The following is a 72,089-nucleotide window of genomic DNA, read 5'->3' on the forward strand; positions in this document are numbered from 1 at the left end:
TTTGGGCCGTTATATTTTCATCCTTAACGGTTCAATTGAAAACCACATTGTAAAAGTGAAGATCGTGAGATTGAAAATACTTATAAAGGACACTTTTCTAAAGCTGGGCCAAACGTACCAACGACTGAAAGAGCTATTGGGACAAAAGTGGAAACCCGTGCATGTACTCGAGGAAGGGATTTGGTGCGGCCCCGGTCTCCCCAAACACGGTGCGGCCCTTACCATGCTGCCACATTGATGTATGTACTGTGTATCCACGCCGTCCATCCGTTTTTCCGTATTATTTTACGGCATGCGCCCAAAAATTAAGAAGATCCAAATTCAAGTGGGCTGTAAGAGAAGAAACGGTGGTGATTGAATACACCACCGTTAAAAACTTTGTAAGGCCCACCGTAATGTTTATTAGTCATCCAATCTGTTGATAAGGTTACAAAAATCTGGATGAAGAAAACCGAATAAAAAAATATCAGCTTGATCTAAAACATTTCTAGGCCACAAGAAAATTTTAATAGTTAATCACTACTTTTCCCTAAGGTATGGTCCACCTGAGATTTGTATCTACCTTTTTTTGCGATCATATCCTAAAATGAACTGAAAAAACGGATGGACGGCGTGGATACACAATAGATACATCAAGGTAGGCCCGACGGTGAGGGATGCACCGTCTTGGGTGACGCCGGGGCCACACCCAATCCGCTCCGACGAAACCAAGAATAAAAAAAAACCAACAAACAGGAGAGAGAGAGAGAGAGAGCTGCTTCCGTCGCGATTTTAGCAAGGCGGAGCAGAAGACCTCCCGCCAAACCCTAACTAATCCACAGGCAAGAACTCCTTATCTTCCTTTCATTCATATACTCTGCCCTTTTTCTTTCTGGATTCGAAAGAGGGCGGATTTTTTTTGCGTTCCGAACGAATTTCTCTGATTTCCCCTCTTTTTTGTTGGTATTACGTCTTTCTTGTTGTCTTTTCTGTGATTTGGTTTTTTCATAAATTCAAATAATTTGTGCTTGCAATTTATCATTTGCTCTATGTCGCTTACAAAATCTTTTAAAAAAAAGATCAAAAAAAGAAAGGAAAATCTACGAGCACTCGTCGATCCATTTTAGCCATCGATGCAATAAAATTTCGTACCTTCACTTTCTATACCGTACACGTGGCATGTGTATGTGATCTAAACGGCTCGTCATGGAATGGACATCATAAAGATTGGACAATCTTATCGTTGTGAAAATTGTATATGGAAACTGGATCCATGAAGGTTTCTTCCGTCTGGGAGCATTTGGACTGGTGCTGATTGTTGCGGAGAATCTTTAACTACGCATCAGATGATACATAGAGGTGGCCAACAAGTCAGGTGGACTTCTGGGCCAACTGGTCCGACCTGCTTCTGAGCTGCGCTTGGGTAAGAAAATTAGACCCATTTAATGCAAACCTGAAAGGGAAAGCAAATAAATAATAAGAAAACAAAGAGATTGTGGAAAAGATCCAACAATCCTCTAGCTGGATGCTAGAGATCACAAATGCAAGACTGTGCGCAAGCTTAACAGTCCTCTAGTCTAAAACTAGAGATCACTTTCCCTCCTTTCAACAGTTACCGTAGAGAAAAGAAGAAAATTTCATAAAGAGAATATTGATCAAGTTGTCTTATTCCATAGGACAGAAGTCCTATTTATAATAACCTTACAATCTATAATAAAAGATATGAAATTTAAAAATCTATGAAATAGGAAAGTACCTAAGTAACAAAGCTTTCTAAAATAAAAAGATACTTAGATAAGAAAATATTTAAGATTATTCCCTGCTTAAAAATAAAGATATGAAAGAAAGAGCAGATTTCCTAATATAGAAATTTGAAAAAAATGGAAAGTAAGAATGGTTAAAAAAGGAAGGTAGTCCTTTTTTTGTACACACGTGCAGAGCTTGCACCTGTGGGATGTGGGACGATTGCCTCAATTCCCCCCGGCTTAAAAAAACTTGGCTCCGTCGAGTTAATGGCAATATACTCATAGAGTTCTGGGTTGATGCGCCTGAAATCCTCTGTTGAAATCCATGTGTTATCGGACCTTGGTCGACCCTTCCATTTGACAAGAAACTTCTGATACCCCCCTTGGCGTGTGGAAACTATCTGATCATCCAACACGTCTTTAATGATTTCTTCGAGTTGGCATGGTACCTTAGGTATCTGGATAGCCTGTTCTTCCATGCTCTCATTTGTATGATGTCCAAGATAAATTGTAAGGTCTTCCACACCTAGCTTTTTCAAAATGTGGTAAGGACCTGCCTTTCTGGAGTGGAGCTGATGCAGGACATGGAAAATTAAATTTGATATGTAAGATTTCAGGCTTAGATCCTACCAATTCAGAAACAATCACACAAATTCCACGTCCCACATGAAAATCCAAACATACAATTAAAAAGGGGAATCTATGCGGGTCCAAGCCGACACAGGTTAGGACTGGACCAATAAAAATTATAAACCAAACGATGTCAAAGGGAAATAAAATCAACTACTCATGCATAAAAATTAGTCCCTAATCTAAGGGATTCTCTAATTTCAATTCAAGGAACCCTAAGGTGATAAAAAAGGGGCAAATCAATTAGGGATCATGTAATCTAGAGTTAGGATTCATGAAAAACGGCTATGAGAGGATAAAAGAGGATAAAAACCTGAGCCAAAAGATGATCCTGCGTGTGGACAACAATAATAGCCCAGACGGACGTGCGTGTGATCCCGGCCGCACGTGTGTGGGGCCCATTATTCAGAAAAAGGCCACCTTGGCCCTGATCGGCCAGGGATGGACTCCAAAACCCTCAAATCTCAGCTCGATCCGATATACGGTTTGTGCGTGGTGCTCTGCCGAAGTTTCAGCTCGCCTGCTGGCCGAAATCTGGAAACTGTAATGAAGAAATTTGATGCAACAAAAGGACAAATTCGAAGTACGGATGGTTAAGGAAGATGAAAAAAAAGATGATGGAATATGGGGGTGAATTGGGATCAATGTGGCTTCGCACCACGATAGTTAGCCCTTCGAAAAGGGAGGGCTTCGCACCCACTTTTGAATTCTTCCATAACTCACAAAGAGAGCAGAAAAATAAAACAAGAATTTTTTATTAACTTCAATAAATTAAAAGAACTACAAGGGGTGCCTATTTATAGGGAAAATCCTATACCCCAAAACTCACACCATGTCCGCAACCTATTATTTGGCGATGAAGTAAACTAAAATAAAAACCAAACAGAGAAATCTAAAGCGTTCACAATGTTCTAAATAATAACAATAAGCAAAACCTAAAATATGAAATCAATCCGACAAGTGGGTCATAATCATGAGATCCCATGATGGGCTTTTCTTGACTATCGGGCCCACTTTTTTGAACCAAAACTTGTCTTCTAGGTAGGAGGCCTTTCCTGGACGTCATCATCGAGCCAGATCCATGGTGGGGTCCTCCTTCTGCGTACGTACGTGCGTAGGGGTGGTGGTGTGTGGGCGTGCGTGTGCACGATATCCTCATCAACTCTCCCCGGCTGCGAAGATTTCGCCACTGGCGAAATAAAACTCCTGAACCGCTCTAGGATGTCGGGATCAAGTCTCTGAAGCTCCTCAGTGAACCACGCGCTGTCCAAAGCTGGGCGTGACTTCCATTTAACTAGGTATTTCTGAAACCCGCCATTCGACGTGGAAATTATCTCATGGTCCAGGATATCCTCTATTTCCTCTCTAGGTGTGTGAAGGCTAGGTATGGGAGGCAGAGGCTGGGATGAAAGGTTGGGAAGAGGCCATGGATCAAAGGGTAAGGTTAGGACATCAGGATGGGTGGGTGAAGGGCCGGGCAAAGTATCAGTGGGTCCTTGAAAAGCAACTAGATCCTTTACATTGAATGTGGAACTAATTCCCATAGAATGTGGAAGATCTACCTCATACGCATTGAGATCATTTCGCTTTATAATTTTGAAGGGCCCAGCGCTACGCGCGTGTAACTTATGAACGGCCCCTGGAGGGTACCGCTCGGGCCTGATACGGACCATCACAGAGTCCCCAATATTGAACTCTTTGAAACGTCTATGTAGGTCTGCAGAAAATTTGTAATGCTCATTACTAGTAGTGATCTTTCGCATGATTTCTTGATGCAATAAATGTATGTGATGCGCAAAAGACTGCAGACTTTGATGGCCTATGTGACAATGACATGGGGATAAGATCAATAGGTTTCCTAAGTTTATAACCAGTAGCGACTTCAAAAGGACTTAGACCTGTGGACCTATTGACAGAACTATTGTATGCAAACTCGGCTATGGGTAGTACAACGTCCCATGTCCTGGTATGCTCCCCCACTAAACATCGAAGTAAACTCCTTAGGCTCCTATTAACCACCTCAGTCTGCCATCGGTCTGAGAGTGGTAGGCAGAAGAAAACTGGAGCCTATTATTCATCATGTGCTATAGTGTCTTCCAAAAGTAACTCATGAATCTCACATCACGGTCAGACACTATGGTTTTTGGTAACCCATGCAGTTTGATAACCTCACTAAAGAACAGCTTGGCAACATGAGAGGCGTCGGAGGCCTTAGAACAAGGAATGAAGTGAGCCATTTTAGAGAAACGGTCCACGACAACGAATATCGAGTCACGCTTTCGAATAGTCTTGGGAAGTCCAAGCATGAAGTCCATACTGATATTTTGCCAAGGGATGAATGAGATTGGCAAAGGTGAATATAATCCTGTATTCTGTTTCCTCTGCTTTGCTAGTTGACAAGTACGCATTGTCCTATAATTTTGGCCACGTCCCGCTCAAGGTATCCCGTATCGGTATCGGTTGGCGTAACGGTGACCTCCAAAACCGATACGGATACGGGGGCGTAACGGTGATACGGGGGCGTAACGGCCCGTAACGGTGCAAAAATTTTTTTTTGTCAAAAAAATATGAAAAAATATGGATTAAATCCGGAATATTCTAAGCATTCCAAATATGCATTCATTTATAAATTGGAACATGTTTATGGTGGTGTAACGGTCCACTCTTTGGTGAGAAGTTGTATCGGACTATCTGATGAATTTATGAACCAGATAACCTGAATTTGACTACAAAATTCATATATTTAATTTTCTAACTATCTACTATCAATGATAGATATATTAGAATGAATGTAATATGAAAATATCTTACATTTAGGTGTTTGCAATTATTTTTGAGGGCCAAAATTCATGCGTAAATAGAAAAAAATATAAAATGGCACCCCAAATATGTAAAATGCACATTAACATGTTCTACTATGATTAACACATCATATGACATCATTAAAACAGCAAAAGAATCATTAAAAAATGATTTTTCGAATTTTCAAAAAAAGGCCGAAATAAATGAGTAAATAGAAAAAATATTTAAAAAATATAAAATGGCACCCCAAATCTGTAAATTGCACATTAACATGTTCTACTATGATTAACACATCATATGATGTCATTAAAACAGCAAAAGAATCATTAAAAATGATTTTTCGAATTTTCAAAAAAAGGGCCGAAATAAATGCGTAAATAGAAAAAATATAAAAATATATAAAATGGCACCCCAAATCTGTAAAATGTACATTAACATGTTCTACTATGATTAACACATCATATGATGTCATTAAATCAGCAAAAGAATCATTAAAAAATGATTTTTCGAATTTTCAAAAAAGGGGCCAAGATAGATGCGTAAATAGAAAAAATATTTAAAAAATATAAAATGGCACCCCAAATCTGTAAAATGCACATTAACATGTTCTACTATGATTAACACATCATATGATGTCATTAAAACAGCAAAAGAATCATTAAAAAATGATTTTTCGAATTTTCAAAAAAAGGGCCAAAATAAATGCGTAAATAGAAAAAAATATTAAAAAAATATAAAATGGCACCCCAAATCTGTAAAATGCACATTAACATGTTCTACTATGATTAACACATCAAATTTCATGATTAAAACAGCAAAACAACCATTAAAATTTGATTTTTCGAATTTTAAAAAAAGGGGCCAAAATTCATGCGTAAATAGAAAAAAATATTAAAAAATTATTAAATGGCACCCCAAATCTGTAAAATGTACATTAACATGTTCTACTATGATTAACACATCATATGACATGATTAAAACAGCAAAACATATTAAAAAAAGTATAAATACCTATTTTTGACGAATTTCTGAAAAATGGCCCACCGAGCTTTGATTCAAAAAAATTTGTGATATAATGTGTTTTTATCTCAAATACCTAGCTAAAGTTGGTCGAAATTAGTAGTAGAAGGAGTGAAAAACAGTTTGGAAACAAAAGGTTTCAAAAAAACAGCAAAAAACGAGCTAAAAATGAAAAAAAAAAAAGTTACCGTTTCGGGCCCGTTACGGGCCCGTAACGGCCCGTTACGGCCGTTACACCCCGTAACGGGCCCGTATCGGCCGTTACCGTTACGTATCGGCCGATACGGCCGATACGTAACCGATTCGGCACACCCTGGTCCCGCTTGAGGCTTGGCCAATGAAATCTATCCTCCACTAGGGCAATGGTCTTGTCATGACCAAAATGACCTGCAACCCCCCCTGAATATAACTCCCAGACAAGAAAATCGCGAAGGGAGGTGCGTGGTATGCACAAGCGGTCACTCCTAAACAAATATCCGTCCAAAATCAAATACTCACTGTTAGCTCTTGATGGACTCTCTAATAAAGACATATACAAACTCAAAATCTGGACACTCAGAATACTCTTCTTTGATGCGCTCAAGGCCCGTAACTTCAACTTTCATGGAGTTGAGTAATACGACTCGATGACTCAATGCGTCGGCAGGCTTATTCTTTACACCGGCCTTGTGCTTAAGCACAAAAGTGTACTCTTGAAGGAATTGAACCTACTTAGCGTGCTTGGGGCTTAATTTCTTTTGAGAGTTCAAGTATCTTAAAGCCTCGTGATCTGAAGACAAGACGAATTCTTGCGGTAACAGGTAATGTTGCCAATGGCGTAGTGATTGCACTATCGCGTAGAATTTCAAGTCATAGGTGGAATATCTTTGCTTCGCCTTATTCGGTTTCTCACTAAAAAAGGCGACAGGGTGCCCTTCTTGGCTAAGTACTCCTCCTATGCCGACTCTTGACCCGTCACATGCGACTTCAAAAGCTTTTGAAAAATCTGAAAGTCGCGTGACTGGAGCTTCGGTCATCTTGACCTTTATCTCCTTGAAGGCCTTCGAGGCGGCCTTTGTCCATTGAAACTCTCCCCTTTTTATGCAGTCTGTGATGAGAGCCACAATGGAACTGAAGCCTCGAATGAACCGCCTATAAAAAGTGGCTAAGCCATGAAAGCTGCGCACCTCATGAATATTGCAGGGTTCAGGCCAATTAACGATGGCCTTGACCTTCTTAGGATTTGCCGATACACTCTCAGCTGACATAATAAAACCTAAGAAGATCACACTACTAGACAAGAACGCGCACTTCTTTAGGTTGGCGTACAACTCCTCGGCCCTAAGGATCCCACAAACTTGCCTCAAATGGTTGAGGTGTTGCTCCTTAGTCATGTTATAAATCAAGATATCATCAAAGTATATGACCAGGAACTTCTCCATGAAGGGTCTTAACACTTGGGTTATCACACGCATGAAAGTGCTTAGGGCATTAGTTAACCCAAAAGGCATAACTAGCCATTCATATAGCCCATCCTTCGTCTTGAAGGCCGTCTTCCACTCATCACCAGGGCATATACGGATTTGGTGATATCCACTTTTGAGGTCGATTTTTAAGAAGATAGTAGCATTAGCCATCATATCTAGCATGTCATCAAGACGCGGTATGGGAAATTGATAATTGATGTGATTTTGTTGATGACCCTACTATCAACACACATCCTCCATGTGCCATCCTTCTTAGGTGTAAGAAGGGCGGGCACGGCACACGGACTCATGCTCTCTCGAATGAAACCCTTCTCTAGGAGTTCATCAATCTGCCTCTTCAACTCAGCGTGCTCCTTCGGGTTCATTCTGTAATGTGGGAGGTTTAGTAGAGTTGCCCAAGGGATTAAATCAATGGCATGCTGTATATCCCTCATAGGGGGAAGCTCATTCGGTAAATCATCAGGAAAAACATCACGAAACTCATGTACTACCTGAATGGCCTCAGTGGTTAACTCTACGCTAGTCTCTGGTACACTCTCCTTAGCCACAAGGGCGTATATCATCGAGTCCACCTCCGTCTCTCGCTCAAAGTCTTTGGCATTCAAAATATGGAGCGGTTTGGACTTGGACTTGGACTCCTTCACTTCTTTTGGGCCGCTCACACCACTCTGTGTGGTGAACTCTTTTCCAGTTGTATTCTTGGGTGGCAGAGGATTTAGCTTGACCTTCTTGCCCTCAAACCAGAATGTACACACATTTGAACGACCAAATATGGTAACATCCCTGTCATAGAGCCACGACCTACCTAGAATGACATGGCCCATATCCATAGGAACAACATCACACCAAATTGTGTCTTTATAAGATCCGAACTGAATAAGGACAAGACAGCGGTGTGAGACTGGAATAGATGTTTCATCAACCTAGGAGACTCTATAGGGCTGAGGATGGGCTTCTAGCTTTAAGCCCAAACGACTCACAGTGCTAGTCGATGCCAAGTTGGCACAACTACCACTATTCACGATCATCTTACAACTCTTTTCCCCACATTTTGCATAAGTGTAGAAGATCGTGTTGCGGCACCAGTCATCAGTGTTCTTGGCTTGAGCCAGGGCACAACGCACAATTGCAAGGGTCACAGACTCTTGTGCTCCCTCTTCCTCATCACTAGGGGTTCCGACTGACTCATATTCCTCCTCCTCACTATCACTCTCTGGGGGTACTACTTTTACTTGCCCATCAATAAGGAGTACTTTGGTGCCCTCTCTCGTGCCGCACTGGTAAGCAAAGTGACCAAACCCCTGACACCTAAAACACCTAGTGGCCCCACTTCTACGTGAACTAGACCCGACAATCTCTTTACCCTTATCATCCTTAGGTCTGGGCTGAACATTAGGGGAAGGTTTGTTTTGGAATCCCGTGTTAGGTCTAGCCCCAGAAGGGTTGGCCTTAGTACTGGATTCGCAAAAGTCAAACCGCCTTCCCACAGATGCTTTAAGGTATTGCTCGACATCTAAAACTACTTGGTACAACTGTTCGATAGTGTCTATGTCTTTGGCGAGCAATTCTCTCCTAATGTCAGGACGGAGGCCTGTTTTAAAACGAGTAAGGGTGAGTATGGGGTCCTCATCAACCTCACAGCGGGTCGAGTACTCTTTGAATTTCTCAATATAGTCAGCAATACTCATGGAACCCTGTCGAAGATACAGCCACTCCTCAATCAACCGCATGCGATAAGAGAAAGGGATGTACTTCTCTTCCAGCGTTTCTTTCATTTCTCCCCAATGGACTATTGGGAGTTCTTTCGGTCTTTCTTTTTTTCGCTCAACCGTCGCTCAAAACCTCTTTGCTTGACCCACAAGCTTCATTTTGGCGAATCGGACTTGTCGAGCATCCGACATATCATACCACTTAAAATAGTGGTCCATATCCGCCAACCAATCTAAAAAAGCTTTAGGGTCTAAGTGGCCATCAAAAGTAGGGGCACGTACCCTAACTCCCTTAAGGAGTTGTGCATCTGGGTCATATTGATCATGATATCCCCCACAGGGTGGGTGTACAGGTACGCGCCCATGACCAGCTCCTTGGCCACCTCCAGTCCTTGGTCTAACCTCCTGACCAACTGCCTGAGATTGGGCATCCTCCCCAGTGGTGGGGTTTGCCCTGAAGAAGGCTTCTATTTCTTCGAGGCGTTTATCTATGTGTTGTTTCAAATGCTTATTCAAGGACTCAACTTGCTGGGCTAATTTGGCCACTGTTTCTTGTAGTTGCTCCATGTTTAGTGTGGGTTGCAAACCGAAACCGCGACCCGTACGTATGGGCATACACTGACTTGCTCAACCTAAGGACCTGCTATGATAATTATATGCGTTTAAAAACTAAATGACGCTACGAGACTCTATATGAAGGAGACTACACATTGTTACTAAAATTCAGCTATATATGATGGACTGAATGCATGAAGGACTCAAACAAACTAAACCCTAAATATGTGGTGAATTCCCCTACAAGAACCCTAGGCTCTGATACCAAATTTGATACAGGACATGGAAAATTAAATATGATATGCAAGATTTCAGGCTTAGATCCTACCAATTCAGAAACAATCACACAAATTCCACGTCCCACATGAAAATCCAAACATTCAATTAAAAATGGGAATCTATGTGGGTCCAAGCCGACACAGGCTAGGACTAGACCAATAAAAATTATAAACCAAACAATGTCAAAGGGAAATAAAATCAAATTTGATGCAGGACAATTAACTACTTGCTTTAAAAGCTCGAACTGTTATAGTATGGCAAATTAATCCCTTTATCTCATAGCCCAGGTCCCACATCGCATGGGTTAAGACCTCGGCCGAACCCCCTTCGTGGGCCCCAAATCATATGGGCTACCCACCCTGAGTATGTCCCCGCATCCCACGGGCTACACGACTCGAGCCTGGTGTGAAATGTGCATTAATCACCCTCGGTGAGGAGTCTCGAACACGAGTTCTCCTCCGTGGGCCGCACCCACCCCGAGTGTGCGCCTGCATCTTATAAGCGACCCCACTTGAGCTCGGTGTGAAAGTGCCCCTGCATTAATCACCCTCAGTGAGGAGTCTCGAACACGAGACCTCCCGCTGTGATACCAATTTGATGCAGGACAATTAACCACTTGCTTTAAAAGCTCGAACTGTTATAGTATGGCAAATTAATCCCTTTATCTCATAGCCCAGGCCCCACATCGCATGGGTTAAGACCTCGGCCAAATCCCCTTCGTGGGCCCCAAATCATATGGGCTGCCCACCCCGAGTATGTCCCCACATCCCACGGGCTACACCACTCGAGCCTGGTGTGAAATGTGCATTAATCACCCCCGGTGAGGAGTCTTGAACACGAGTTCTCCTCCGTGGGCCGCACCCACCCCGAGTGTGCGCCTGCATCCTACAAGCGACCCCACTTGAGCCCAGTGTGAAAGTGCCCCTGTATTAATCACCCCCAGTGAGGAGTCTCGAACACAAGACCTCCCGCTCTGATACCAATTTGATGCAGGACAATTAACCACTTGCTTTAAAAGCTCGAACTATTATAGTATGGCAAATTAATCCCTTTATCTCATAGCCCAGGCCCCACATCGCATGGGTTAAGACCTTGGCCGAACCCCCTTCGTGGGCCCCAAATTATATGGGCTGCCCACCTCGAGTATGTCCCCGCATCCCACGGGCTACACCACTCGAGCCTGGTATGAAATGCGCATTAATCACTCCCGGTGAGGAGTCTCGAACACGAGTTCTCCTCCGTGGGCCGCACCCACCCCGAGTGTACCCCTGCATCCTACAAGCGACCCCACTTGAGTCCGGTGTGAAAATGCCCTTGCATTAGGAGCTTTGTATAAGAGCCTGCTGGAAACTGCTCAGGCTTAAGTCGCATCATGACTCTATCTCCTTCTTGGAATTGTGCAAAACGTTCTCGAACATCTGCATATCCCTTGTAATTTTCATTACTAAGGGTGATCTTTCGCCTAACTTCTTCATGCATCTCCTTGACATGCTGTGCAAAAGCTTTGACGTCTTGACTCGATCGAGTCACACTAGGAAGTGGGACTAAATCGATAGGTTGTCGCGGTCGCATTCCGGTCGCAATTTCAAAAGGAGAGAGTCCTGTAGTGCGGTTCATAGAACTATTATAAGGGAACTCAGCTTATGATAACACAATGTCCCATGAGCTTATATGATCACTAATCGGACATCGAAGTAGATTCCCAAGGCTATGGTTTACGACTTCAGTCTGCCCATCTGTTTGTGGATGATACACACTTGAGAATTTCAACTTAGTTCCCATCTTAGACCATAAAGTGCGCCAGAAGTAGCTCATAAACTTGATGTCACGATCAGATACAATAGTTTTGGGAACACTATGTAGACGAACCACCTCTTAGAAGAAAACATTGGCGATGTGCATGGCATCTGATGTCTTCTTACAAGGGATAAAATGAGCCATCTTTGATCCATACTGATTTCTTCCCATGGAACACCTGGCACAGGTAATGGTGTATAAAGACCAGTATTCTGCTTGCTACCTTTACTAAGATGACATGCTCAACATTGATGAACAATGATCCCAATGTTTTTCTTTAAACTTAGCCAGTAAAAACGATCTTCAACCAAAGCTGTTGTTTTATCGATACCAAAGTGACCACTTAGGCCCCCCTGAATGAAGCTCTCGTATAACAAGCTCTCACAAGGAACTCTTAGGTAGACAACCTCATGTCGAAGAATAAGTACCCATCGTGCAAGCTATACCTTGGTACTTGGTGCTTGCACCGGAAATGATTGTTGAAAATACCTTTCCAAAATCATCATCTGTGGCATAGTCTTGTTTTAGTTCTTCAAATCCAACAACGAAGATTTATAAGGTAGACAAAAGATGCGACTTTCGGCTAAGGGCATTTGCTAACTTATTTTCTATACCGCCACGATGTTTGAGGTTGAAGGTAAGCACTCCACTTAGCATGCTTAGCACTCAACTTCTTCTGAGAATTCAAGTAGCGTAATGCCTCGTGATCAGATTAGAGCACAAACTCTCGATGAATGAGGTAATGACGCCAATGCTTCAGAGCTTGTACAATAGCATAAAACTCCACATCGTAAGTAAAATACTTCTTTCATGCCGCATTGAGCTTCTCACTGAAAAAGGCCACCAGATGTCCTTCCTGGTTAAGAACACCTCCTATGCCTACGTGCAATGCGTCACAAGCAACTTCAAATTTTTTTTCGAAATCAGGAAGTCTAAGAATTGGAGCATCTGGCATTTTCTGCTTGATTTCTTAAAATGCCTTTGTTGCTGCTTTAGTCTACTCAAATGGATTGGACTTCATATGTTCAGTAATTGGCGCCATGATGGAATTAAAGTTCCGAATAAACCTTCGATAAAATGTCGCAAGACCATGAAACCACGAACCTCATGAATGTTTACGGGAGTAGACCATTCAACAATGGCTCTTATCTTTTCTGAATCAGCCATTACGCCCTTTGCGGAAACGACAAACCTGAGAAAGACCACGCTAGAACTCATGAAGGTACACTTCTTCAAATTGATGTAGAGTTTCTCATGACGCAGTACTCTCATCACTTGACAAAGATGGTCCAGATGATCTTCTTGTGAATGGCTATAAATGAGGATGTCATCGAAGTATACGACGACAAACTTGCTAATGAATGGTCGTAGAATTTGTGTCATCACCTGCATGAATGTGCTAGGTGCGTTCATCAAGCCGAATGGCATAACTAGCCATCCATACAATCCATCCTTTGTCTTGAAAACAGTTTTCCATTCATTGCCAGGACGAATTCTTATTTGATGGTACCTGCTTCGCAAATCAATCTTCGAAAAAATTGTAGCATTTGTTAACATGTCCAGCATATCATCTAAGCGTCAAATGGGAAAACAATACTTTATTTGTATCTTGTTGATGGCGTGACTGTCAACACACATTCACCAACTGCCATCCTTCTTTGGTGTCAACAACGCTGACACAACGCACGGGCTAACACTATCACGAATGAACCCCTCTGTTAATAATTCTTCCACTTGTCGACGAAGCTCTGCATGCTCTGTCAGGTTCATTTGATATGCTGGAAGATTTGGTAATGGCGCTCCAGGTACCAAATCAATAGCATGCTGAATGTCGCGCATGGGTGGAAGCTCACTTGGTAGTTCATTAGGGATCAAATCCTGAAATTGGGACAGAATCTCCAAAATCTCGAGTGGTTAAACAACAACATTATTAACTAGATTGATCTTGCATCCTACTTGAGCATACATGATTCACGTTAATGACTCTCCTCTATGAATCGGGCCATGCTCAACATTGGGGAAGTCGACTTTGCCTCTTCAAGTTCATCATCTTTCATAGGGTTAAGAGTAATGGGCTTTCCTTTGTATATAAAGCTGTATGTGTTCTTGTGACCCTTGTGAGTTACATCCTTGTCATATATCCATGGGTGCCCCAGTAATATATGTGTGACCTTCATTGGAATGATGTCGCACCAAAGCGCTTCTTCATAATGACCCAAAGAGAAGTTGACTAAGCACCTCTTAGTCACAGGGATGAACGTGTCATTCACCCACGCGATCTTCTATGGCTTGGGATGCGTTTGAGGTTTTAGTTTCAACTTGTCCACCATGCTTTGTGAGACCACGTTCATGCTGCTGCCTCCGTCAATAATGACCTTGACAGCCTTTCCACCACACGATACTCGTGTATGGAAAATATTCGTTCGCAACCGGTCTTCTCGAGCCTCCTCCTTTAGTACTGTCAAAATCCTTCTGACCACTAATGATAACTTGTTTTCATTTAGGCAATTGAGGCCTTCCTCAAGTTCATGCTCATCATCTTCTGAATCATTTGTGTGTTCATCTTCCACTTGGCTTGCAATGAAGTCTTCTGTCCCACAAAATTGGAGATTGCGAGAGGGACACTCAGTCATGTAATGTCCACGACCACCACACTTAAAGCAATTGTTAGTCGACCTCTCTTGCGTTACTGCAACAGACTTTCCCTTGGTATCACCATTTCGAGGAAGATGATTGGAAGCAGGTTGGGCGGAGTTTTGACCGATTTTGTAATTCGAGGTAAGTTAGTGCGAGGCATGAATGATTGTGGGCGCAAAGTGGAGCCACTAGTAGTGGAACGAGTGGATGCATAACCCCTGCCTTGAAGGTTACCGCGCCTTATCATTAACTTTCGGTCCTGCACTTTTCGAGCCATTTGATACGCCTCGTCTATGTTGTTGAGCCGAACAGTTACCAACTCTCTTTGAATCTCGAACCGTAACCCATTACAATAACGCGCCACTTGTTGTCTTCCCGTTTCTGTTAAGAGGCATTGAATGACTAAGTCATAATAATGCTGCGTGTACTCTTCCACGGTTAGATTGTCTTGTCAAAGCATGAGGAGCTCTTGAAAAGAGGTCGTCTTGTAATCTAGCGGCAGGAACCTTTGCTTTATTCTTGCTTTCATTTTCTCCCAATTGCTTATAGGAGGAAGGCCACACCGTTGTAGATCTTCTTCGATGGCGTACCACCAGTCTCGAGCTGCGCCTTTAAGTTTCAAGGTAGCGAAACGCAACTTGACAACTTCTTCCATTTCGTACCAACAAAAATATCGCTCCATCGGCTTTAGCCAGTCATTGAACACTTTGGGATCCAAGTTACCATCGTAATATGGAATATCAATCTTGATATGCTTGGCAGGATCCGAAGTGTGAATATTCCTCCCTCCTTCAGGATAAATTGAATGATCCCGTCGGAGGTTGTTCATCCCTCTGGCTCTTGGTTGCGCATAGCGATGTTGTTGGGCCCTGTAGCCAGGCTTATATTCTTCGTCTTGGAAATTACCATTCCGAGCAGGATGCCTTGAGTCAACATTTTCGGACTCCAATTCTCCATCAGGGTCATCTACAGATGTTTGGTGGTCTAGATTGATTCCCTTGCTTGTGTTTTCGAGAATAATAATATGTCCTTCTAAAGCATTCATTCTGTCTATGGAACGAGCCTCTAGGTCATCCATCCGTTTTGTTAGCAAATCGACCACTTGTTGTAGGGTTGTGATAGTTTCTTCTTAAGGTTGTGTAGCCATCTCAGGATTGTAAATCGTCCCTCCTCTAGTGCGGCGCATAAGATAACAGGCTTTGGCAAGCAAACAAAATAAAAATTTCTTCTTCTTCTTCTTCTTCTTCTCTCTCTCTCTCTCTCTCTCTCTTGTAAGGAAAGAGAGGAAGGGCAATGGATTGATATGTTTGGACGGGATTATGATCTAGTAGGGTTGGAAGTTAGGGTTTGGTGATTTTGAGATGGGATAACAAAAAAGAGGAAAGAAAAGAGAAAGATGACGGATGGATGAAGGGGAAGGATGAAAGGTTAGATTGAGATAGGGAAAAAAAAATAGCTTCTAATTTTCCCAAGAGCAGAACTTGCTCTGATACCAATTAATGCAAACCTGAAAGGGAAAGCAAATAAATCAATAAGAAAACAAAGAGATTGTGGAAAAGATCCAACAATCGTCTAGCCGGATGCTAGAGATCACAAATGCAAGACTGTGAGCAAGCTCAACAGTCCTCTAGTCTAAAACTAGGGATTACTTTCCCTCCCTTCAACAACCACCGTAGAGAAAAGAAGAAAATTTCATAAAGAGAATATTGATCAAGTTGTCTTATTCCATAGGACAGAAGTCCTATTTATGATCAACCTTACAATCTATAATAAAAGATATGAAATCTAAAATCTATGAAATAAGAAAGCACCTAAGTAACAAAGCTTTCTGAAACAAGAAGATACTTAGATAAGAAAATATTTAAGATTATTCCCTGCCTAAAAATAAAGATATGAAAGAAAGAGCAGATTTCCTAATCTAGAAATTTGAAAAAAATGGAAAGTGAGGATGGTTAAAAAAGGAAGGTAGCCCTTTTCTTGTACACACATGCAGTGCGTGCACATGTGGGACGATTGCATCACCATTTAAGTAGGTAGGTTGGGTTGGATTGGATTGACCTTGCACAACTACACCTTCTCAAGGTTTAGGAATCCAAGCAATTCGGTTGCTGGATCCACTAGGGATGGACTAGGACCATGCTCCAAAAAGGATCTCCTAGTTATGATTGTTGGTTGTTCGTGGTGGGTCGACTGTGACCAGTTACAACTCAATGGGTTGGGTTGGGCTGGGGCGGCCTGGGTTTAGTGTGTTTTAATTGTGTCAGGTTAGGCTGGATGATAGGTGACATTTTTGGTTGAGGTAGAATTCCTAGCCTGTTGGGCTTGGGCTAACCTTGACATTGACCCATACCTGACTGATTGCTGCCTTAAGTATACATGACACTTTCCTGGGGATGATTTTCTAGATTAACTTTTCCTTTTTTGGCCATGGCTAAATCTTTCTAGGTAGGGTTTTTGCTATTTTATGTAGATTAAACTAATTTTGAATCTACACAACAGTTGAAAAATCTTAATCAAAGATTCATGGGGATTTTTAGGGTGGCTTTTAGGGCCTATGAAGGAGGTTGTTCTAATAGGCAGAAAGCACTATGTTTTGAGGTTTATTTAAGAAGTTTTGATTTTAATAAAGTTGTTTACCCCTGTATGTCTATTCTAATATTCTTGTGAGTGGTTTCTTTGTCCACTCGTACCAAATTCACTCCAATTGCAGACCGATGCAAAGGACATTTAAAAGAATGATGTCCTCTTTGCTTATACTGAAGCATATCAAAAGAAGAGTTTTTTTTTTTTTGGTGGGGGTGGTCCTTGGTGCACTAGTTCCTTTTCCATAACCACCTCCCACGTGTTGGGGCTTGACTTGATTGTTGGATATGGTCTGACAATTCTCGGCCTAGGGTAGTACCGTGGTCCCTTTATGTGGGAAGTAAGATCATTGGATAGGACTATGGTGTGGACCTTAGTCTATGTGTGTTCTCATGCTCGAACTTCAGTTTCTAGATTCCTTTCTGTGGGAGCTTTGTTACTTATTAGTGATATTGTTTGTGAGTGATCGATTTGCTCCGTGAGTGCTTGGATCAGTTGGGGTACTTTTGTGGATCCTTCTTGGGTCACTCCTTTTGAAGCCATTATGAGATGATGTAGAGTAAAAATCTGCCAATGATCATCCACTATGATACCAGATGAGGCAATCCGAAAAATTGAACCAGTGAAACCTTGATACCGAATCACATAGGGGTGAACAACTTATTGAAATTAAAACTTCCTAGCTTCTTACAAATGCTTAAATAAACCTCACAAAGTTGAGAAAATATAGTGCTTTCTAACTCATAGAACACACTCTTTTATGGACCCTAAAAGTCTCACCTTACAATTCCTTATGAATCTTTAAAAAAAAAAAAAAAAAAAAAAAAAAGATTTCCAACTATTGGATTGATTTCAAATCATTCTAATCTATATAACAACTTACTAAGATTTTTGGCCAATTTGTAAAGGCCTAAAAATAATAAAAGTAAATATAGAAGATTATCCCTAAAATTTTTAGAGAATCTTCAAAATCAACACTCTATCTTCCGAAAATAGCAAATGTAGTATCTAAGATTTAGTTTCCAAAACTAGCAGCACATAAGTCTAAACTCTGCACATTTTTGGCTCTATGGTGGGCATTGAGCCTGCATCACTATGCCAGCTTGGTTGGTGGCCTATTGACTATTGCTTACTCGCGACCATCTTGTTGTTAGATATCATGGAGTTTTGGTGGAAAGGGATTAGGTGGGGTACATGGTGTTTGGTGATCAAAACCATTTTCCTGTCTTGGTGCACTAGTTCCTTGTCCATAACCACCTCCCACGTGTTGGGGCTTGACTTGATTGCTGGATATGGTCTGACAATTCTCGGCCTAGGGTAGTACCGTGGTCCCTTTATGTGGGAAGTAAGATCATTGGATAGGACTATGGTGTGGACCTTAGTCTTATGTGTTCTCATGCTCGAACTTCGGTTTCTGGATTCCTTTCTGTGGGAGCTTTGTTACTTATTAGTGATATTGTTTGTGAGTGATCGATTTGCTCCGTGAGTGCTTGGATCAGTTGGGGTACTTTTGTGGACCCTTCTTGGGTCACTCCTTATGAAGCCATTATGAGATGATGTAGAGTAAAAATCTGCCAATGATCATCCACTATGATACCAGATGAGGCAATCCGAAAAATTGAACCAGTGAAACCTTGATACCGAATCACATAGGGGTGAACAACTTTATTGAAATTAAAACTTCCTAGCTTCTTACAAATGCTTAAATAAACCTCACAAAGTTGAGAAAATATAGTGCTTTCTAACTCATAGAACACACTCTTTTATGGACCCTAAAAGTCTCACCTTACAATTCCTTATGAATCTTTAAAAAAAAAAAAAAAAAAGATTTCCAACTATTGGATTGATTTCAAATCATTCTAATCTATATAACAACTTACTAAGATTTTTGGCCAATTTGTAATGGCCTAAAAATAATAAAAGTAAATATAGAAGATTATCCCTAAAATTTTTAGAGAATCTTCAAAATCAACACTCTATCTTCCGAAAATAGCAAATGTAGTATCTAAGATTTAGTTTCCAAAACTAGCAGCACATAAGTCCAAATTCTGCACATTTTTGGCTCTATGGTGGGCATTGAGCCTGCATCACTATGCCAGCTTGGTTGGTGGCCTATTGGCTATTGCTTACTTGCGACCATCTTGTTGTTAGATATCATGGAGTTTTGGTGGAAAGGGATTAGGTGGGGTACATGGTGTTTGGTGATCAAAACCATTTTTCTGATGGGCCTCACAGTGGACGCAGGTTACTCAGAACCCCTGGATTCATGTCCTATAAGATATGGTAAAGAAAAATATTGCAGTGATCTACATTCAATTCAAAAGGCTAAACACCAAAGATTTAGGGTCTAGTTTGGGACATTTTTCTGGGTATCCCTCTTCCATGCCTATAAGATCAATGGTGTGGGTGACTGAACCATCTGTATGTTTGTGTTACCATTCAAAAAAAAAAAAAAAAAAAAGGAAAGAAAAAAGAAAAAAAGGAAAAAAAGAAAGAAGAAAGAATAGAACTATATGTTTATTGAGGTTCGGGTGCATGTAATTATGCTTTAATGGATTTCGATAAGAATATGAAATTTTATGGCTGTTCAGGACTATGGTGACATATTCTCCATGTTCTACTTCACTGGGGACATCGAATCTGATCACATCAAATTTGTCCATTACAAGATCGGAATTCAAAATGGACAGGCAGATTGACAGGATGTAGTTGTGAGATTTTGAGTCAAATAAGCTGACCTTCAAATCAAGTCTGAGTGCTGCTCTCCTTATTCCCTTGACTTGATTTTGACGCCTGCTTTTGAAGCCCCTTGGTCGATTCACCGTGGAGGCTTGAAGATTTTTACTTGGCAATTTCAGCAGTTTGTGATTAGATGGCTTTGCCAGTTCAAGGATGCTCACCCCTTCATGTAATGCTTTCCAAAAGCCACTGCCATTGGAGGATTTCCTGCTAAGGCTCACAACATGAACAGGAAAACTTGCAATTACAGCGAGGAGATCTCGTCTTTTCCAGCTGAGCGACCATTTCGAATCTTTGCGTTGCATGGGCCATACCCTCTAATTGAGAGTGGGGGTATGTGATAATTGAGAGTGGTAGTAGCATTTCTGTGTATACAGGTTATATAAAGCACATGCAGTTTATAAACAATTATTTATTTATTTATATTTATTTTTTGTTTTCATCCAACTCAACTAAGCTTGTGCGGCCATACATTAGATCTTTGTGAATGTCCAGAGTTATATTGTTCGTCTCTGCCATGACCTGAAAATGTCTTTGTAGTCTGCTTCTTCCACTCATTACCAATAAATGGGGATATCATTGGCTGCCTCCCTTAACTCAAATGCAGTGTGCAGGGGAACAGACAACTCGAACTTTTTTACTTGTAAACATCCTACTAACCCCCAGAGTCTAGGTGTGCCAGTTTGAATGATGCTTGAAGGAAGTCTTCCTCACCATTTTCAGTTTTCTTCTCCTCTTATATTTGGTTGTGTTGGTGGACATGAAAGCCTGCAGAATGATGGATGGATTGTGATGTAAATTTGAGACTATTTGTCGATGCAATGTTAAAGAGAGGAGATATTTGCTTCAGCAACTCTAGTTTCTCTAAAGCCTCATTCTGTTTGTATTTTTTGTTATATGATCACCACCTCATCCCATAACCAATATTAAAGTGTCATTTAAATTGTTGGGATCAAACCTTGCATTGTCCAGACTTCTGTCATCATCATCTAAGCCTTATATTCCCAACTAATTGGGGTCGGCTACATGAATCCCTTTCCACCATTCCACTCTAACAATGGCCACAACTTCAGTTAGACCATAGGTTATCAAATCTTTTCTCACTACTTCCACCCACATCCTTTTGGGCCTTCCCATTGCCCTTTTAGAGCCTTCAAATTGTCTAGATGTTTGTAGACTACTTAATTTGATGTTTTATGGGACAGGACAAGGGAGTTACATATTTGAGTCAAACTGTCTTGTATGGGTCTCTGTGATTTCAGCTGAATCCCTGAGAGACATGGATATTCCAACTTAGTTACTTGAAAAGCCCAGCAAACATGGTCAAGATGCTATTCCTGGCTTTTTCCATGTGAACCATATAAATGATCCAGGCCTTTGAATTGGGCCTGATCTCAATGATTCCTCACAGATCAGATTTGGAGGGACCCAACCACCAACTCTAATTATCTCATGCTACTGCACTCCCAGTTTTGTTCCTTAAAATTCCAAAGAAACTGTCTGACCACAAAATATTTTCTATCCATTGGTGATTGGACGGTGATCTAGTGCATGATTATGTCTTTTCATGTGGATATGATTTTGATTTAGCTTCATGCCAGAATTCAGGGGACTGCTACCACCAATCCTTTAGTTTTGGCATTGCTCCCTTGATTCGGACCCTAGATGCAATTCGATACTCCACATGCCCATTCAGAGACGTGATTCCTGATTGGATCCTATCTTAATATTTTGGCTGCTCTAACAGAGTCAAACATCTCAGAGCTGGTAGCCTGGTCAGTTTTTCCTAGACTGAGGTGATGTATAGGTCATCACTGTTAAGAGTAAAAAAAAAAAAAAAAAAGAGTTAAAGAGTTATTGTTATTGTATAATCTAATTAGGATTTTTTTTAAGAGTTGTGTTGAACTTGAAGCTTTCTATTAGTGGTATGTTGGGTGGTATAAGGAATCTGGTGCCTTATGTATTAGGAAACTTCTGTCTTAAGTATGTTATATGGTATGTGAAAACATGGTAAAGTTAGCATTATGCATAATGTGTGTGTAGAAAAGTTCACCTTCGAACTAGTTCTCATGGGTGTGTGTATAGAAAATTTCACCAAGGAACCAGTTCGTGTGTGTGGAAAATTTCACCCAGTAACTGGTCGTCATATGTGCATGTAGAAAATTTCATGGAGGAACTGGTTCCCATCAGAACCCTTATAGAAATCATCCCCCATATTGTGTATATTCAATCCAGGTGATACAAACCCTTCACCTTGCTTGAATGAAGGGTCATGCAAAAGACCAGTCTGTTTTGCGACTCAAGTGGGCCTGGTGAAAATCAAGGGTGGGCGTCATCTCGCACCATGTTCCCTTTGTTGTGGCCCACTTAATTTTTGGATCAGGCTGATTTCTGAGCCATAGGGGTTTTATGGGTGATGCATCTGATGGATAGGTTGGATGTTGTGCACACATCACATGGGATGAGTTATCATGGCAGTTATTTAGTGACCGATTCCTAGGAGATCATTACCCTCTCTGAGTGTGCACACCTCTCTCTCTCTCTCTCTCTCTCTCTATCTATCTATCTATATTTGCCTTCGTATGTTCCATCTCTTCATTTCTTTTTCCTTTAATTCTACAATTGGTGAGGGTGGTTGTGCTTCACATGTCTACTCTGCAAGCACAATCACAAAGCGTTGTTGGGGGGTGTTGCTTCGATGGTGGTAGTGAAATCCGGTTCCTAACCACTTAAGGTTCGTTGCACTCAAAGAAAAATGCTGCCAAAGAGTAAACAGTTGTTGTCAGAGCCAACACCATGTCCCGTGTTCAAGTCCAAGAGGGGGCAGCCTGTGGAAAGAGCAATTTCAATGTATAGTTGCTTGGAGCGTGATGCAAAGCGGCAACAATTTCAGTTGCAAGAGTGAGGAAGTGTTTGTTTCAAAATGCAAGCAAGTATAAATTAGAAGGAATTGAGGGTGGAAGTGATGGTCCAAAGAGCGCTTTGAAGTGGGAGCTGCACCTAGCTGGAAGGAGCTTGCAACAAAGCTTGGACATGAGAACCACCACAAGGTGGAAATGGCTACTTGGACACATTGTTCAGAGTATTCCTGATATTATTAAAATATCCCCGATAATATTCGTATCCCCAGTTCGGCGATACCAATAACATTGGTAGCGATATCGATAACACTGGCAGTATTGGAAATTCCAGGTATTGGTGATATATCGCTAAGTTTTGCCAATGTATTGCCACTATTTTCAACTGTGTAAATTCCAAGTGTCTCTTGTATCGCCAATGTATCAATATCGTCAATGTATCACCAATATTTTTGACTGTATAAATATCAGGTGTTGCTTGTATCACCAGTGTATCGGCGATATTTTGATAATATCGCAATGTATCAATGTCGCCAAAAATCTATTTATTGAAAAAGTTTTCATTTCAAATTTTTTTATGGGCGCATGGTTGTATGATGAAACGCATGTCTATATGTGTGAATGTGTATGCATGCATGGATGGATGGATGTATGCATATATAGATGGATGGTTGGATTGATGGATGGATGTATGAGTGCGTGCGCGTGTTTATGCACACATGCATGCAGGGATGGATGGATCGATCATGCATGTGCGTTTGTATGTATGTATGTGCATGCATGGATGGATGGATGGATCCACCATTTTCCCCAATGTTTCCCTGAGTCAACAATACATGCTTTTATGCCCGATTAAAGGGAACTTATTATTTGATTCCTAAATATGCAAATTTTCATCTTTTTTGCTACTATTTGATTCTTAAATATGCAAATATGTATATTTTAGCATCACCTGAAGTATCATTGAAAAATTCTAAAGTTTCCCCAAATCAGTGTTACATGCTTTTAGACTCCCATTAAAGAGAAAATTGTTATGTATGCATCTTCTTCTTCTTCTTTTTTTTTTTTTTTGCAATATTTTAATTCCTAAATATGCAAATATGTGTATTTTAGCATATCCAAAAGTGTCAGTGAGAAATTCCACCATTTCTTCGTGTTTCCCCATTCGTGTTAATATTTTGTACTAAGATTGCTATTGTGATGGTTCACTACTAACTAGCTAAGAAGTTTATGAATATAGAAGTAGAAAACATAAAATGAAAAAAAGAAGAAAAAAAGAAGGAAAAAAAAAAAACCAAGGTACTGAGTAAAATCAACTTGTTTAAGCATTACACCGAACACCATGGTTTGCGAGCTTCAGTGTTTGAATTGGTTTCGTGGTGGCTGTAAGACACCCTTCCTACAAAAAAACAGAGGAAAGTTATTGCTACATGTCCCTAAATCTCTAGGTGCATGAGTGCATCGTCCAAACATATGATGCAAACTCGAGGAGTTTACTGCAATCAAACATTCATATTACAATATTTCTAAACTTAGACAGTGCCTCATTCCCCATTGAGGATATATCACTAAAAGTTGCTTATGCCCATGATAAAGAGCAGGTGTTTTCTGAGTCAAAGATGACTACATTAGATGCAACAAGAGCAGAACTTGCTCTTTTGGTTTTATATCTGAACAAAGCTGAAGCCAGGGACAAGATATGCCGGGCTATACAATATGGTTCAAAGTTCCTGAGCAATGGGGAGCCTGGTACAGCTCAAAATGTTGATAAATCGACCAGCTTGGCACGGAAAGTTTTTCGACTTTTGAAGGTTTGAATTTTTGTTTTCTTTTTCTCTTTGGTTTCCTATCTGGGAAAAAATATTAAAATACATGCTCACTGCTTGTTACTTATTTGACACGTTTTTATGTTTGCATCTCACTGAAATTGCAGTTTGTCAACGATCTGCACGGTCTTATTAGTCCGCCTGCTCGAGGGACTCCTCTTCCACTCATCTTGCTTGGAAAGGTATGAGCAGCTGTTGCTGATTGAACTGCTTAAGTCATTTTGTTTGCCCATTTGAACATGGTGTCCATTGCAGTCCAAGAATGCATTGTTATCCACCTTCTTGCTTCTTGATCAAGTTGTCTGGGCCGGGAGAACAGGCATTTACAAGGTAAAGGGAATTTCTTTCCTTTTCTTTTTTATTTCACTTTAACATGTGACTAGGAGCATGTTTGGATGCACAATTCAATTTGATTATGAAAATTCAATTCCACTAAGGCATAGTAATGAAATTGCGATGGTTTTTCCTAGTAACCACAATGAGGATATAGCCTTCTAACTGCAGTTGGATTCCTGCTCGAAAAAAATAAAAATAAATAAAATGCAGGTAATATAACTGCAAGTGTTGGAGCATTGTCCTTAAATATGAATAGTAAGGCAAGTACAATTTGATAATCTCTTGTCTATCAGACTAATCATTGCAATTCAATCCAACAGTGCATCCAAAAGCAGTCTCAACGTTTTCCATGAGTGACTAGAAAGAAGCAACTGACCTGCTTCAATTATCTTTTGTAGAACAAAGAACGGGCAGAGCTAATTGGGAGGATCTCTCTTTTCTGTTGGATGGGTTCCTCAACCTGCACAACCATGATTGAGGTTTGTTCCTTTAGTGCTATTTTTCTTTCTTTCTTTCTTTCTTTCTTTCTTTCTTTTTTTTTTTTTTCAGAAATCGTACCCATGCTCAGTGCTTTAGCTTATTACATGATATAAATTATCTGGTCCTGAAATATAATGTGTGTTCTTATTTTCTTTTAGCTTGCAGAGCTTGGAAGACTATCTGCATCAATGAAGAAATTAGAGAAGGATCTTAAGAAAAAAGGATCAGATAAACATCAAGTACGTTTGGCTAAAATGCTATGATATTGTAAATGGGTTTGCCCATGGGATTCCTTCCTTTCTTCATTTCATTTTAAATATCTTGCTCATCTGCTCTTATATGCAGGATGAACAGTACCTTAACAAGCTCAAGCAGTCAAATGATAGGTTGTTAGCACTGGTGAAGGCGTCGATGGATATAGTGGTTGCTGTCGGGCTGCTTCAACTGGCACCCAAGAAAGTAACTCCCCGTGTAACAGGAGGCTTTGGATTTATAAGCTCTCTCATCTCTTGTTATCAGGTAATGTCTCATTTAATACAGCTAAAGGCGATGAACGCTTCAGTTTCATTTTTGGGTTGGCGACGTTAATTTCTTGTTGCCAACTGTTTTGCAGCTGCTTCCTTCGCCACCAAAGGCCAAGACACCATGAAGGAGGAACTTCTGTTTTCCGTCGATATTGCTTTTGTGCCGCCATCAATGTTGTCCAGATTGGTAGGGATGTCCATGGTAGGTGCCATTGGGTAAACTGAAAAATAAGGTTTGAAAATTAATTTAAAAGCTGAAAACTTGAAGTGCTGAATTTTAGTACTTATAAGTACTGCAAAATCTGTTTGGTAATTTGTGTGAAAATTAAGCACTTTTTCCATAAAAATCCATTTGGTAAACACAAACCATAAATGTCTGAAAACTGGCAATTCATCCCTATTATCTCAATTTCTATCTTTTGTAGAGTATGAAAGAAAACCTATTATTATCATGCCACCAAATTTGACACACCTATGCCCAATTCATATACATGTCTCGAACATAATCTTCTGATATACTATGTTTTTCTTAATAGATTAATCATAACCCTTCAATTGGACAACTAAACATCTCATATTTAACTGATAAAGGCGGATTTGAAGGTTAGGATCATCTAATATTTATTTATTTATTTATTATCATTTTTGCATGGTCCATCCATAGTGGGCCTCATGTTGACAGTATTGTTGATCATGAAACCAATGGGCCCACTTGTACGAACAAAACTCGAGATATGGCCCATATTCAGGTGGAGCATCATATAACTCCCCTCGTCGAGAGATGATTCACAATGCATGATGACATGACACACTAGCAGATATTGGGCCATTCATCTCTAGAGTCCCACCTATAGCATGCTTTTGGTCTGATGACCTGAAAAAAAAAAGAAGCACGATTTGGTTCAACAAAGCTTTTTTTCTTGCTACGTCAAATAATTGAGCCACACATACACAATTTTATCTTAGAGGTGTGCCATGCCACCAAATTTTTTATCATTCATCTTCAACAATTGCCAGGTTAGGCAATCACAACCATCCCATCATGGTGTTCAATCACCACTTTTCCTGTGTTGTGGTCCGCCCAAGATTTGGCGCGGCCTCTTTTTTTGTATCATGCCCTAAAATAAGCTGGGAAAATGGATGGACAGCATGGATGAAACACATATATCATGGTGGGGCCCATAGAACAGTCTTGTACGATCCATGTAACCTACGTATGCATGCCATCCCTCGGCCATCAAAAAATAATAATAATAAAGAGAGATGGCCCACCTTGATGTCTATTTGTAATATGTGCCATCCCACCATTTAGCCAGCTAATTTTAGGGCATGACCCCAAAAATGAGACAGATCTAAATCTTAGGTGGATTGGTAGTTGAACGCCCATCATTAAAAATTTCTTGGGGTCACAAAAGTTTTAGGATTGAGCTCATGTTTTTGGATTGAACGCCTTTAGGAAGTTTTTAACGATGGGTGTTCAATCACCACTTTTCATGTTTCGTGGTCTACTCGTGATTTGGATCGGCTTCTTTTTCCCTTTTTTTTTTTTTGGTCTGGTGCCCTAAAATAAGCTGGAAAAATGGATGGATGACGTGGATAAACATATACATCATGGTGGGGCCCACAGAGCACCTCCATATACAATATATGTAACCTATGTATGCCATCCCCTCACGATGCTTGAGGATTGTACGTTTGTCCTGGGCTATCCAAAAAAAAAAAAAACAGAGATGGCCCACATTGATGTGTATGAGAAATCCACGTTGTCCTACCAACTTTCTGATTTATTTTAGGGCGTGAGCCCAAAAGTGAGGTAGATCCAAGTCTCAGGTGGACCACACCATAGGAAATTGTGGTAATTGAATGCCTGCCATTAAAAACTTCCTGGGGCCACAAAAGTTTTAAATGAAGCTGATATTTGTGTTTTCCCTTCATCCATGTCCATGTGATCTAATCAACAGGCTGGATGGCAAATAAAAATGAAAGTGGGCCCCAGGAAGTTTTTAATCGTAGGCTTTCAATTACTAATTTTTATCCTATGGTGTGGTCCACTGGAGATTTTGATCTGCCTCATTTTTGTGCTCATGCCCTAAAATAATTATCCAAAATGGATAGACTGCATGTATAAAACACATAAATGGTGGGGTCCACAGCACCGTCTAGTTGCCACTCACTACTGGCAGCGTCAGTGGGCAATCGGCGCCCGCAATCCTTCGCGACTACAATTTGCTCTACGTCTATAGCCACCATGCTACGACGTTGATGTGGCAAAGTTCTGTGGGCCCCACCATGACGTGTGTTAGATCCGTACAATCCATCCATTTTTTCAGATCATTTTAGGTTATAAACCCAAAAATGAGGTAGAATTAAAGCTCAACGGTAGGCATAATGGTTCAATGGTAGGCATTTCTTTCCCCACTTTTCCCTCTTGTATGACCCACTTGAGTTTTGGATCTGTCTTATTTTTATTTCAGGTCCTAAAATGAGCTGGCAAAAACAGATGGACGGTGTGGATTTCTCACAAACATCATAGTGGGCCCCACCTAGATTCCCAGCAAAGGAACTTGTACTAAAGTGTAGCCTATAACAGGGTGCAGGGTGTTGTAATGTGCTTACGGGAGAAAGTTCTGTGGGCCCGACTATGATGTATGAATTATACCCACACTGTCCATCCAAACCAGTCCGGTGATGAGCCCAAAAATGAGGCTGATGTGATGCTCAAGTGGACCACACCACTGAAAACAGTGGGGATTGAAACCTAACATTGAAAACTTCTTGGGGGTGAATGCATGGATTTGACTCCCCTCCACGGCATTACCCGATGCACCTGGTTGCGAGTGATGGTTGTGAGTGATTGTGTGCATCGGCATGTATTTTTGTCCCTCAAAAAAGGGACGGGGACACCTGTGTCCAAAGAAAAAGAAGGGAGGATTTGCTGATGGAAGGTGAGCATTTGCATGTATTTTTGTCCTTTGGTACTTTGAGAAGAAAAAATTAGCCGAACTGGAATAGATAAATAAAGGTGGGTTAGAGCCATGATTACAGGAGATGGATTATAAATATTCTACACCATTGGTTTTATTAGCTAATGACTATGTTGTGGGTTTGTTAAAAAGGGCTGTGGGTAGCTTATGCACACGTTGACAGTTGAGTCCACACCACACATGGATGGATGGATGCTGATTGAACGAATTTGGAAGGAAATGGTGCTGGAATTGAATTCCGAAAATGTTATTCTTCCCTACCTGATTGGGTTATAGAAATAAATTCACTTCATTATTCCCTGTTTTCTTGGGGCTTGTTTGGCATCTTTACTCTAATTTAATAGAGTTTTTTCAATAAAAGCTACTCTAATAAGATCCATTTGTTCTAGTTCTTGTTTTAAATAAGCTCATTTAGTAAAATCATTTTTTTTATTTTTTTATTTTTTATTTTTTATTTTTTAAAAGAGATTTTTTATTTGAAACAAGCACATTTGGTAACACTTTCAAATGAGAGCTTTCTACGAGTAGTTGACATTATCTGTAAAGATTATAACAACTCTATTATCATAGCAATCCAAATGGATATACCTGTAGATCTCACTATGGATGAACCATGCCCCAAATGATAAAAGAATAGATGACTACAATCTTCATATTTTAAGACATTTGGGTCATTCATTGTCATGTATCAGATGTGGATCAACTATCATATGGAGCCCACTTTTGATGTGGACCATCTGTTTTGTAAGCCAAACATTTAAAGTGGGCCTTCCATCATACAAGGCCCATCTTGGATGTGGACCATTCATCATTAGGGGTCCACCTTGATGTATGTCATCCATCATGTGGGGCCCACCATCAATACTAAATGTCCTTAATGTGGGGCCCCTTAATGCCCACTACCCATCACGTGAAGTCCACATTTGATGTATCCATAGTGTGGGCCCTGCCTTCGAAGTGGATTATCCATCGTATGGGATCCACTTTTGATATCCACCATTCACCGTGTGAGATACACCTATGTGGATCATCTATCATGTGGCCCACTTTGGATATGGGTTATCCGTCATATAAGACCTTGGATGTGGACCCTCCATGATGAGAGGCATGCTTTGATGTGGGTCATCCGTCATGTGGGCCCATCTTGATGTGGACCATTCATTGTGTGGTGCCCCACCTTCAATATAGGTTTATCATGTGGCCCACCTTTGATGTCAACTGACCATCATGTGGGCCCACCTTTAATGACCATCATCCATCGTGTGGTCCCACCTTTGATGTGGACTGCCCATCAAATGGGACCTACTTGATGTGCATGTGCCGCCTTGATGGGCCACACTTTGATGCAGGCCATCTAATCATGTGGGGCCCACCTTTGATGCGAACCGTTCATTATGTGGGCCCACCTTGATATGGGCCCCATTCATCATGAGGGGCCTACCTTTGATGTCCACCATCCATCATGTGGGTCCCACCTTTGTTTTGGGCCGTCATCAGGTGGGTAGGCAACTGTTTAACTTGTAAACTTGCCAAAGGATAAACTCTAAATAACAATAGAAATTATAGGCCTTGATTTGGACAACTTATACAGAAAGTTTACTGAATGATGAAAACAGTCGATCTATGAATTCAAAATCAATCCTAGATGGCCTATGCAGCTTCCTCCAGAGACAACATACGCGAAATATGTATAGTGATTGGGGCTTTTTGATCATGTTGATGGGCTGGCTATAGGCCTAGAGTCATAGTGATTAGAGAACAAATCTGGATCTTTGGAGGAAAACAGGAAATTCCTATTTGTTGCAGGTTGATTGGGGCATATCATCACACATTGCATTTAATGCAGCAATGCTGACAATGCCAGTAATAACATCGGACCAATCACGCTGCAGGAAAATAGGAATTTCCTGTTTTCCTCAAACAGAGGATTCGGATTCAGAACTCACCATCCTGGTGGTTTGGGTTCTTCTAACATGTTGAATTTGGAACAGGTTCTGTATTGAGCTAATCCGAACCTTTCGAAGGCCGCTAATTGGATGGATTCTACTGTCCAATTCCTTTGCTTTTGGGATATGGCTCATCCTCATGGGGTGGCCCCAGGTCAGCAATCCCAATCACATCACATTTTAACGTGTATGATGAGTGGCTGCACCTGACCGACCTTGAATGGCTGGAGCTGCATGCTACAATTTCTCATTCTGAAATGACAGATTCACCATCATGAAATGAATGAGAGATAAGGACATCCATTCATATGTTTTGAGAATGTTGGACCTTATGAATCCTGAGATACGGATCCAGATGTATTGATGCAAAGGCCCAAAAATAGGACTCTCTACTTATCAGGTGGGCCATAGTGCATAAACAATAAACAATTGTTTAACTGTCCATTTATTTTTTGCACTTGCCCACCTTATGGCCCGAGCCATTGATGCTGCAGGGCCCACCTGGATGTGAGGTGCGGACGAATATCATGTGGGCTTGACTGTAGTCGCTCAAAGACCTTATCGAGGCAGTGAGTAAACTATTCATGTGAAAACTAGTCAGGCCAAATTCTGCAAAATGTCCATTAGCCAGACGTGTGGACCGTTTGGACGCACTGTCAAAATGGTTTTTTTGAGACAACCCTCATTTCAGATCAAAACAAGGATTTGTAGCCTGTTTGCCCTAAAGTTGTCATTAGATAATATTACGTTTTAATAATACTTCATAATTTTATGAAAGTTCATCATTAAATAATCATTACAGTTTTTAACTTAAACCATCAGTTTCTCTATAGTCCATCTTTACGTTCTTGGATGGGATATGATGAATTTGTTGATATTCCTGAAATATAGCTTTGAAAACCATGGATAAAGCTCCAATGGCTAATCAATCCTAATAGCTTATTTAAGACAAGACTTTTGTTGCATCCAGACAAGGGATATATGGGTATTGTGTCCTACCCTGCCCGTCTCTAGCCGCGTCCTAGCAGATCTGTGGGGGGCCCACTGTAATGTATCTGCTTATCCACATGGAATCCCTTTTCTTGTAACATTTTAAGGTATGAGCTAAAAAATAAGGCAGATCTACCACTCAAGTAGACTACACCAAATGAGGCAGATTCCACTTTGAGTGTTGGATCTCTCATTTTTGGGCTCTATCTTAAAATATTACGAGAAAATCTGCCTGACGCAGCTATAGATGGGAGAGGATAGGATGCCATTGGCATCCCCAAACAATACCTTGGTTTATCTAGTCTTGTGCAGCCCATTAAAACATCCCCATCATTCATCCACTGCGTATAATTTTCAATACCAAATGCTAATCTGTTATAAAGGAAACAATCGAAGAAAGGAGCGGGAAAAAAAAAACAAAAGCATTTTCCTCTCCTCCCGTGAAAAGAACCAAGGAAGAAAGAAATAACCAAATGTCCCTTGTGTGGAAAGGCTCTACATTTTGAATCCATCTACTTCTTATGTGTGCTCCATTGGGTTGTGTAGAAGCAAATCCACCACGTTCACATGTATGGAGTTTTAATTTTATATCGTCGGCCCAAATTTGATAGCAAAACTCATCATAGATGGATCACATATGAGAAAATAATTTAGAACTAATGCACAACGTTAATATAGTTGTGGGACATAGATAACTGCAAACATATAACTGAAAAGACCCTTTTGATAGCTCACGACTATCCGATTAAAAAGAACAAATCAAGTTGACAAATGGGTGGGTTGAATTTTAATTTTGGATTGGGCTCATGTTCCTTTTTAAAATAACCTTTCACCTTTTGAGATAAGAGCTTGCAATACCAGGCACAACAGTGTTAAAATTGTATTTTAGTCCTTTAAACAATGAAAAAATAGATCTAGTGCCACAATTCATTAAATCTGGTCACTCCTGCCACATCCATGTCATAGTATGGTGCCACTCGAACAAATAACCCACAAATCATGGATTCAAGGACTCAGTAATGTCCCCTCCATTATCAAAATCTTAGTACTGGTCAGTGCTGTGAGCCTCAACATTATGTATGTGTTTTATCCGTTCTTTTCATCCATTTTATTAGCTTATTTAAGAGCATATACCCAAAAAATAAGGCAGATCTAAATCTAAAGTGAACTACATCAAAGAAAATAATTGTAATTGAACGCACGTCATTAAAACCTTCCTAGGGCCCATTGTAATATTTATTTGCCATCCAACCTCTTGAATAAGTCGTAGCCCCGGCTGAATGGAAAATATAAATATCAAATTGATCCGAAACCTTTGTAGCCCTAGTAAGCTTTAAATTGCGGTCATTCAGTCACCCATGTTTCCTATGGTATGGTTCACCTGAGATTTTGATATGCATCATTGTTTTGCTCATGCCCTAAAATGAATGACCGCACTATGGCTGATAAATGGATGAAAGGCATGGTTGATAAATGGATGATAAAACATATGGTTGATAAATAGATGATAAAACATATACAATATGGTTGATAAATGGATGAAAGGCATGGATAAAAACACATACATCATAGTGGGACCACAGAGCATTTTCAGCATCGACCAATACTAACCCACAAGGGGTCATGGCCGAAGCTAAATGAATCTACAAATCACTTTATCTGCAGATGTGTCTACTGGCTACTTGGCGTATTTGTAGGTACACACAAGCACCATAGAAAATTCAAATTGCCACATTTGGAATGGATCCTAACCGTTTACCAGTCCATTATGAATGCACCCTGTTAAAATTGTTAGGTATGGCAAATCATTATAAGAGTTGAATTGTATTGAATTGCGACTAGTATTATAAATTATCCGATCCGAGACCGAGTCCGGGTCACCTGACTCAGACCGATCCGATGCTTGATTGACTTGACCTGAACCGAGTCCGACTCGGTCAAGGAAATCGAGTCGGATCGGGTTGGGTACGATTCGGATCGTTTGATATGGTGTGGTCCACTTTAGTCTTCAATATATTGTACTTTTGTGTTCAACGCTTAAAATGATACGTCAAAATAGATGAACGACTTACATAAAATATATACATCAAGGTGGCCCCACATGAATATGAAAGAAGTGTATCACGATTTCTCTGTACATATTACGTTGACGTGCACTGCACGAAAGTGCAATGACTTTCTTTTCATGCAAGTGTGACTTACTGTATTGAGGTTAGCAAGTTATATGGGTCTGATGGTGGGGTATGTGTTATATCCAAACCGTCTATTCATTTGGCGAGCTTGTCTTAAGACTTGAGACTAAAAAAAAGACAGATCTAACTATCATGTGGACCACACAAATTGTTTAACGGTGAAAATTATTCTCTGCTGCTATTTGTGGTGTGGTCAAGATGATCTTTAGATATTATTCATTTTTTGGACAATGCTCTATAATGGTCTCTAAAAATATATAAATGGTGTAGATATAATAAATACATCACTGTGGGGCCCATATAACTTTGATATCCTTTGAATCGTTCGTACAACTCGGAGCTCGAGGAGCGTTAGTGCTCGTCTTGGCATTACACGTACTTACAGCTAGCGCACAGCCAACTACATAACCATATGCCCTACACCAGCAAATCACTTGTTATTGTACATAGTAAACTTTGTTGGGGCCCACCTTGAATGCATGTGATTTATCCACGCCGTCCATTTGTTTTTGCAGATAATTTTAGTGGTTGAATCCAAAATTGATGCATATCCAAAGCTCAAGCGGACCATACCATAGGAAAAAGTAGAAGGATCAATAAGAACTACTCCGGATCTGGTAGGATCAAATTGGATTTTTGGGTCGGTTGGGTCGGATTAGGGCCAATCCGAGCTTGACCCGAAAAGATTTCGGATCTGGGTGGGGCTACCCGATTCGCACTGATCCAGACCGTCGGTTCGGTTTGGATCAGTTTTGATTGGGTTGGATCCACCAAATCGGGTCTGTTTTGCCCAGCTCTACTATAGGTACGTGTCGTGCGACGACGCGCACTGACGCTCCTTGAGATCCTGAGTTGTACTAACGGTTCAAAGGAAATCAAAGTTACATGGACCCCACAGTGATGTATTTATTATATCTACACCGTTCATCTATTTTTAGAGATCATTTTAGAGCATTATCCAAAAAATGAATCATATCTAAAGATCACATGGACCACACCACAAATAGCAGTAGAGATAATGATTTTTACCGTTAAAAAATTCGTAGGGCTGTCTATAACGCTTACTGTCCATCCAATCTGTTCATAAAGCCACAGTGACCTGAACGAAGAGGACAAACAAATTTCATATTGATCCAAAACTTTTATAACCACTAAAAGGGTTTCAATGGTAGACGTTCAATCCCCCACTCTTTCTGCAATGTGGTCCATTGATAGTTAGATCCGTCTTAATTTTCATTTCAAGCCTTAATACGATATTGTCAAATGTATTAGCATATCTGATGACTAAAACAACGGAACTTGCTAACGTCAATACGGCGGCTATAAAGCTGGTCTAAGGCAGGCCAGCCACTACGCTTCCAGAATGAACGGCATCATAAAATACGTCATAGAGTTTTTCCAGCACCGACGTCGGTGCTAGGTCTATCCTACGCAATCCTCTCCGAATTTATGGTACGACCGCTGCAAGTTTGGAAACCTAGAACCGGAGGCGGATTGGCTGGTGTACCTCACACCAGCCGTACAACTGCTGTACCGACGTCAACAAGTTTTGTGTGTCCGATCATAAGGTAGGTGTTCATCCAAATCGTTCATATATTTTGCGAGCTTGTATTAAGACTTTAGACGAAAAATATGAAAAACAGTGGACCACATTGCAAAAAGCAGTGGGAGATTGAATGTCTACCAATGAAACCTTTTTTAGGGTTATGTTAGTTTTGGATCAATATGAAATTTGTTTTTCCTCTTCATCCCAATTTCTGTGTACTTATGGATATATTGGATGGAAAATAAACATTATGGTGGGCCCTATGAATGTTTTAATGGTGAAAATCATTACCTCCGCTGCTATTTGTAGTATGGTCCAGCTGATCTTTGGATAAGATTCATTTTTTGCATAATGCTCTAAAATGATCTCTAAAAATAGATGAACGGTGTAGATATAATAAATACATCACTGTGGGGCATATGCAACTTTGATCTCCTTTGAACCGTTCGTACAACTAGGAGCGTCAGCGCTCGTCTTCGCACGACACGGACCTACAGCAGCTATATAGCTGGTGTGTGGTACACCAGCCAATCCGCTTCCCATGGAACCGCACGATCCGCCTTGTATTTCATTTATCTTGTGCGATTTTCGTAGTTCGCCTGGATACATCTGACCGATCGTACACCTCCGTCGCCATTCTGTAACACTCTGTAACACTTCCCACGAGCTAGATGCTTGGCCGACACAATAAGTTCTTGTATTGGGACGCTGTGTGGGGCCCACTTCCGGTGATAAATCCACTCCGTCCATCAGTTTTGGAAGACCACAGTGGGATAGGAATTTAAAAATCAAGCAGATACAATACTCATGTGGGCCATACCACACGAAACAGGAGGGATTATTGAAACCTCACCACTAGAAACTTTGTGGGGGCGACGGAGGTATTGTATGAGGATGATATCTGTGCCCACTGTTTATTTGAGTGATAGTAACCCTATGAACGGTTTGGAGTAAAATAAACATCATGGTCGGCTTCAGGAAGGTTTCAACAGTGGACATTTTCCGTTTCCACTGTTTCTTTCGGTGTGGCTTACTTTAGTTTTGGATTGGTCTGATTTTTATCATTTTATCTTAATATGGTCCTAAAAACCTGATAGACTGAGTAGATTTGTTACAGGCATCTCTGCGGGCCCCACACAGCTCCGACTACAGAACTTCCTGTGACCCGGTCACAGGCAATCCCTGCCCAGGTTTTGGACTCATCTGCATCCGTCCCTCAGTGCCGAATGGATCTTTCATTTGTTTTCTATCTGAACCGTCCATTGGATTTCTTTAATCGTCCGATTACCATGAGTATGAGCTTTGTTTTGGATCAATCTGATCTTTGTTTTTTTCCTTTTGCTGTGTTGTATGACCTAATCAAAAGATTGGATGTCAAATAAACAATACAGTGGGCCTTAGGATGATTTCAATGGTGGGTATCCAATCACTATTGCTTTCCTGTGGTGTGGTCCACCTGAAATTTATATCCCTCTCGTTTTTTACATCAAGCCCTAAAATGATCACATACATCATGGTAGGGCCTACAGAGCCCTGGTAGCGGGGGGATTAGCCAATCCGTTTCCCATCGAATGTGTCTCATCCACCTGTATGTCTTATCCACCGCCGATCATTTTTCAGTATCAGTTTAGAACATAAATATGGCAGACCACACAAAAACAATGAAGATAATGACATCTACTAATGAAGCCTTCTTAAGATCACAATTATATTTATTGGTCATCCAACTTGTTTATAAGGTCACGTAGACATAGATGAACATAAATATCAACTTGATTCAAAACCTCTTTAGCTAAATCCTAAGCCTAGCAGACCACACCAGAAACAGTTGGGATAAGGACATCCAACAATAAAACCTTCTTATAATCTAATATATATCTACCATCTAACTTATTTAATTTATAAGGTCACGTAGACACGGATGATGGTAAATATCAGCTTGATTTAAAACCTTTGTAGCGCTGAAAAGTTCACAATGGTATGCATTCAATTCATACTATATACTATATGGTGGTCCACTTGAGCTTTAGATAAATTTAATTTTACGCTCATGTGAGCTGATTGGTAAAACTCATAAGCAGCTTAGGTAAGACATACATAGTTTAAACACTTGAGGTCGTGGTATCGATCCCTAGTGGGGGTGGCTAACACAGTGGGGTGTACTAACAAGCTTTAAATTTTAAAATAAATAAACAAATAAAAGGCTCTAAAAAGTTAAACCACTACACGTACGCATGGAATGTGAACTCATTCGCTCAAATAAAATCAAACTGTGGAACCAATGTTTCTAAATGATTATACAATTCTAACATTTAATTTGTAAGAAATGGTTTTTGAATAAGTTCATTAGATATTTTCCATTTTAGCCGTTCAGTAAATATCGGGAGAAGAGAAAAAAATGCAGCGGCACATATGAACCGGTGGACATCTGGAGTTTCTGACTAATTTCTACGTGCCCGCGTATCATCCGCCGCAGTCTGGCAGAGGATTTGAGAGGACAGCTGTAGAGATGGAGGTTGGCCCCTCATGCAGGAGCCAGGCCTTCAACGTCGAATTACCATCGATACACGTCATCGGGCTCTAGCCGGACGCCGACTTCGTGTGAAAGACTTTAGCAGGGATAGGAGGTGATGGTTTCTTAGAAATCCGCCCCCATTTCCTTTCAAACGGTTTAGCCTAATATGAAAATACACTTAAGTTTACCCTAATAAAAAAAATTGTTTCCTCTCGAGTGGATCACTCGGGTTCTATATCCAAATTATCCTTAGTTGACGCTTAAAATGAGCTTTCAAAACGGATGGATGGATTGGATTTCTCTCAAACATCACAGTGGACCCCACCTAGCATCCAAACGCGCAGGAAATCCGCGTCCCGCCTTTGCATCTACTACCCCACGGGTTCCTCGTGTCATGCCTTGGTTTCCGAGTTCTTGCGAAAAGACTTCGTATGACGTCATTTGAAGACACGTGTTGTGAAAGATGGTGGGTTTGATTTCTGGCACTCGCGCGTCATCAATTCAATGACGTCATGCTTTGCCCGGCAAATTTCATGTCGGGAGATCACCGACGGACGTGACACGCTTACAGCTGCACTCGTGTCGGTCTCGGGACCGAATTAGGTACGGCCTATAACGTGGGGCCCACGGTGATGTATGTATTCTATATCCACACCGTGCATCTGTTTTGCCAGATCATTTTAAAGTACGAGGCCTCAAATGAATAAGATCTAATTATCAAGTAGATCACACCATAGAAAACAGTCTCCATTGAACGTCCCACCATTAAAAACTTCCCAGGCCACCTTAATGTTTATTTTCCATACGACCTGTTGATTAGGTCACAAAACCTTAGATGAAAGGAAAAAATAAATATAAGCTTGATCCAAAACTTTTGTGGCCCACAAGAAGTCTTTAGTATTTAAGCATCACTGTTTCCTACGGTACGATCTAACTTAGATTTGTCTCTAAGTCATTTTTAGGCTAATGTTAAAAAAAAAGACGTGGTAAAACGGATGGACGGAGTGGATATATAATACATATGTCAAGGTAGGTCCCATCGGTCTCACGGTCTGCTTCGTTGCACAACACATCTACGTATTCGATATGTACGCAACGCACCGTAATCCTGCTGTAATACCTCAAGCTCCTGGGGCCCGCATTTTTGTACATCTGAAATTCGAAATCGGATTACGTACCGAGTCACTCAGTACTGAGTAAACTCTGTTGGGCCCGAAGTGAAAGGACGTAATTTATCCAATCCGTCCATCCGTTTTTTCAGCTCATTTTAATGATTGAACCCTGCAGTGAATCGACATAATTTATCCAGTCTGTCCATCCGTTTTTTCAGCTGATTTTAATGATTGAACCTTGAAGCATATCCAAAGCTCAAGTGGACAACACCATAAGAAACAATGAAATAATTATTTCCACCGTTGAAACCTTCCTAGGGCAGACAGTGATGTTTACTTGTCATCTAACCTGTTCATAAGATGACACTGACATGGATGAAAGGAAAACACAAATATCGACTTGATCCAAAACTTCAGTGGACACCAAGAAGTTTTCAGCGGTAGATGTTCAATTCACACTATTTCTGTGGTGTGGTACACTTGAACTTGGGATATACTTCATTTTTTGTCTCAAGTCCTCAAATTATATGATAAAATGGATGGACCGAGTGGATAAAATTCATAAGTCACGTTGGGCCCCACAGAGTTTACTCAGTAGGCAGTCGGCTCCCCTGAAATTCACGTTAATACATAGAAGCACCAACAAAAACTAGGACGGCCCGCAAAAATCGAAACAATGTAAAATTGCGGTTATAACTTATGGGTTCTCGCACTTTGGCCCGCCTTAATTTTGGATAGGGTTGATTCTTCTATATTCCTTCCTCCAGGTGAGGCAGATCTGATGAATGGGGTTGATGAAAGATAGGTCGGCCCATCTATGGTTGGATTCACATATACCAACAACATGGGTGGTGGGCCCAAAGAGGTTGGGTGTTTTACCCGCTGCTGGAGGCAGATGTCGTAGAGGATTCCAGTTCATGCGCACTGGTAACGAGCTGGGTTACACCGGCAGGTGAGGCCCATGAGATGATGGACCCGGTTTGGCCAGTGACCCTAACGATGGCTGGTGTCAAAGCTCTGTGGGCCCCACCATGATGTATATGTTCATCCGTCCATCCATTCATGGTGAGGCCCACAGAGCTTTGACTCCAGTTAGCTGGCTAGTGTTGGGGTCACTAGCCATGGTTTATGTGTTTAATCCGCGCCGTCCATCCATTCAATGTGGGGTCATAGAGCTTTGACTCCAGCTAGCTGGCTATGGTTGGGATCACTAGCCAAACGGCGTCCTGAAATGATGCAATCAAACACGGAAGGGGATTGGATGTTGACCACAACACCACCGGATTAGCTGGTGTTGGGATGGGAGGCCCACAACGATGCATGTGTTTTATATCCACCTCATTTATCTATTTTATCAGTATGATTCAAAAAATGAAGCTTACATCCACTCCGAATATCTGTTTTTGTCAGCTCATTTTAGAGTATGGGCAAAAAAAAAATGAAACCTTCTTGGGGCCCACCATAATGTTTATTTGCCATCTAACTCATAGATAGTGCCCACCCTTTGATAATTCAAATCAACATACACCCCAACCTTCCTAAGGTCCACCGTAATGTTTATTTGCTATCTAACCTGTTGATATGGCCCACCTCTTCAGTAATTCAAACCAACACACACCCCACATCGAGACTCAACCCATGACCTTGGTGTTGAGCCGCGGTTATAGTCCTCAATTAAAAACATCCTATTCCTAGATGAAGAAAAATATCATGCTCCTTCATTTTTCAAAAGAAAGGCCCAAAGGGTTCACATTCAACCTGAAAAAAATAAAATAAAATCAAGTATTCTATAGCTAGAACCTTGCAACTTTTGGGTTTTTGCTCCATGATCCATCCACGCTGTGCCCCATCATATCAACAGTACGGATCTCTGGACCATGGGCCAATTACGGCAAGCTAAGTAGGCTCAGGTTTAGGTCCTATAATAGCCATAGCCACGCCAACCGGTTCTGTTTTGTTCTTGGCTCCGGGTACTCTTGTTTTCGAAGAACCGGACCTGCTTTTGATTAGGTTCGGCACTTGTTGAGTACCCATCCCGTCTGTGAATCTGGGTTTCGAGCTGGGTACGGGTCAAATAAGAGCATTTACATGATCAGCCCATCTTATAGACGGTTTAGATTATCTATGAATTTAGGTTTCAAGGTAGGTACGGGTCGAATAAGAGTATTTACATGGTCAAGCCCATCTTATAGATGGTTTATATATTCTACTTACGTGCATGCAAATCTAACACATAATTCGTGGATAAATGGGCTCTTTACAAATTTTGGCACATCGTATTAGGTGGTATGGAATTGGATTTGGTCCCATGTAAGTTTCATTGAGCATTGGGAAATGACAGGATGGATTGCTTTAAGTGGGTATCATATGGTCATGGTTAGTAGTAAATACTATAGAAATTTTGGTGGATTTTAAAATTCAGTACATTTGTGGGCCCCGAGTTGATGCATGTGATACCATTCATCCATTTGTGTCCTATGTGTGTAAACATTAATTGTAAAATATAATCCATTAATTACATTTGAGGGTGTTTTTTCATTTACATATGTAATCATCAGCAAATAGATAATGATCATTTATCCATGTAATTACCACATTAGTTTCGAAGTTGATGTTGACCATGAGTTTGTTTGTTAAGCTTTCTATTTCACAGCATTGAATTCAAACAATTTCCACATATAGAAATGTGGGGCCCTCCATGATGTTTATAGCGTTAATCTATTTGCCAACTCATTTTAGGGCATGATCCCAAAAATGAATTAGATTCAAAACTCAAGCGGACCACACCATAGGATATGGAGAGAATATTGGACGTCATTAACTCTCCTTATTTCTTGTGGTGCCGTCCACTTGAGCTTCTAATTTGCCTAAAATTTTGCCACATGCCTTATAACAAGGTGATAAAATGGATTGAGGACATAAATCACATATATACATCATTGTATGACCTATAAATTTTGACATAAGCCTATTGGATTACATGCTTTATGGTGGTATTTTTGAGGTGTGATTACTGATGTATTTTCATTTTTAAAAACTACCATATATTTTATAAAAGAGGAATTAGGTCCCAAAAGTGGAATTAGACAGTCAAAAAACCACAATTTTCAAAAATTACCACATATTTTATAAAAGAGGAATTAGATCCCAAAGGTGGAATTGGACAGTCAAAATACCACAGGAAAGGGGAGATCCGAATCCACACGGCTTCTTAAGAGGTCCGAATGTGTGGATTTCCAAAGGATAAAAGAGGTTAAAAGCATGCCGTCTATCGGAAAAGGTGACGGGTGTCTTGACATCGATCAAAGAGAGTTGAGTTGATTTGTCCATATTAGCTTTGGCTTGGATCGGATCGAGCACCAAAAGAAAAAGTTCCTGTCCTCTGTTCCGCTCTCAAATCGAATTTTTACGTATATGGTAAAAGTGAGGAACTGCACTCCTCTCCACTGCTGGTTGCACTTGCACGCAGGTGGTAAAACACCCATGTCCTGTGGGGCCCACCTTGTTCATTCTCTCAAATCCTCTCCGTTCATCAGGTGAACCTTCTCATTTTCAAGATAAGGCCCAAAAACCAGATCTACTGATCTGATGAGTTATACACGCCGTAGTGCGCCTCAACATAACCTATGGTTGACGTTCACTCTCCTTTGTATCGTTTGGTGGGCCCACTTTAGTTGTGGAACGATATGAATTTTAACCACAGAACTTAAAGGCGATGGGAGATCCGATATTCTGAGTGGATATAGCACACACGATACAGTGGGCCCACGAAGCTCGATTGTTGTACGCGATGTGAAATACAGGTGCCGCAGGGATTCCGTCGTAAAGAGCCAAGTGACGGTTTGTTTGGATTGATGGAATTACATGTATTAATTATCTCAAATCCTCATTAAATGAGCTCCGAGTTGAATCAACGGTTTAAATGAGATCAAAGTTACATTGCCCACAATGATATATTTATTATATCCACACCGTTCATCCATTTTTCGAGATCATTTTAGAGTATTAGCCCAAAATTGAGTTATAATCAAAGCTCAAGTGGACCACACCAAAAATAGCAATGAAGACAATGATTATCACCGTTAAAACATTCAGGGGTCCCACCATAACTTTTAAGGTCAATCAGATATGGATGGAGTGAAAATACAAAGATCGGCTTGATAAAATACTTCTGTGGCCCACAAATTTTTTTTAATGGTCATATACCACTGTTTCCAGTGTTGTGGTCCATCTTCAATTTGGATCTGATAAATTTTTGTCAAAACGTGGTAAAAAGATCTGTAAAATAGGATGGACGGCGTGGATATAAAACATATTCATCAATGTGGGCCGCACACGATAAGTGTAACTCCTAGTAAGGTTTCACCTGGGTAACACCTAATCCGTTCCTGTAGGTGCAATGCCTCGGACTAGAAACTCACAGCGTACAACTTCATTTCTATATTCATGCCAGACGCCACTCTGCAACCGTAGATGAATACTATGGAAATTTAGACCGTCAAAATCACTGACCCAACTGCGCATGGTGCATAACCCCAAAAGTTTCAATGTGATGATAACCATCTGATCTTGCCCTAGGAATATGGACAACTCATTATCTAACTTTTCATTCAACAGACACCAATTGGACGGTTAAGATTCTTTGGTCAGTGTAGTTTCAAAGACATGATCCATCCACTAAGTGTCCCACAATTCAGATGGTGTGGATAGGGGTACACGAGTGCCACGTGTGAGGATGATGAAGTCACCACCATTTTCCAAATAGTGGTGAACTATTAGTGGACCTAAAATGTTGTCCGTAGAGGAGGAAGGTAGACGTGTCATGGAAGAGAATCCTATTCCTATTCTTTCAAATCCAAAATCAACTCAATTGCAAGAATTTTCACACGCTTTTCACATTCTTAAAACAACTGGGATTTGCCGACGTGTAAGTTTATCGTAATTCAATTCCAGAATCTAGCAAACGTGTTACTTTGGAGATCCTTTTTCCTCGGACACGGATTTCCCGCGGAAGCCCTTTGCAGGAAGTTCCTGCGCTGGGATGCTAGGTGGGGCCCACCGTGATGTTTGTTAGGAATCCACACCGTCCATCCGTTTTGAAAGATCATTTTAGATTATGCGACCAAAAATTAGATGGATACAAAACTCGAGTACGGACGAGAGGAAACCGTGAGGATTCGGTGACCACCGTTTGAAACACTCGTATGGCCACTAAGTTTCATATCAGGCTAAGTTTTTGATGTTTTCACTTTATCCCAATGTGAATGACCTTATAAACGGTTTGGATGACATATAAACATCAAGGTAGATCCCAAGAAGATTTCAACGGTAAGAAACTCTTTCCCCGGTTTTCCCTCTCGTATGGCCTCCTTGAATATTGGATCCACCTGATTTGTGACATGTTCTACTAAAATGATCTGGAAAAACGGATGGACGGTGTGGATTTCTCACAAAATTCACGGTGGGCCCCACCTAACATCCTAGTACAGTAACTTCCTGTTTCGCTGGAAATCCGCGTCCTACATGTGTGCTGTGGGATGAAAGTGCATGAGGCCATTCCACACGAGGACGACTGAAAATGTGCTTCACCTGACACGTGTACAGTATCTTAGCCAGTGATCAGGTGGGCCCACCTTGAATACTCGGCTAAAAAATTAGTATGGTCCATTCATCAGGTTAGGTGGGACCCACCTGATGTACTTCCTGGATGTCGGACACGAATGTCATCCGTACACGTGTCCTGCGAATGGACTCTTTTGATCTCTCACTACTTGACTCATCTTCACACCTCTTTCCTTCAGATGAGTATAACCGATTGCACTTTTGGTGCAAAAGCGAGAAAGACAAACGATAAGCACACCGACCAAATAAATGGGCCCACCTTCGTGCTGCACATTATTTACAAATCTTCCACCGTCCATGGCCCCCCAAGGTCCGTACATTCATGCCCAAGATCAGGATTCCAAATCCAATTTCCAAATGTGGGGTGGGACCCACCCAGCATCTACGAATCCAATTTCAGCAAGTATTAGATTTACCACCCACTTTCGGTAAGCAATGAGAGAGATGGGTTTATTTTCCTTACCACGTGTACAGCCTAACATGATAGGTGATAATGTATTTGGTCATATATCTTAGGTTGAAGTTCAAAATCACAATCTCACGACCTTAAAATATTAAGATTCAAAATCCAAACATGCCACTAATTAAATTCAATATCAGTAAAATCAAGAATTTTAACTTGATGACATATCATCCAATATGATTAAGAAGATTTTGAAGAGTGTTTGTTTTTATTGAAACTATTTCATGGATATGGAAAACAAACATAGAATCTCTAGCAAATGGAAAACTATGTATTTCAAAAGAAAGTATGTGATAGATTTTTAAAATAGTACAAAGTCAACAATCAAATTGCCGCTTTATTTCCTTTTAGCGGTTGTACGTGGGAATATAAACTTTCTTCTAGACGCATTAATATCTGTCTTTTCTTTTTTGCAAAGTCAGTAAATTAAGATGATTCCTTTTCAAACATTGGAAAAGAAGGATTCCTTCCACATAATCCTTTTTCTACATCTAGTCCATTGCATAGAAACCAACTAGCTGAGGTTAGATATATTCCCATATCAAGATGAATAGTTTATTTCACCTCTCCTATCGTTTAGCATCTAATGTGTATAGCCACCTATTAGGCCAACATTCTGATATGGTCTAATGACTCGAACCTGATACGGTCTAATGATCCGAACCTTCTGTAGTTTTGTTATTATATTATAATCAGTGTTATCCAATATCGAGTTGAGCCTTTGGTTTTTTGGAGTTGACCATAAGAAATTGGAAAATTCTTTTTTGTTGTTCATCTGCGGTCAATGATAAACACAATTATGGGTTTAATGTAAGTTTTTCATGACAAGCTAGTTAATGTACAAAATAACAAATCTAAGGGGTTATTTGGCACCATGGATTTGGGGGGATTTTAAATCCCTTAGTTATTTGGCATCATAAAGTAACCAGAGGTTTCAAATCCAAAGGGTTTGAAATCTCCTCGATCAGGTGGTTTGAAATCCAAGGTGAGACCTTGGATTACATCTAAAATCATTCCCATAATTGCATGTGTAACATGTGTATCAGTATACTATTAATCTATTGGGCACATGGCCTCCTAATGATATCCTAAAATAATTAGATTATCAATTGCATCATTATAGTTACCTTAATACGATGATCAACATTATCCAAACATTGTCCATGCAAATCAACGGTTAAAAATTGTTGGTTAGTCAGTCGGATGTGATCTTGTGCTTGAGGCTCATCCGAGACTTGAAGTTTCATCATTTTTTGGCAAAATATATATTTCAATGGGCTTATTATAACCATTGTGTCAAAAATTACATAAGTTCACTAATTAAAGATATTAAACTTGATTTAGTAATTAAATTCAAATCTTTGCAAATATACCATGAGTAGCTACGTTTGGATTAAAGTTGATTTTCAATTTAGGGCGCCAAACACAACAAGAGGATTTCAAATCCAGGGGTTCCGGATCCAAGGGGGTTTCAAATCCATGCTCCCAAACCGGCCCTAATACTTGAATAGCCTGTGAGCAATTTAAGCAATATCTTAGCAAAATCTTTCGATCTTCCACCCTTTCACACCATTTTCGAGTTCTAATTGATGAGGTTGTTGTACGTTCAAGGACATGATTGGCCTGAGGATTGAAAGCTTCTGATTTATAGAGACGGCCAAAGATAGAATTAATTCTTCTCATTGACAAATTCCCGCCTGTTGCCATCGTCCTCGTGCCCCTCCTTTCAAGAGAGAAAACCCCGATTACACCTTGTTTTAGGAGAACGATTATGTAGTTTGAGCCCTCACAAAGGTCACATTTAACTATAATTATGTGGGGCCCATGGGACACTTATCACTTCAATTCAAACCATCTAAATCTTTTTATTGGACCACATGTATCACGCGTGACTCTTCTTAAGGTTGAATTTCCAACAAACCACACCTCTCATTTAGGAGAATATATGATTCTGTACTTTGGGCCCTCATGAAGGTTATGTATAACTATATTTATGTGGGGCCCACAGGACAGTTATCACTTCAATCCAAACCATCTAAATATTGTTTGTCAGACCCCAAGTGTCACGTGTGACTCATCCTAAGGTTAAAATTCCGACAAACCATTATAGAACAGTCCACATATAGATAGTTCTTACAATTGGACCACTTACCATGTGGGCCCCAGTGTGCGATGAATCTCAGCTGTGATAGAAGCCAAACGAATCCTAAGAAGAAATAGACAGAGTTGCATTTGACTTCTCCAATGACCACACGCTCTGGAAAGACTGCACCCAAAACGACTTAAAAATGCGTTGTCAAAGACCCAAATGGGTCCAGCTTGATTGCATAAATGGGTGAATGGGAATAGCTGGCCAGATCGCTTTCAACCTATCATTGGTCCCTGCGCCCACAGTACACTTTGGTCGTACATGACTGTGGGAACTCATTTACTGGTCATAAACTGACAAAGCCACCTCCCAAGTCTCATGGAGAACATTCTGATTTCTACTCTTAACGGCTTCTATACGCCTTCATGACCAATGCACCGTAGATTGGTCTTTGGGGCTATGGGTCCTCATGTGGGGCCCTTGCCATTACCATTTGACATTGAAAGTATTGGAAAATCATAAACAGCTTTCCTACTTTATCTGCCATGGATGATAACCTTAGAGATGGCTTAGAAATTGCAACCTGATTATGATCTCTGGTTAGGTGTTTCATGGGCTTGTTTGGTCTGTGGAATAAAATGGTATATTGAATTGTATCGGGTGGGATTAACATTGTTATTGTACAATGATGCCATGATATTTTAGCCATTCAATCCCATGTTTAGAATAAAATTCTTACTATTGGGAAACATTGGATTAAGCAAAATCCTATTTGGTGGACCAAGGAATTGTAATCAATAGACCAAATTCACAACGGATGTCGTTCGCTTGTATACATATATAACTAGAATGTCATGTGTAAATGGTATATATGGATGGACGGCATGGATAAATGCATGCATCCATGTGAGGCTCATATGTGGATTTCATGAAAATCCCGCGTGGGACCAAATGCAATTCCATCCCACCTAATCCCAACATTTCTCATCATCCCGATGAAATTTGCACCAGACCCAATGCAATTCTATTCCACCTAATCCCATATAATAACTTGCCCCAAACGTGCTGATTATAGGATTTCTACACATTTATTGGACATTTTGAATTTAAAAATATCCAATGGTCTTGTTTCAACAAGTTAGCATCCACGAATCAAAGGTCACAATTGTTCAATTAATTTAAATTCTGGACCATGTCTTAGTGATAGTGGATTCCACAATTTAGTCGGTGTAATTTGAGCTAATACATGCGATGTTTAATTTGTGTAAGTGCATGCTTATCAAGTGCCAAAGCTGCCTAAGTATCATATAACTTCCTTAGGAAAAAAAGAAAAAAGAGAAAAAGGGCCACCACACAAATTTCTAATCCAGTAAGACCGTTGTTCAAGTAAATCAATCAAGATTTCACTATCCCTTGATTGTAGCAAGCCCAACTAATTGAATGGACAATGCCTCTTTTCACAAATGGCTCGTATGGACACATTGACAATAATGGAAAGTCCCTATCAATGTCTACTTTAATTTCCACGGCAACAAAACCAAATCTTTTATAAAAGTATTTGGACAATGATCCCATTCAAAGATATGTGGATGTGGGTCTTGGCATTGATTTCTAGAACATGATCGTGGGTCCTTCAATGACACAGCGTGATTAACGAGCAAAAGAAGTTTATATTAGCAATGTCTAATTACTAAACCGATTTCATGTACGCTTTTTCACACTACAGGAATCATCGGTTCTACACCATGGTCCTGTGTTTAGACACGCGAGGGGAATGGTCACCGAATGCACATCCAACGTGGGGTGATTATCAAATGTCCGAGTTTTTTAGGGACCACCCATGATGTGCCTAGAAATCCAAATCAGGAATATGAGTGCCTCCTCATCGGCACCCTACATATATAATCAGCCACACACACACATGTATATACATATAGGTGTATGTATGTATATACATATATGTATATGTATATGTATCATGTGTATACAAAAATGCTCACCTACTCACCTTTTTAGGTGAGAACTTGCGTATACCTTTCCATATGAGTCATGAGCACAAATTTCGGAGGGTCGCACCAACCCACGAAACATTTGGAATCTCAATTTTAGCCCGATCCAAAACTCTGGCGGGTCATAGGAAAAAGAGAGGCAAATCAAGGGAGGAAACTGATTCCCTTTGTTAGGGCCCATAAAAGTTTTGGATCAAGCTAAAATTTGGGCGCATGGAATTTTGTACCCATGAAAGGTGTACATGAGTTCTTACCTAAAAAGGTGTGCAGGTAAGCATGTGTGTGTGTATAAATGCTTACCTAGAACTAGAGTTGGGTATCAAGTCGAGTTGGACCGAGCTAGGTCTGACCCGGCTTGATCCGATTTTGAAATAGGCCTGACCTGAATTCGATCCGACTCAGTACCGAGTCGAGCATGCCTGACCTGATTCGAGTCCGGGTCTAGCCTGGACTGATCTGGACCAAGTGTCACCCGGTTAGAAGTACTGAGTTAGGTTGAGTTGGCATCGAATTGAATATATAAATATATATATATATATATATATATATATATATATATATATATATATATATATAGAGAGAGAGAGAGAGAGAGAGAGAGAGAGAGAGAGAGAGAGAGAGAGAGAGAGAGAGAGAGAGAGGAGGGTGGTGGTGGGTGGCTGTCGGGCTTAGAAGAGGAGGATGAGCAAGGGAGAGAGAGAGAGAGAGTTTGGGATCAGGTCGGGGTTGGGTGCGGCAGGTAAGGTTAGAAATAGTTAGAAATTAGGTTACACACACACACACACACACCTAAACCTGAGTCGAGTCTGACTGGATTGAGTTTCGGGTCGAGTTACTCGGTAACTCAGACTCGACTAGGGATCGAGTCCAGCGGGCCTAACTCGATCCAAACTAGATCTTGGTTGCGCTGATCCAAACCGAGTCTGTCTCGGTCAAAGATACTGAGTCGGATCGAGTTGGCTACGGTTTGGATTCGGTCACCAAATGTTGACTTGATGTTGAGAGGAAGATTGTTTGACATTGATGTGATGTTGACAGGAAGCATGTTTAAAAAGTTTTTACACTTGAAAGGGTAAAGAAAGCTTTTTCTCATTAAAATCTATGGGGCCCATTGTTATGTATGTGTTTGATCCATGCCATCCATCCATTTTTTCCACTCATTTTATGACAAGATCCTATCAAGTGGACCATTCCATATGAGATAGAAGAAATTGAATGTTTATCATTCATTTCTTCTTTGGGGCCATAGAAGTTTTGGATAAAGTTGGTATTTGTGTTTTCTCTTCATCCATCTCTGTGTGATGCCATGAACGGGTTGGATGATAGGTACACATCCCTGTGGGCCCTTGTCTCATTTTTACTTTCAATGGTAGGCATTCACAATTCTCTTTGTTTCCTATGGTATGGTCCACTTGAACGTTGTATCTGCCTCATTTTTTTGCTCATGCCTTAAAATGGGCATGTAGAACTGATGGACAGCATGGATCAGACACATGCATAACAATGGGACCAAAAAATTACATTGCCATAATTTCAGTCCATTTACCCACTATTTTTGCCACAGTTTTTGAGGAAATTACATCGTAAATCACTTTTTTTTTTTTCAAACAACTGTTTGTTTTCTTATTTATAGTTGGAAATAAAAGTAAATAAATAATCATTATTTCCCAGGATGCGGATTGCGTACTGAGTAACTCAGCACGCTAAGCGTACTGAGTAAACTCTATGGGGTCCACCATGATTTACATATTTTATCCACTCCGTCTATCCATTTTAACAGATAATTTGAGGGCTCTAGTCCAAAAACAAAGTATATCCAAATCTCAAGTGGACCTCACCACGGAAAACAACAGTGTGAATTGAAATTCTACCATCGAAAATTTCTTAGGCCGAGCCACATAACTTTCGGATCAATCTATTATTTGTTTTTGGCCTTCATCCATGTCATGTGTGATCTTATGAACAAGTGAGATGACAAATAAACATCACTGTGGGCCCTAATAAGGTTTCAACGGTGGAAGTCATTATTCCCACTGTTTCCTGTGGTGTGGTCCACTTGAGCTTTGGGCATGCTTCAATTTTCGACTCAACCATTGAAATGATCTGGAAAAATAGATGGACGGCGTGGATAACCCACATACATTCATGATAGGCCCAATTGAGTTTACTTAGTACAATATTTTTGGGCCCTCACAAAGGTGTCTCACTCTTAGATGTCTCTCATAGCTCCCTTTGGTGTGGCCCACCTTAGTTATAGATCAAGCCGGAGTTTGAGACCTAGGCCTAATACTAAGGGGCCACATCTAACTGATGGGGTGGATGGTACTTGTCACGCCTTGAAATTTGAGTACACAGTGTGCACCGTCAGACTTGAGTTTTGATTCATAACTTGTATACTATGTGTATTTAATTCATTCCATTATACGATTATTCAAAGGAAAAGGTAATATTTATTTTACATTCCAACTATATCTATTTACAATCATCACACAAAATGATTTAAGCACTAACTTCCGTCTATTCTCAACATTAGAGGTGGGCATCGAGTTGAGTCGGACCAAGTTAGGTCCAACTCAACTCAATTCGGTATGGTGAAAATCCTGATCCGAACTTGATTTGACTTGGGATCGAGTCCAGTGGACCTAACTCAATCCGAACCGGATCTTGGCTGCGCTGATTCGAATTGAGTCCAACTCGGTTAGAAATACTGAGTCGGATCGAGTTGGCTATGGTTCGGATTGGGTCACCAGATGTTGACGAGAAGCTTGTTTGAAAAGTTTGTTTCACATTGACGTGATGTTGACAGGAAGCTTGTTTGAAAAACTTTTGCATTTGAAAGGGGTAAAGAAAGCTTTTTCTCGTTAAAATCTATGGGGCCCACTGTTATGTATGTGTTTGATCCATGCCATCCATCCATTTTTCCCACTCATTTTATAGCATGATCCCAAAATTGAGGTAGATCCAAAACTTAAGTGGACCACTCCATATGAGACGAGAAATTGAACGTTATCGTTCATTTCTTCTTTGGGACCATAGAAGTTTTGGATTAAGTTGGTATTTGTGTTTTCTCTTCATCCATGTCAGTGTGATGCCATGAACGGGTTGGATGAAAGGTACACATCCCTATGGGCCCTTGGCTCATTTTTACTTTCAATGGTAGGCATTCACAATGCTCTTTGTTTCCTATAGTGTGGTCCACTTGAACATTGTATCTGCCTCATTTTTTTGTTCACGCCCTAAAATGAGCACGTAGAATAGATGGACAATGTGGATAAGACACACGCATAACAATAGGACCCAAAAATTATACCGCCATAATTTCAATCCCTTTACCTACTATTTTCGCCACGGTTTTCGAGGAAATTACACCATAAATCATTTTTTTTTTCAATGACTGCTTGTTTTCTTATTTACAGTTGGAAATAAGAGTAAATAAATAATCATTATTTCCTAGGACGTGGATTGTGTATTGAGTAACTTAGCACGCTAAGTGTATTGAGTAAACTTTGTGGGGTCCACCATGATATACATATTTTATCGACTCCGTCCATCCATTTCAGCAGTTAATTTGAGGGCTCAACCACTGAAATGATTTGGAAAAATAGACGAATGGCGTGGATAACCCACACACATTCATGGTAGGCCCAACCGAGTTTACTTAGTACGATAAAAGCCTACTGAGTAACTTAGTACGCAGTCTAATTTCTATTTCCCATAAGAAATATACGCAAGTCGCCCATATATATCTATTTCCCATAAGAAATATACGCCAACCGCCCATATCCAGTGACCTTTGATTTGACTTATAGTAATACCAAGGAAAAAAGTTTAAAATTTTGTCGGGCCCATCATGATATATGTGTATGATCCAAACGTCCATTCATTTTAACAACTCATTTTAGGGTGATGAATTGAAAATAGATTCAAATCCAAAGTGCAAGTGGACCACAACATAAGAAACAGAGGATTAAACACCCACCATTGAAAAATTCTTACGACCATAGGAGTTTTGCGTCAAGTTGATATTTTTTCCCCTTCATCTGTGTCTATGTAATCATATGAATATGTTGGACCACAATACACATCAGTATGGGACCCACGAATGGCTTCACATTTCAACGATGGATGTCAATATCCCCTTATTTTCTGCGGTGTGGCCCACTTAAGCTTATAATCTGCCTAATTTTTTGGCACAAGCCCTAAAATGATCTTATAAAATAGATAGATGGTGTGGATTCATCACATACATCATGGTGGGACCCACAAATTTCCCTCACTCATTTCCACCTATTTTTTCAAAAAGCAAATTCTGAAAATCGAGGTGTAATTACCTTTGTATTTCCTCTCTTCCAATAATGGGAATAAATTATAATTACCTATTTACCACCATTTACCATTGTAAATAAGAAAAAAAAACTGCCTGGTTTGAAACCAAACATGCCCAGTAGTCTGTTGGACCAAAGAAAAAGTGTAGAACGTGGGCCCCACCACAGATCGAGTTAGGTTTTGGATCGGTTCAAATCCAACCGGATCGAGTCAAGTTTTAGATCAGTTCGAATCTGACCGGATCGAGTTTCGGTTCAAGCCGAACTCAACTCAGTCGGAGTTCGAATCTGGGTGGGTCTACTCGATCTGAACCCGGCTCTAGCATTTGGTTCGGATCCAGTTGGATCCAACCGCGTCGGATGAGTCGGATCTGCCGAATCGAGTCGAGTCCTGCCTAGCTCTACTCAACATTCATAAATATTCAATCGGCATAAATTATGCATCATTCATCAGTTAATATAACTTACCGATGAATACTTTTTATAGACATATAACAATTCAATTAAATATAACCAATCAAATGCATAAAATACTACATCTAATACCACAATTCATTATATATATATATATATATATATATCAGACCATCCTTATAAGTAAAATTTCAATTAAATAATTAGGAATGGTACAAATGCGACTAGTTCCTCTTATGATAGATACAACCATATTTCCCACGGGTCATGTTTAGGTTCCACTATATGATCTATTTCTTGAACAACTTCATCAAATGTATCTCCATCTATAGGGTTTTTTCATAAATAAAATGTAAGCAATCTAGTCTTAGTGAAATAACTTAGCATGGTTCATTAACATACCAATTAAAATAATACAAGATATATAATGCAAAATGACATAAATGCACATGATGTATAAATGCATCAGATGGAGTGATCGTTCCAGGGAGGTCCCCCATGATCTACCAGGATCGACGTTTTTTCCAGGGATGTCCCCCATGATTGACAATACAAAATGCTAATGTGATGGATGATATATGATTTCATCATTTCATAGCTATTCATAAATACTTGTTTTTATTAGGAATATACGTATGTGATTTCATCGTACTCTAATAATCAAATGTGAGATCTTAGATTGGCATGTATCACAATTTCATATATTACATTAGTTAAATCAACAAAACAATACATCACTCAATACAACACATCAATCAATCAACCACACAATTAATTTTATTTTAATTTTCATGAACATAAGACATGTTGGGATTACTCACATGGGTCTAGAAATAAAAAATCCACAAGATGATCAGATTAATTTGAATTTAAAAATCCTAACAATAATATATGCTACATTATTGTTCGATCCAATTTCATTACATAGTGGGGGCCACTTTTGATTAATCACCTTAGGTGGCTAACCACTATTCAACAAACCCTAAACAATTTATATATTCTTAATAAGTTCCTGATTGAATATTAATTTAATATTGTGTAAGTTTTTCATTTATTCTTAAATTAAAGGGTTATTTATGTCTTTGGATCAGATTCAAATAGTCAATTGGCTTCCACTTGATTATTTAAGGAAAAGCCGATGAATTATCCAGATCTAGATCATATAGGATTCATATTTCCCTTCAGACCATGTTAATAATAACCATTCTTACGATCATCGTGGCCCACCAGACGATAGGATCCATCCACAGTTCTTAATTTCATGATAGATTCGTCCGAGAATGTATATGAATGGTAAGGATCATATCCAATACGTCTAATCACCCATCTTAGAATCAAATATATAAATTAGTGTATACAATTAGATTTGACTAGTATAGCCCATTCGATGATTAGATCGATCTAGAAATTGAGACCTTTGTATATTTTGACTTTAAGGATCTTATGATCTGACAGATACAGATGGGCCCACACCAACCTTTATAACCAAGAGATTTTCGTATGAAATCCAAATCTTTAATTTCATCGAATCAACCCATATATCAATGTGATGATTGAGCGGTCGATCCACCCCGATTATTGCATAAATGCAACAAAAATAAGCTAAATGTATAAAAATTAATGAAAGAATAACAACAGACTTACCAGATTTGAGTTCTCCATAGTTTTCTCTCTCTTTTTTTCAGTAGTACATAGAGTATCTTTTGATTAATATTTGAGTTGGAATAGAACTCATCTTACAATACCCTCTTTAAAAGAAAAAAACTTGTTGGGAGGTTGAGAGACACGAGAGATAGTGTGTGTTAGAGAGAAGAAAGAAAGATGGATTAATGATATAGATAATATAGGAGATTAGGGTTAGATTAGAGACTAAATATATGATTTTGGATAAGAGGGAGAGTTGAGATACCAAATCTCACACATTCTCTCTAAATGTTAAATTTAAAATAATAGTTATTATTTTTATTGTTATTTTATTTTATTAAAAACCTCCGGAGTTACAATACTCCCACATCACACTAAGCCTCACATGGCTAAAACATGTACCCATGTATCATTCAGGGCCATATAAACACTCCGTTACATGATCTGGGCGTTTCAAATAACTCCCAACCACCCCAAGGCCGTATGTGTCCCATCACAAGCATATTATGCATGTGAACCCTTGGTTATCAAATTCAAGTTCAACACTACCAACCCTCCAATCCATACATATACATGAACCAGTAGAATTTTCCCCAACCATTCTCGTACAAAGACCATGACTTTAAGGTTAAGTTTAGTCATGGACACGCAATCTCCACCCCACATGATGGATCCGTTTACTAGGGTTTTTCAAAATTTAAGTGGCACAATCAAGGTCCGTCCAGCCACTAAAAATAATAATAACAAAACCAACAAAACCTAATTATAATATAACACAAACACCTTGTTTATGTGCCAGCTGAATCACACCATACCTTTTAACCACATCTACTTAGACATATGCACAGCAAAGAGCCTACATGCGGTCAGAACTCTCTTTGGGTTCATTCCCACATCCCTCCATACACAAAATCCAAACTTACGTTTTGTCCGTCACAAAACATGCATGCCTATCCGAAAACGTTTCTATATCTCCGTTTGACTATATATATATATATATATATATATAGAGAGAGAGAGAGAGAGAGAGCCATTAAACTGTAGTTTGTACGGTGTGGATAGGAAGGTGAGAAAATTCCAAGCTCAGGTGAGTAAGCAAAACCGACCGAGATTTGTACATTTATTTTCAACGGCCGACTATAATATGTTGTTGTGTGTATAATACCCTCGTGTTTTAAAGTTGGTATAAGTGGGGCTAGTGGTTGGATGATCTGGGTCATTGATGTAGTGGGCCCCATTGGGCATGGCTTCAAGATTGTCTTTTGTGTTGGGAGATTCTAACTACGGGTGAAGATGCAAGTTTGGTATGTATCTTTTTTCTAATCCGTCTATTTGCAGGCCTTTGATGGAAGGGTTATTCGGCCGTTCCATCAACGGTAGGGCCGAGTACACATGCACCTAACAAGAACCCGAGCACTGTAGAGATATCCACGTGTTGAGGATCGTACCTGTTTGAGGCTTTATAAGTCATTTGATAAACGACAAAAATAGTCAAAGGCGAGCCTCCTCTAAAAGGATTCAAAAGCACCGCAGTCCATACAGAGACAGGACGCGGATTGCGTACTACCCCCGCCCGTCCCTAGCTCCGAACGGGCGGTTCTGTGGGCGGGCTCACCGTGATGTATCTGTACATCCAAACCGTCAATCCCTTTTCGCAGATTATTTCAAGGCATTAATACAAAAATGAGGGCATTTTCGGTATTCCATCCTCTGTATTCCCTTGTGCGACGATTTAAATCCTCACAACCGAGATATTCAGTCGTGGGATCGAGAGAGAGAGAGAGAGAGTATCCTGCTGCAGGCGAAATAGGGTTTTTGTCGAATACGACGATCGAAAGATCCAAAGGTAGGGAGCGAATGTCAGATCGAAAGTTGTCATCAAAACTGTCCGCGCAGACCCACAAACCCATTTAAATCCCACCCTCTCCCTCCCATTCATTACACCCCCGCACCCCCTTCTCTCTCTCTCTCTCTCTCTCTCTCTCTCTCTCCACCCCCGCACCCCCTTCTCTCTCTCTCTCTCTCTCTCTCTCTCTCCAACAGTTTTAAACTCCTCCCTCCCTCCCTCCCTCCCTCCACCTCCCCGCCCACCCCCCCTCTCTCTCTCTCTCTCTCTCTCTCTCTCTCAAAGACCAAAAAACCATGTGTAGGGTAACTACTTCCTCTCCTCTCCCCGGCAAATGCGACAACACCCACCAACCTTCGCTTCCTTCTCCCAATGACGTTTCCCAACAACCCAACATCCTTACTCCCTTCATCCCCAAAACCCCAACAACCCAACACCCGCAACAAAAGCCCGACACCAAAAAGTCTACGGCCCATTACACAAAGCCCATCCAAAAGACCCACCTCTCCCTTGCTATCTCAGAAGCCAAAGCCATTATTAACATCTCTTTTCCCATGATCCTCACAGGCCTAGTCCTCTACTCTCGCTCCATGATCTCCATGCTCTTCCTCGGCCACCTTGGCGAGCTATCTCTCGCTGGTGGTGCCCTCGCCATTGGCTTTGCCAACATTACCGGTTACTCCATTCTCTCTGGCCTTGCAATGGGCATGGAACCAATATGTGGCCAGGCCTTTGGCGCCAAGAAATACACTCTCCTCGGCCTTTCTCTCCAAAGAACAGTCCTCTTACTACTCTCTACCTCTCTCCCAGTAGCTCTTCTCTGGTTGAACATGAAGAGAATTCTACTCTTTGTTGGCCAAAATGAAGATATTGCCCAAGAAGCCCAGTCCTACATTCTTTTCTCCCTTCCAGATCTCCTTGCTCAATCCCTCCTCCACCCTCTCCGCATATATCTCCGAACTCAGTCTATTACTCTCCCATTAACTTACTGTGCTGTGCTCTCTCTCCTTCTCCACCTCCCAATTAATTACTGTCTTGTTTCCGTGTTCGGCTTTGGCATTAGAGGTGTTGCTCTTGGAAGCGTCTTGACAAACGTCAATCTCGTAGTCTTCTTGATAATCTTCATTTCATTATCTGGCATATACAAGAAGACATGGGATGGCGTCTCAGCTGAATGCTTGAAAGGTTGGACTTCTCTTTTGAATCTTTCCATTCCAAGCTGCATTTCCGTCTGTTTGGAATGGTGGTGGTACGAGATCATTATTCTGCTATGTGGGTTGCTTCTCAATCCCAAGGCTACCGTTGCTTCCATGGGGATTCTAATTCAGACTACTTCACTCATATACATTTTCCCATCGTCTCTGAGTACTGGCGTATCGACTCGAGTCGGCAATGAATTGGGCGCGAACAGGCCTGAAAAGGCAAAGCTGGCGGCTAACGTTGGACTTGCATGCAGCTTCGTTCTTGGACTTTCAGCAATGCTATTTGCTCTTATGGTGAGAAAAACATGGGCTAGTATGTTTTCAAATGATGCTGAAATTCTTTCATTGACGTCGATGGTATTACCAATAATTGGACTTTGCGAGCTCGGCAACTGTCCACAGACGACGATGTGCGGCGTGCTACGAGGCACTGCACAGCCAAAGATGGGAGCTAATATCAATCTTGGATCGTTTTATTTCGTCGGAATGCCGGTGGCTGTTGTCTTGGGCTTTTGGGCTGGGTATGATTTTAAGGGGCTTTGGTTTGGGCTCATGGCTGCCCAATTTACGTGTGTGGTGCTGATGTTAATTGTGCTGGGCCGCACTGATTGGAATTTGCAAGCTGAGAGGGCCAAGGAGCTGACAGGAGCTTATGTTAGTGCTGGAGTTGAAGAAGAAGAAAATTTGAATTCAGATTGTTTAAAAAAAGAGGAAGCAGAGGTTTAACACCGGACTTTGGTGTATGTGCTGTTCTTTTTTTCTTTTTTCTTTTTTTCTTTTCTTTTTCCCCTTTAAAAAAAAAAAAAAATTTCCTTTTTGGATCTTGTACATAGCGAATTAGAGGATAATGTTATACGGAAGAAAGAGCTGCGAACCTCCTCGATTGAAAAAAGAGAGAATAGAATAGAAATATTTTCTTTTTTGAATTTTCAACGTCTTTATGGCTTTTAAATATGAGGATTGTCTTTTTGGTTGGAGTCTTAAGATAGACCACGCGCGATGGCTTTCGGCACGGGCCGGCTGAGTAAACGACTCAGTTGTCTGTTAGTTGCTGTTGGAAGAGGTTTTAACGCGTGTTTTATGCAACTTCCGTGCAGCCGAAAGGGGCGTTGCACTCCACCGTCCATTTGGTGGGACAGTCTTTTAACTGTTGGAAGGGATAAGCAACTGTCTACATTCAAATGTATTTTTTGTCGGTTGACTGGACTTGTCCGTCCTGACTTCTTAACAAGTGGATGGTTAGGATTGGTTGTTGGACTATTCACGTGTCCATCGAGTTGAAAGTGTTATCATCATGAAATGTTGACGTTGGCGTATCACAGCAACCATGTTAGAGTCAGGTTTTCACCATCAGACCCACAGTGGGTATTTGATTATTTATTGGGGCCCACGTACTTAGATGGTCTGATGATCTGAACCGTCCACGTTATAGATGCTACGAAATATGGGCAAACCTAAGAAACTTAGGCTGAACGAAAATTCAAACTTTGCCAGTGTTTAGATTCAATGGTTATGATCATCGGTGATGAAGTTTGTTTGTTATAATATTGATTAGATATGGTTCTACCAATAAGATGGACGGTTCAAATCATCTATTTAAAATGTGGCCCCAAAGGGTGCAATATGTGACGTGGGTAGACGAACTTGAACTGATTCTGTTTGTCGCAATTGAGGATTCCAACATATGTTGCCTCATGGGCTGGTATTGATTGGTGGATTGGAGCCGTTAGATGACTTCGAAATTTGTTGGTTCTCATTGAAAAGTCCAATCTCCCCCTTCCAGCGACTTAGTTGCCTCAGTTGACCATTTAAGCCATGCCGACATGGTTTTTCGTTGAAAAGTAATTTTTTGTTAGATCTCATCAAAATCCAAAATTTAAAGGGTAGGATCATCATTGAAAAATGATTATATGACCATAAGTTATTTATCCAGTAGATATGAGAACATTGACAACTCAAATTGCCAATCTATCTCACAATTAGGCAAATAAGCTAATTCTCAGCATTCTCACAAAGCTATCTACTTTAGTGAAACATACCTCATTTCAAGTTTCAACACTGAGTTCTTGGTACCGATTCCTTAGAGAGGGTGGCTAACAGTGAAGTGTGAATTGACAGTGGGTGTACTAATAAGCTAACAAAAAAAAAGAAGTAAAAGAATAAAAAAGTCATATTGTCTTTAATTATTAGTATTATAGTATGTGTGGTTAGCTTAAGTTGGTAGTATGCATGGTATCTATATCACGAGGATATAGGAACATATGTAGTGCATGTGAGGTGCTTGAAGAGAGATGGTAACTCATTGATATAAAACATATTGGATGGTTTGCACATGTGAGGCACATCTGGAACATTATCTTCTTGCATGTTGTACCACGGTTAGGGTATCCCACACTTGCTTAAATGTTCTATTAATTTTGATACATATGATGTACGAATCTTGGTTGAAATGAGCAAGGGAAATTATTTATATGCTACCTAGGATGGATAACTTGTGAGTAAGAGCTGACATAACGGATTTCTACTTATAATGGCAAATTATTTGATACTCTAATAGTGTATGACTCTTGATATAGAGGTATTTTAGGATTGTACAAATGACATATATTAACTCGAATTATATAGGCTAAATTGAGAAGAACCAATATCTCTAATTTAAGAGCATATAATTAAATTGATCGATTTATTTATTTTCATTTTTAACCATTATATATACGTCCACCAATTTGATAGATAGATGATCAAATAATTATGATTTTCACTTCATAATCCATCTAACTAGTTTGGTAAGCTAAACAATTTAATTTGATTTAATTTGTTGCAACTTAATTTCCAAATAATTTTTAGGCACTTGCTTTTTGTTTCGGGGAAAATTGAACTGGTCCCTCGTATAGGAAGAACGATCTACTAACTACAAGAGAATCCGAACTGAGGTGGTTGATGGCTTAAGATGGGTTTTTGAGCTGAGCTATTTAGAGCATATGGCTTAAAGGCAAAATGAACAACTCTCCTGGTAAAGGGATGAGCCCCCAAGTTGAGTTGCCTAAGGATAGAGCTTGGTGAGGGAAGAATCATCTCACCGAGTTTGCCTATGAGCATGCGTAAAGGATTCTCAAGATAAGGAGCTCAGGCTGCGAGTTTCCCAACATCTCGAGCTAACCAAATCAACCATAACAAGAGGTAGGATAGGAAATCCGTAATGAATCCCACCTTGAACCTAGAAGGGAAAGATTTGGACCAGTCGTTGCCAAAAACCACGCCGATAGAGGCAAGCTTGGTGACATTTTCGATAGTATATTCCTATCCAAATAAAAACTCTCTAGTATATCCAACTTATATCATAAATATACGAATGTTTTAAAACTGCCTAAGGACTTTATAAATACATTTAAACGAGAAAAGGTAAGGGAACAAATACGAACTCAACCTTTGATCCAATTCTACCCGTCTAACTTAAGCATTGGAGAGTCCAGATTTATCATTAGCTCTCCACGTTGTCTACATCTTTACACTTCTTCACAGGACTATTAGTGATGCACCTCCATAACCGTACATATTTGTTTGTCAGATTTCATGAACAACACTTATCATCCATTACTTAGTTAAAATTTTCTCACACGGTTTTCAAAGCATGAGAGGGGACCATTAGACTGCCTAAGCATACCTCACCCTCAGTTACTTTCAATGACTAGTGTCACATGGGTGGAACTAAAAAAAGATCCACGCGCATGATGCCTCATGCTAATCAAGGAACCAGAAAATGTATATAAGTGGGGTGGGATATCCACTATTAGTTTTACATAAGGACACTCGGAGTTTATCTGCCCTCCAATCCATTTAATCCATTCATCTAGTGTGCCTCATTGGGACAAAATAATCATGCATAAGTCACAATATTCCAAAACTCATGTGGGCCATACGATGTCAATTTAAAGGTTTGAGATATAATTTTATTAGGTGGCCCACCTGAGGTTTTAATTAGGCCAGACAAAGGTTGGTGTAACTGATAGACGAGGTGGACTTCATCCACGTTAGGTTGTCTCCCCCACGTTGGAGAGAGTAATCTCTGTGAGTACTAGGCGCAATACTCAATAGATTCCATCTAATGCTGACCTATATTTAGGCCTTTTTAACAGATGCAATATTGTCTTTCTACTATTGTAACACAAAAGAGGTGGGAATCTTCATTTGATCCTGCCCAGATGTGGGTCCATCTGGTCTAGCCCAACTTCCCTAGATGCGGTCATACGTGCACCTATGTGGACCACAAAACCATTCATTGAGGTGGGCAATCTATGTAGACCTATTTGACCAAGAATCATAGTGGTCAATTCATCAGGTGGTCCAGTGCATGAAAGCAATGGACCCCTAAAATGACTGGTTCGAGATTCTTCATCCCACTATATGTTCCATGGACTGGCCGACCTGGGTTTGACCTGCTTGATTTACGGATCCTGCTTGTCTATTGGGCCGACTGATGGAGGTATCTAATTAACTGGCAAAGCCTTGCTGGTGAAAGCTAAGCATATAAAAGATAATTACGTACCTGGCAAGTCCCATCAAGCATGTGAATCTACTTCAACTTGAGACCGGCTCAGCCCTTTTTTTTTTTTTCAAGTAAAAAAGAGACAGGCATTTTCAACCATAGTGTAGGCCACCACAACAATTTGGAAGGTTTTCGATGATTGTGGATGGTTTTCTACCGTGGACCCTGTCGTGTATATGCTCTACCGTGGACCCTGTCGTGTATATGCCATCGAATCTGTGCATTAGGTGAGCCCCACTATGACGATGGTATGCACCAAAAACCATCCAAGATTCACGAGTTGACGCACATGGTGGTTGGATAGTTTGATTTTTTAGACATCTAACTTCCATGCTGAGGTGAACTTATTGGACTGTTTGGATGCCGTACACACACCTAATGGGCTCCACGTGCAGCAGTTGCAGAATAAGCTTATTATACAAGGAACTGTAGAGGAGCCGGCCCCCTTATGCTCACCACAACTAAAATTAGAAAATAAAAATACATCTATCAAACAGAGCGGGTGTGTATGGCACTACCCAATGTTTTATTTTTTATTTATTAATTTAAAACAAACTTCGTCGATTTCCCGCACTTCTAAGTAAGAGGTTTGTAACATACATCTGTCATATTGGAATACAATCCACAGGGATTCTAACAATTTGATTTGGAAAATTTTCAATGATCTAAACCATTTATGTGAGAGCGTTCGGCGCTTCTGAAATAGCTTTCAGATTTAATATTTCAACCTTTCAATTATCCAAAGGTTATGGTGACTACATATATTCAAAGCAGAAAAGCAAAATTATTCAAAGGGTTGAAATAATCCAATAGACAATTCTATTTTATTATCCTTTGGCTATACAAAGTGACTCTTGGTATATAACATAAAGGGTTTAGATCACTTAACAAATGACCCAAATTCAAAGGCTAAAGTCCTGACATATCATAATACATTATGTGGATGTGTTCTAGGAAACCCATCCAAGTTAATGGCACTGTATATTCTTTTAAATTTTAATAGATCTGAGATATGGTTGGAAGCCTCCACAACTTGCATAAAAACAAATACGTCAAAGGCTGCATAAAAACAAATACTTAATTTTAAGTAGTAAACAAAGAGGCCCATATCACTGCTATAGTGGATTCCTAGTCCCTCAAGTTGTGATCTGCGTATCGAATGTTCAGAACCGTTCAAGAGGAAGTCCTGTCATGAATCCACGATTGGAAAAGTATGATTTGTGACAAACGATCATAGCCATTTGATCTATGGAAAGATAGAATCATAGAGCCATCAATTGCCTACGTTCAAGTCCATCTTTTGAACGGTGACGATCGTCTTTACTGAAAAGAGGACCATTTAAGGCCATCCATGGTCGGGCATAAATCCTTGAGTAGGTCTTACACTGATCCACATGGCCCAGCTGGTGGGCTACCATTTCACTACAGTTGCACAAGGATTACCTACCTCTTTCCCTTAATTAAACAAATAACAATAGCATTTCGCATCTCCCAAGAGCATGTATCTCATAGAAGATAAAATGTTCCCAACCTACTTGAAGGGCCACCAGGAAATTTGTGCATTTTTTAAATGATTTTATTATTTTATTATCTTATAATAATTTCAACTGGCGAATCTATTTTGTTTTATAGCGATTCTTTTCCGTGGAGTCAATTTCGATTTTTGTAATGATGATGATAATAAAATCCATTTCATCTTCAACGTTATTTTATTTTATTGCTTTAGAAACCAATTTCTTTGTCGTAGGTATGTGCCGTCGCAAAACAGTAGCTCCATGTAGGCACGTGAGTCCCACCTGGCGCAGATGCGACGTGAGGTTGAGATTCAAGCAATCGTGTTGGATCAATGTATAGGGTTAGAATTGAAAGTTTGGTTCAATTATAATCATATCATAGTAGATAGAAACAACACTTACAAAGAGTATATCCAAATCAAGAAATATACACATCACTCTAAAATAAAAAAGAACTTCCAACTGAGTTAAAAGTACCACCTAAGAAGAAGAAATAGGGCTGAGCAGAAAAGCCAAAGAGATACTATATAAATCTCCAGCCTAAGGAGTTAATTTGTAGAGTTTGATTAGGTTTCATTTTTTATATATGAGACACATGGGTCCGTGATCCAAGCTGTCAGCATATGATGGGCATCACATGGATGGTCCATGCATTTTGTGCAGTGAAAGAATATACAATGTGCTGTAGTGTTTCTTCCTTGACCATTTATCTATTGGGCCACCTGTAACATGGTCAGGAAAATTTTCCATCTCGGAGATTTTCATTGCATCCACTTAGTTTTAAGACATGAACTATGTTTGAAAATTTTGCATCTTAAGAGATTTTGGGTATATTTGGAATTAAGGAGTCTATTTCATTTCCGTGGACTAGAGTGGGTGCTCATAAATGATAATTTTCATGGTCACTGTAGCAAATAAGACTAAATCGGGTTCTCATTGGAATGGCAAGTGAAGTACTCAAATTCACTTAGGTTTTTTTTTTTTTTTTGGGTCAAAGAACTCTACTGGTATACAAAAATAATGACTACTATGTGGAATTCATGTAGCCAAGCAACCTACCTATTTTGTGTGTGAGAATGATTTTCATTTTTTGCATGGAGTACATGTATCCAACCGGGCCTTTAATGTATTACCTGTTGTCTAGAGTGGAGCTACAATGAGGATGCTGGTTAGGTTTTAGTGAGGCATTACTATATTCTTTTTTTTAGGTAAGAGTACACCACATGTAATTTTGTTGATTCACGACAACATACATTGATTATAGTGGACACCACAAACAGCCAGACCTCACATATCGAGTATCATAAAAAAATAAAAAATAAATAAATAATTATAGAATATTTTAACACACTATCATCTGTAGAGCAATACACACATCCACCATTTATGGAGTGATGCCTGGAGTGATGCCTCAGGAAGACAGGACTAAGAAGAAGAGAAGGCCACAAGGCTTGGGTGATGAGGGAAGGTTTTAACATTGGGCATTTCTTTCTTCAGTTTGCCCTCATGTCTGGCCTTCTTGAATTTTGGATCCACCTAATTTTTGGTCTCACGTCTTAAAATGATTAGGCAAAAAAGGTGGTGAGCATTTCTTTCCTCAGTTTGCCCTCTCGTCTGGCCTTCATGATTTTTGGATCCACTTAATTTTTGGTCTCATGTCCTAAAATAATATGGCAAAAGAGTGGATGGGATGTGTTGATGTAGAAATCTAGATGTCCTCTTTAGATCACTTAAGACCTGCAAGAGAAGACAAATATGAAGACCTTGGCTGCAGTAGGGGACTCTCTGATGCCAAAGTGAGAAATGCAAGTTAGGTCTAGTAGAACATATGGTTTTTAGGTGTGGTTTTTGTATTAGGTTGTGTATACTTTTCACCATTGGAGATGCTCTTATTTATAGCTGAAATGGGCAATGGTGTAAATGACAATTTCCCTTTTTAGTAGTGTGTATTGTAGAGGGAATCAGATCCCGAGTGTGTCGCAATTATCTTCCGAAATCTTTGACTAAAATCTCGGGCAGATCCATGTCATGGCTATCTTTTGAGATATTCGGTTGAAATCTCGGACAGATCTCTTCGATAAGATTTGAACAGTTGAAATCAGAGGAAACATATAATAAGCGGCTGAGGTTGAGCATCCGACGTGGCTTACACGGCTGTCTCGATGAGTAGTTTATTAACGTAGATTATCTAGTGAGCCGAGATCGAGTTTTTCCTTAATATTGAGTGGATCGCCGACCTGTCGACATACCCTTGGACGTCGCATCCGAGCACCGAGATCGAGTTCCATTCCTGTGTGTGTGTGTGTGTGTGTGTGTGTGTGTGTGTGTGTGTGTGTGTATATATATATATATATATATATATATATATATATATATATATATATATATAAAAGCAAAATCAGGAATGACCATCCTCTTCATCTTATCGTATGGTGCAAGGCTTCCCTAAATGTAGCAGCTCAAAGTCTTGCTCCGTACTAGGTTATACTTCAGGGGTTCTTACCAAGAGATGATCCGAACAATAGCTTAGAAATGAATGAGACCATGGAAGAGCTAAGTGTTTGATTGAAGCGGAGACATTTCATCTTCTAATGGTCGAGCTCGATGAATAGACAAGTTTCCCAGCAGTGAATTGTTGCTTTCTAGTCGTTGAAAAGCTCATTGGTCACATTCGACACTAACTGACCACGCGACAGAGCACATATGTCTGAGCTAACCTTTTCTCCATAGTCAGTTCATTTTTACCCATAACAACCAGGGAGCTTGTTTGCGCAACAAAAAACTATGTGAGGCCTACTGACATGTGTATATAACATCCACACCATCCATCATTTACATCACCTCATGTTAAGATGTAAGCTAAAAAAATCGAGCTAACAAAAACCACAGATGAACCCCAATACAAGGAACATCTACCATTGGAAAAGTCATATGCCCACCATTGATATTTGTATAACATCCAGCACGTTTATAAGGTTCGTCCCACCATGATGAAATAAAAATATATATCATCCTGATCCAAACCTTCACGTGGACCTAAAACGTACAGGTTTCAATGGTGGGCATCCCTTGCCACTTTTCCCTGTGGTGTGGTTCACTTGAGATTCAGATCAGCCTGAATTTTTTGCTAGCATACTAAAATGAACTGGCGTAAATGATGAATAGAGTGGATGTAGAACACACATTACGGTGGGTCCCATAGACTTTATTTTTTCACAGCCAGCTCCAAATTAGAGTTTCAAATCACTGTGGCCATCTTAATTGGAAAATAGCCCCAAAGCTACCTTTTCATCAAGTATAAATATAAAGAAAGGGCAATGACTTATATATATATATATATATATATATATATGAAAATCATTAATTGATTTAGCAAAAAGAAATTTTAATGCAAGCTAACTAGTATCATGTAATTTAGATCAGTGCATGCTCTAACATATGACTTAAGTTATTTTCATAAATTATATAGCATTAAGTCTAAACTACGCTAGTAACATAAGCTACAATATTGTACATAGCATAAGCAATGAAAAGATGCTTGTAAGTATTTGTATATCAACCATTACACTTTCTTAAGAGTATTAAAGGAAGGAAAGGGGTTATTCTTATCTTAGTAATTAAAAAAGAAAAGAGAAGAAAAAAGAAAAAAGAAAAAAAAGAGGAAGATTGGTGTTCTCATTTTGTAAGCATTACATATAGCTTGGCCCACCTATTACTGATCCATATTGTTCGTCCGTGGGTAATTTTCCCATTGAAAAAATTGGGGCTTGCAAAGCTAATGGTCAAAAATAAATAATAGCCATTAAGTACTTTATATACAAAACTGAAAATAGGTTGTCTGGTACCGTCCTATGAAAGGTAGACTCCACCTGTACCAAAAAGTAGACTTCACCTGTCCGATGAAAGGGACCCACATCCTATTGACCAATGAAAGTGATATATGAGCTTCATCTCTGAGGAGTTTTTAGTCGTGGGTTACAAAATTCCCGCGACAACCAGGAACTTGTCTATGCAACGAAAAGCTATGTGAGGGCATCGTGATGTGTATCTGACATCAACGCCATCATCTCATGTTAAGATATGATGAGAAAAATCAGGCTACTTAAGTGAACCACAATATAAGAAACATCCACCGTTGAAACCTTCTTATCCCCACCGTTGATGTTTGTAAGCATAAGGTGCGTCCCACCATGACGAAGGAAAAGTATATATCAGCCTGATCCAAATTAAACTTGGTGGACCCAAAGAAGATTTCAATGGTGGGCATGCCTTGCCCACTTTAACCTGTGACGTAGCTCACTGGAGATTCCGATCAGCCTGAATTTTTTGCTAACAAACTAAAACTATCTGACACAAATGATGAATGGAGTGGATGTTGCAAAAAAAACTACGGTGGACCCCACAGACTTCTTTTTTCACAGGCAAGTGGTGCCGGGGGAAGAGCCCAAAAACTAAGTTTTTCAGACAACCCAACCATTGACCGCCATCAACCAGATTGGTGAAAGTAAAATGGTCAGCGGCCCACATTGAATGGGCAAGATCAATGGATGAGATGATTCTATCAGTCTGCTATTGAAGCCATTGACAATCTGAGACGGGCCCACATGGAAAACCACCTATAGCAGTAGACAACTAATCAACGTTGACCGTTGAGAGCCCTGGAGCGATGGAAGGCGGAGAATCGCGGATAGTGGGTCAAAATAAGGAGTTTGCTTCTCCTGGAATTCCAAATGCACGGCTTTTGAGAAGCAAAGTACAAAAAAGAGGCTGCCTTCAATCTTACTAATGTGTTACGATAATCCTACTACCCCCTTTGACTATTCATTCATACTCAGTATCTGTAAGCGCCCAAGTTTCAAGTATTACATCAGAAGAAGGGAAGACAAACAGATTGCGACTGCATGATTTTTCTAACGGCAGCTCCTGAGTCAGACGGGAATTCAGCTCTGCCAAGAGTCAATACCCCTTTCTTGTATTTCTTTTCTTATATTCTATATCTATGGCACCTCATCCACAGCCGAGGTAGGCCATACCACTAGTAATAATAGTGAGGGGACACCAACTATATAATGAGGTTTGTGGGGTTTGATGGTCCAAATTAATATATACCATGTGTACAACACAGTTTGAAAATGAAAAATAAAGAAGAAGCAGGCCAAGCATTCATAGAATTTGAGTTGAGGCATGATTTGGATTTATTTATCTTGAAGTTGAATTTATCCTCATACTAGGTCTCAAGTGCAATAAGAGTCTTAAACAATTAATTACATCCAAGATACAATGACTATAATCTGATTATAATGGTGCTTAATACACAAGATTGAATCAATTGCAGCCTTAATCAGAATAAGAAATCATTTTAAACTAGAGGGATGAGAGTACTGTTTGATTAATTGATATGTAAAAAAGAAATGAGAAGATCTTTGAGTGGATGCTCTTAAGAGTATAAAGTCACCTATTCAAAGGGGTTAAAACTATTGGTTTAACACCTAAAGGCACCTTTTTAGAAGGGTTATAGCTATTGCTCTAACACTTTTTTAACAGGCACACATCTGTATTGTAGAAAAATGATCTAACACCCGCACCGCCATATTCCTTAAAGGCCCAAGCCTTTTATGACAGCTCTCACTATGAACACTTTAAAATTTTAAAATAAAGAAATTCTACATAGGGTTGTTAAAATTTAAAGGCCGGTGATTTGGTAAGGAGTTTTGAAACGCCCAAAAATTTAAAAACCATTTAAAATTTCAATGTGTACTTTGCCATGCTGCTTATGGACCATAACCATCCAACTCGTTTAGCCACACCATCCAAGCTTAGACATTTTTGGAGTGATTTTTCATTGTTTTGAGTATTGTGGCCTACCTGGGTATTGGATTGTGTGAACTTCAGGCTATAATAAGGTGGCCAAGTAATTCAGGTTTGTATCGAATTCAAACCTATATTTTTCCAATGCTGTCACATTCTTGTTTTCTTCGTCAAAAGAGAAAGCATACATGGCATATAGGTATTGCAGAATCCATGCCATGATGATGTAGAGCAGATCGCGGATAGTTTTATGGCCAAGATGGATCAGAAAAGGCCCGGTCGAAGACAGAAGTGATCCGGACCGTCAGACCTTAGATCGGGCGTATCTCGCAATCCAGAATGAGTTACCTGACGTAAAATATATAACTTTGAGGTAGAACGAGCTACTTTAGCCAACCAACCCCACTACGCTGAGTTGCGCAGCCCGGAATTGCAAAAAACCCTAGATCAACGGTCATTTTCCTGTTTTAATTTCATTTTTGCTATAAATAGTAAGTTTTAGTTTGATTATAACTCTTCATCCGTCGGGCTTTAGGAGTTGCGCCCAACGTGAAAAGAGCTTAGAATAATTATGAGAACGGTTTGGTGAAGCCAAATAGGACACTTACTATTTTTGGCCGAAACCTTGCGCACTAGTAGACATCACGATCGTCTATAAATAGTAAGTTTACTATTTATAGTAAGTCGCGGATTCTAGGAGTTTGAGTTGTAGTTTGATTCTAATTTCTTTCCCATTGCTTGATACCCCTATTTAAAAGGTTGTGAACTCGTTTTTATTGATCAATTAATCAATTTCGAATTTATTAGAATTTATTTCTATTTTCTACTTCCTTTCCTCGTGGATTCGAGAAGTCTCTGTGAGGAGTCTAAAGAAGCTCCGTGAATTTGAAGTAGTTATCCTCATCACGTTCATCCCTGCGTCACATGACAAGGTTCCCATGAATCAGAAAGATGGTTCCATTCAACTAATTTTAAGGCACAATTCATCTAGTGGCCCAAGACGTCCAATCGTTTGAATTATCATACATCGCTAATACCCGCCTCTTCCAAATCAAGTAAGGAGTTGCATATGAGACATAATCGGATCACAGTCAACCATTAAGATTTGAAATTTAAGATTATGAAATATGTATCCATATATAATTTTATCAATTAAAAATTACACTATTAATGATTTAGAACCTACTTTGAATTATGTGATTCAACGGTATACATGGCAATGAAATGGTCTTGATTTGTGGCGTATTCATCAGATGATGTAGATCACTCTTAGCTCACCTTCTTCAAATTTCTCTCATTAGATGTATACGTACTAGTACGAGGAAGTCAAATATACATTGAGATGTTTATAAGTGTT

At 40.0% G+C, this 72,089-nt stretch overlaps 2 protein-coding genes across 3 annotated transcripts; both read left to right on the plus strand.

Moving 5' to 3' along the window:
• Positions 1-670: 670 nt before the first annotated feature.
• Positions 671-26,374, plus strand: LOC131232634 (peroxisomal membrane protein 11D-like). Of its 2 annotated transcripts, none has more exons than XM_058229006.1 (8): positions 671-821; positions 24,401-24,610; positions 24,733-24,807; positions 24,881-24,955; positions 25,360-25,440; positions 25,600-25,680; positions 25,787-25,960; positions 26,055-26,374. In XM_058229006.1, the coding sequence occupies exons 2-8, from the start codon at positions 24,419-24,421 to the stop codon at positions 26,088-26,090; spliced, it is 714 nt and encodes a 237-aa protein (XP_058084989.1). In that variant the 5' UTR covers positions 671-821; positions 24,401-24,418; the 3' UTR covers positions 26,091-26,374. The 2 variants fall into 2 exon arrangements, with proteins under 2 accessions (XP_058084989.1, XP_058084990.1); XM_058229007.1 differs by having other exon boundaries at positions 722-821; positions 24,396-24,610.
• Positions 26,375-57,905: 31,531 nt separating this feature from the next.
• LOC131233608 (protein DETOXIFICATION 49-like) lies at positions 57,906-59,594 on the plus strand. The gene has a single exon (XM_058230388.1). It carries the CDS (start codon positions 57,959-57,961, stop codon positions 59,588-59,590), a length of 1,632 nt encoding a protein of 543 aa, XP_058086371.1. The 5' UTR covers positions 57,906-57,958; the 3' UTR covers positions 59,591-59,594.
• The last annotated feature ends 12,495 nt before the right edge of the window (positions 59,595-72,089 follow it).

Source organism: Magnolia sinica, chromosome 18, assembly GCF_029962835.1.
Source record: "Magnolia sinica isolate HGM2019 chromosome 18, MsV1, whole genome shotgun sequence".
In the NCBI taxonomy this organism is placed as follows: domain Eukaryota; kingdom Viridiplantae; phylum Streptophyta; class Magnoliopsida; order Magnoliales; family Magnoliaceae; genus Magnolia; species Magnolia sinica.

Bases quoted from the DNA above. Each gene is read 5' to 3' on its own strand.
- LOC131232634 (XM_058229006.1), top strand. From the start codon at position 24,419: ATGACTACATTAGATGCAACAAGAGCAGAACTTGCTCTTTTGGTTTTA. The intron at 24,956-25,359 runs GTAAAGGGAATT...TATCTTTTGTAG, and splicing joins GGAGAACAGGCATTTACAAG to AACAAAGAACGGGCAGAGCT. The intron at 25,441-25,599 runs GTTTGTTCCTTT...ATTTTCTTTTAG, and splicing joins CCTGCACAACCATGATTGAG to CTTGCAGAGCTTGGAAGACT.
- LOC131233608 (XM_058230388.1), top strand. From the start codon at position 57,959: ATGTGTAGGGTAACTACTTCCTCTCCTCTCCCCGGCAAATGCGACAAC.